General features: G+C 36.0%; 1 protein-coding gene and 1 long non-coding RNA gene across 12 annotated transcripts; both read right to left on the reverse strand.

The window, feature by feature from the left end:
• Positions 1 to 101: 101 nt before the first annotated feature.
• On the reverse strand, positions 102 to 1,545 carry LOC109122145 (uncharacterized). The gene is made up of 2 exons (XR_009466220.1): positions 1,238 to 1,545; positions 102 to 574 (listed from the first exon to the last, which is right to left on the reverse strand). It is a non-coding gene; the product is annotated as an uncharacterized LOC109122145 (long non-coding RNA).
• A 17,997-nt stretch (positions 1,546 to 19,542) lies between these two features.
• LOC104878487 (probable LRR receptor-like serine/threonine-protein kinase At5g10290) lies at positions 19,543 to 56,771 on the reverse strand. Of its 11 annotated transcripts, none has more exons than XM_059738507.1 (13): positions 56,421 to 56,747; positions 52,630 to 52,773; positions 51,499 to 51,631; positions 51,233 to 51,304; positions 49,177 to 49,320; positions 49,015 to 49,089; positions 48,788 to 48,853; positions 48,379 to 48,446; positions 48,107 to 48,250; positions 39,820 to 40,161; positions 36,345 to 36,739; positions 34,853 to 35,168; positions 34,073 to 34,164 (listed from the first exon to the last, which is right to left on the reverse strand). In XM_059738507.1, exons 1-12 carry the CDS (start codon positions 56,431 to 56,433, stop codon positions 34,854 to 34,856), a joined length of 1,911 nt encoding a protein of 636 aa, XP_059594490.1. In that variant the 5' UTR covers positions 56,434 to 56,747; the 3' UTR covers positions 34,073 to 34,164; position 34,853. The 11 variants fall into 11 exon arrangements, with proteins under 11 accessions (XP_059594491.1, XP_059594490.1, XP_059594489.1 ...); XM_059738506.1 differs by lacking the exon at positions 34,073 to 34,164 and having other exon boundaries at positions 34,565 to 35,168; positions 56,421 to 56,554; positions 56,642 to 56,753; XM_059738508.1 differs by lacking the exons at positions 34,073 to 34,164; positions 34,853 to 35,168 and adding an exon at positions 19,543 to 19,862 and having other exon boundaries at positions 56,421 to 56,751.
• Between the last annotated feature and the right edge of the window lie 15,318 nt (positions 56,772 to 72,089).

Here is a 72,089-nt window from a genome sequence, read left to right on the forward strand (position 1 = left end):
TATTTGATTGATGTGAACGATTCATCCAAAAAGAGAAGTTGGATAGGTGATTTTCTTTTCTTAAAAATATTTTTTTAAAAAATAACTTCCAACAAAAACACTTCGAATATAAATACTATCAAACACGCTTTAATTCCAATATTAATTTATATCATATCAAATGTATCAATCATCAGAGGACATGTGGTAGATAAATGGAACTACTGGGTTCTCAGCAGCATAACATAACTGGAGAGAAATTCAAGAAACGCCATAGCCCACTGGAGTCATGGCTCAGAAATTACAATAGAAATTCAGACCATTTGGAACCACATCTGAGAAATCTTCCAAATAGTGATAGAAATAGACAAATTGAGTTCAGACAACTACATCAAGTGTGGCATCAACCTTGAAGAGGTGGCGCATAGAGACCTGCAGAAGATACCACAGAATGTATCTTCTAGCCGAGCAAAGACCAAGAGATAGGAGCTGAAAGCAATGGTATTAGACAAGGCAATTTTAGAAAAATGGTAGGTGAAGCAGTGGTTGCTTTCAATGTCTCTCAGCTGCCAATTTGTGGGGTTGAACAAGAAAACTGCAACAAGCTAAAGCTATGTCAAAATTCACATAACAGCGGGTTTAAGTGGGGTACTTGTACAAGAAGATGTGGGTTCTCAACATATAGTTCTAACTCAAAACTGGGCTCAGCTCCCAGTTTTGACATTTTTGAGCCTGACTCCTGAAGTGCAGTGATTATGATGTAACTACAAAATTCACATTCTATAGGGCCAGAATTTCCCATAGATTCACATGAAATGAAATGAAGCCAGGTCATTGAGAATCATAAATAATACTGCTTCTATGTCTAATTCAAAATAAATCAATTGTGTAATTTACCAGTTTAGAAATTGTTCATGATAATTTCATGCATGCCGAAATATTTTGTTGCAAGCACGGATTCAAAAGGCACTATTCAATATTAACATAGAGAAAAAGCTTCATAATACAAAATACAAGGCCTTGGATTGTTTGAGTATTGCTCAAACACACACAACCACATACACACATGAGAATTCCAAATAAAATTTAGCGAAGGAGAAAAGCTGGAACCAGAAATCCATCCAAAAATATTCAAGGCATGGTTCTTTTTCCTGTAATTTTTTAAATAAAATACAATTGGAAGGAGACGAAGCTAACCTACTGAAAGAAAATTATATGGCTTTGAAGTAAGGGGAATGAGATTGGATTCATCCATTACCTCATCTTCCACCAGACAATTCAATAGCATCATGGTGATAGAGTGAATCTTCCCCACAGTCAAATCTTCTTTGCAGCCGCTCATACTCCTGTCGACGACTAACTTCCACATGCTGCCATTCTTCCCATCTCTCAGCGCTGCCCTCTCCTTCTAGCATCCGAACCACCTCTGACATTGCTGGACGATCGCCTGGTGATGGTTGTGTACAGAGCAATGCAACTTGGATCATCATCTCCACTTCTTGGATGTCATAGTTCCGATTTAGGTTGCGATCTACAATGACATCTAGTCTTTTCTTCCTTTCAAGCTTCTTGACCTTCACAAGAAAACATAAAAGTATCGAACTGTAGGGACTAGATATGATAGAAAGCTGGAACCAATTATGCCATTTTGAAACATTGTTCATCAAATAATTATATTTCAATTTCCGCACAATCATATGCACAAGTTTTTCATGTAAAATGCACTCAACCAAATTATTTAAAATTCATGAAAATATTTAAAAAAACTTAAAAAAAAAAAAAAAAAACAAAAACAGAAATACACATGTTAAAATTATTTTTTAATTATAATTGACATAGAAAAATATGGAGCAAGATATAACAGTATTAATAATTTATTATTTATCTAATTAAATTAATTTTAATATAAAAAATATTTAAACTTAATTATTATTTTTATATATTTTAGTATTTTTTGAATAAATTTATATTTTTAATATTTTAAAATAAAAAACATTCAAAATTAAGTAAAATTAAAAAGATAAATATAAAAAATTTAAAAGTGAAATGATAATAATCTTTTAAAATTAATCAGATAATGATAATACATTTAATATTAAAACTATAATTTATTTAATTCAAATGCATTCAATAATATAAAATAAACAATGATCCATATATGAATTTTTTATATTTAATTATCATATAAATGAAATTAAAAAAAATACTTCTTAACAAAATTATAATGGTGGTTTTTATATATTTATTAATTAAATAAATAAATTTTAAAATGACATAATTAGAATTTATTTATTTATTTTCATTCCAAGTTCAACTGTGCCTTGCAAATATCTCAAGACTCTTTTTGCTACTCCAAGATGTAAATGACTAGGAAATCTTGAAAGCAAGCTTGCTGCAAACATTATGACTTGAAATTAAGAGCTTCCAAACACTTAGTGCATATATCATTTTTTTAAAACATTAGGTCTGGGAAGTTATGAGTTTCTCATGAGAAGCTCTAGTGGTGCTTAGCTTGTTTGAGCTCCTTTCCCATCAAGCTCAAGCTCAGAGGTCTGAGTCTATATATATATATGGCAGTTTGAAAAGAAAGATGAAAAGATTATATATATATGGCAGTTTGAAAAGAAAGATGAAAAGATTTGAAGAAAACATCATGTTAACAATTTATTAGGAATGTTAGTTAGGAGTCACATAAAAGGAAATTGTTCAATATTCTCCTGGGGATTTCTTTTTTTGTGAATATATATACATAATCCTTGTTTCAGGTAATAATTAAATCAGTAGTCCGAATATGATGCCTAAATTTCAGATTCATCACATTAAGACAAAGGAGAAATACAGTTGAATGGAGGTTTATGCACTTGATCTTTCGCCCCTACAAGCTAGCATTATATATATATATATATATATATATATATATATATATATATATCTATATATATATATATCTTGTCACAGACAATACAAGATTTTAAGACCACCATTTTGACATCTGCTCTATACCTCATATATGACATAAGCATTTTTAATGCTCTATACTTCATATATGATGACATAAGCTTTCTTAACACGAGAAGCTCCAGATATCAATTCAATTCTAGCTAGCGACCAGTCCTGCGTTCACATACCTTTACCAGTATAAACATGCATACCACATGCGAGGCAAGACATCAATGAGACTTCACTAGTAAGACTCACTCCGAGTGAAGGCCGAGTGCTAATGTGCTATATATCCTCCTGATTTTAGCTTTATAGAAATGACTACAACTCCCTCAAATATAAGTAACCAATTATGGTTGAAACTAGAAAGTGATGGATGGATCACGGGTATATTGATATTCACTTGGTACATGCAACATCCGAGTGACCTCTTTTTTCCTAACTTGGTATAGTGATGGATGGATTATCATGCTAATCCATAATTCTTAATTTAGAAGATTTTATTTTTCCTGGCAAAGATCATATACATACATACTAGTGTGGACAACCTTTCGTGTTTGAATAATTGGAGTGATGTCTCTCAATTCTCAAATAATCCAAGTTGCCAATTTATATAAGATTATAATCCTACTTTTGTACTTAATATCTACAAGAGTGGCATGTCGGTTTCATTGGAATCTCTGGGAATATCTAGGTTGAATTACCATGAAAGTGGTATCGAGGTTAAAGAATTGGACCTGCCACCACCCATTTACTCGATATCTGAACAAGTCCATTGATCAGAGAAACAACAACGAAGGTGATGGCCACAATCAGATGATTTGGTTGCAATATTATGCCTGCTAAAAGAATGTCTGACATAAACATTATGCATACGATCAGGACCTCGAGAAGAGTGTGGTCAAGAGGAATGACGATTATGAGAGCGATAATAAGGGTATCGATGATTATAAGGATGGATATTATATACAGATTGAAGCCTCATCATTCATTACCAACTCCACCAATTACAACTTGAGATGCAAATCTCCTCTCCTCAATTCCAAAATGACTTTTTAAATGTCTGCTTCTCTGTACTAACCCCCCTTTCCCTATTGACAATGATAATTGCAGTTTTATACTTGATCTATCGCGGTACAGACTCCATTTCTATTTAAAGGACAACTCACAAATATAAGCCAATGAAAATCAAATGTATGGCTTTACTTCAATTTCTACTTTGTAACATCCGCCAAACCTCTTTGTCTTCTTCCCCACCTAATGCAGCTGCCTTTATGCCCCAAGACAAACTCCTCTCTGCTATTTTTGGCATCGGTATACAGTATAGGTGGTTATCCCAAAAACCACTGCCCACATTAAACTACTATATATAACCTAAAAATATTTAAATGACAACTCACAGATATTAGCCAATGAAAAAGTTAAGGTAGATAGCATGCGCCATGTCCCTAGTAAATTTACTGCATATTATATACAAAGGAAAAGAATTTTCAAGAGCGAACTGCATGTCTTGCTTGCAGTTGAAAAACTTTGTCCAAGTCACTTACTGGTTTTCTAATTGCCACTAACGCATCACAAATACCTTTAAACTGTTGGCGTGAGCTGTCAGTGATTGGAAAAATTATAGGCCAGATTTGTTAGAATCCCATCCGTTAAGGGTCAACTATTATAATAGGCATGATTTGTGTATAGCCTAATTTAGCTTCTAATTTTTTTTCTTTGTATTGGTATATAACCATACTCATCTCTGTACAGAATATATGAAAAAATATATGAGGAATTTTTGACATGGTATCAGAGCATAATCCTAGGACTTGCTCTACAACCAAACCCAACTCTAAACACTGATTTGCAGCCATGGTGAACCCAAATGATGTGGTACAAACTGGTGGCAACTCCACAAATTCTATCCTAGAAGATTTGACGGCAAGAATGACTGAAGTCTTGACCAAAAATCAAACTCAAACCCACCTACCGACCTATGATACTTCCGCTACACAAATCGGCATTAAGTTGGATGGCACCAACTATGCCCTCTGGTCCCAAGTTGTTGAGATGTATATCTCAGGCAAAGACAAATTGGGATATATCAATGGTGATTTCCTACAACCCGAACCTACAGATCCGACTTTTCGACGATGGCGAACTGAGAATGCAATTGTCAAAGGGTGGCTGATCAATTCTATGGACCCGGCCTTGATCAATAATTTCATTCGCTTCCCAACTACAAAAATGGTATGGGATTCTGTTGCTACTACTTACTTTGATGGAACTGATACTTCACAAGTATATGATCTAAAAAGACGGGTGACTAAAATGAGACAAGTCAGAGGATCCATTGAAAAATATTACAATGATCTTCAAGGCTTGTGGAGAGAAATTGATTTTCGGCGTCCTAACCTGATGAATTGTGCCACTGATATACAAAAATATAATACAATCCTACAAGAAGATAGAGTCTATATCTTACTTGATGGATTGGATGATCGACTGGACAAGATTCAAAGTGATGTGCTATAGATATAACCTTTTCCTACCATAGAACAGGCCTATGCTCATGTTCGACGAGAGGGGATCCGACGGGCCGTGATGCTCACAGGTACAGACACGACTGGAGCTGTTATGGCATTAAAAGGAGTCAAGATAGGACAACAACAACCACCCTCTCTGCAGTTATCCAAAAATGGCTCTACAGGTGTTGGAAAACTAAATACCAACACCAGAGCCAAGACCCAATCAAAAGGAGAAGGTTGTACTCATTGTGGGAGCATGAAACATACCCGTGAAACCTGTTTCAAGTTACATGGGTACCCAGACTGGTGGAATGAGTACAAGGCCCAAAAAAATTATGATGTTGCCTCTAATGAAGGGCTTGGTCGAGCTACCCTGGTAACTACAGCACCTCAGTTATCGTTTACCTCACAAATAAAGTCTTCGAGTGATGAAACCCATCTCAATGATCAAGGTAACTGTGGTTATGCTCTACTAAGTTCTATCCAGAATGGTGACAATGGCTGGATAATTGACTCTGGGGCCACGGATCATATGACATTCAATTCAGATGATTTTATTGAAGTTACCCAACCAAGGCGAACTGATATTGCGAATGCTAATGGGGTTACATATCCAGTTACAAGGGCTGGAACTATTCCTGTATCACCATTTCTTTCTTTATCTAATACTTTATTAGTTTCATCACTCTCAAATAAATTGATGTCTGTAGGACAAGTTACTGAGGGACTAAATTGTGTTACACTAATGTATCCTACCTTTTGTCTTCTTCAGGATATTCTCATCAAGGATATCATTGGGTGTGGTACTAAGAAGGGGGGGTTATATTATATGGATGACTTCAACTCTGGTCAGGCTCATCATATGCACCACGCAAGCATTAAGGAGAGACAGATTTGGCTATGGCATCGATGCTTGGGGCATCCGTCATTTAGCTATATGAAATACTTGTTTCCAGGTTTATTTTCCAAGTCACCTGACTCTGACTTTAAATGTGATACTTGCATTCTAGCCAAAAGTCACCGTGTTTCTTATTCCACAAGTTTGAATAAAAGTGATATTCCTTTTGCTTTAATTCATTTAGATGTTTGGGGACCCTCTCCAATTACCACCTCTTCTGGCACCATGGCCTCCTTCACGAAACGTCATGTGCTCAAACACCCCAACAAAATGGGGTTGCCGAAAGGAAGAATCGGCTTATCCTAGAAACAGCCCGTGCTCTCTTGCTTGGGGCACATGTGCCGAGTAGATATTGGGATGATGCTATTACCACGACAGTATATCTATTAAACCGTATGCCTTCAAAAGTGCTACAATTCAAGACACCATTGCAAGTTCTTTCTGAACATGTTTCCTTGCCTACTGTCTTGCTACTTCCACCATGAATCTTTGGTTGTGTTGCTTTCGTCCATCTCCATAAAAATCAACAAACCAAGCTTGATCCATGTGCTGTTCGGTGTATCTTTGTGGGGTATGCTACACACCAAAAGGGATATACACAAAAATATGGCATAGACTACCAAGAAACCTTCTCACTTGTGGCAAAGCTGAAAACGGTCAGAGTCTTGTTATCTCTTGCAGCAAATTTGAACTGGCCGTTACATCAGTTTGACGTAAAGAATGCATTTCTTCATGGTGATTTAAAGGAGGAAGTTTACATGGATATTCCACCGGGATACATGACATCTTCAAAGACTGAGGTCGTGTGTAAGTTACAAAAGGCACTGTACGGACTAAAACAATCACCCCGTGCATGGTTTGGTCGATTTAGCTTAGCTATGAGAAAGTATGGTTTTACCCAAAGCAATTCAGATCACACTCTATTCTTGAAACACCGGCTAGGAAAGGTAACAACTCTAATTATATATGTAGATGACATGATCATTACAGGAGATGACATCAAAGAGATCTCTAGACTTCAAGGACAACTGGCAACTGAATTTGAAATGAAAAACCTCGGAGGACTCAAATATTTTTTGGGAATTGAGGTAACCAGATCAAAGCAAGGTATATTTCTTTCTCAAAGGAAATATGTGTTAGATCTATTGTCTGAAGTGGGACTACTAGATTGTAAACCAGCTGAGACCCCAATTGTTTAGAATCATAAACTTGGAGAGTATTCAAATCATGTGCCAACAAATAAAGAGAGATATCAAAGATTAGTGGGTAAGCTAATTTATTTATCTCATACTCGCCTAGATATAGCCTATGTTGTAAGCATAGTGAGTCAATTTATGCATTGTCCTAGTGAAGATCATATGGATACAGTAATTCGGATTCTTCGCTACCTAAAGTCCTCTCCTGGAAAAGGGCTTATGTTCTCAAAAAATAATCATCTAAACATTGAGGGTTATATAGATGCAGATTGGGCTGGAAATATTTCTAACAGGAAATCCACATCAGGCTACTTTACTTTCGTAGGATGAAATCTTGTTACATGGAGAAGCAAGAAGCAAAAAGTGGTGGCATTGTCTAGTGCTAAAGCTGAGTTCAGAGGAATGGTCAAGGGCATCTGTGAACTCATTTGGCTTAAAAGGTTGCTAATTGATATTGGCTTTGCTCCTAGTTCCGAAATGAACCTGTTTTGTGACAACAAAGCAGCCATTGATATTGCTCATAATCCAGTCCAACATGACCGTACTAAACACGTGGAAGTAGATAGAAATTTCATCAAACAGAATCTCGAGGAAAAGGTAATTTGATTTCCATTTGTTCAGTCTGAAGATCAATTGGCAGACATTCTTACAAAGGCTATTTCCGGCAAAGTCTTCTACAGCTCACTTGACAAGTTGCGCATGAAAGATATATATGCATCAACTTGAGGGGGAGTGTTGGCGTGAGCTGTTAGTGATTGGAAAAATTATAGGCCAGATTTGTTAATTAGAATCCCATCTGTTAAGGGTCAACTATTATAATAGGCATGATTTGTGTATAGCTAATTTAGCTTCTAATTTTTTCTCTTTGTATTGGTATATAACCATACTCATCTCTATACAAAATATATGAAAAAATATATGAGGAATTTTTTACATGAACTCCCTTAGGTATTCATCAAGAGACCTTGTGCCTTTCTTCAATCCTCAATGTTTATTGGTCATATGTAACCCCCTTTTCTTTGGTCATTAGTAGAAGCTTCTCTTCCAAAGAGTTTCAAATGTCATAGGCAATCTCCATTCCATCTAACAAAAGCATCACTTCTTTTGTCAAAAGTCCAAGGAGCCAAGAGGTGAGTAACCATCATAGTGTGACCATATATGTATTGACTGATCATTGGCCTCTTTTGTTTCAGGATCCATTATCTCCTTTGATGTATTTCTGTTTTCAGATAGATGATGAACTAGTTTGAGACTTCAAACAAGGAGGAGAACTTGTGAGCACCATAAAAGGAGGTTGGACTTATTCAATTTGATGACGACGAGGCTCGAGCACTGATGAAAGGCCTAGATGCTAAGAGCGGTTTCTGGGTTCGCCATGGATTGTTTTAAGTTAACCTACTCTAATACCATTTAGAAAGGAATATAATTTTCAAAAGCGAACTACACGTCTTGCTTATAGGTTGTATATCTTTTTAAAGAGAATTACAATGTTGAAAAATATCACACTTTCCTAATACGGCAGATGGAATAATTTACAGAAAGGGTTTGTAGTTGATTTCCTTCCAGCCTTGATTTTTTACACGTTGCAAACATGGAGAGCCGCGGCTGCTTTCCATTCTGATTGTAGATCTCTATCTCTCACATAAAGATTGGCAAATTCTTGGCTGCATCCTTATTGCATGCTTTCATTTCCTTCATCATATTTCATATTTCTCTATTAAAGCATGCTTATGACTTCAAATTAAGACCTTCCAAACACTTTGTACATATATCAAATCATTTTTGAAACAATAGGTAATAATTAAATCGGTAGTCTGAATATAATACTTAAATTTCAGACTCATCACATCAAGACAAAGGAGAAATACAGTACTGTAGCGAAATTTCTGTTCACGGGCAATACAAGATTTTAAGACCATGATTCTGACATCTGCGCTATACCTCATATAAGACATAAGCATTCTTAATGTGGCTCTATACCTCATATATGACATAATGAGAAACTTCAGAAACCAATTTAATTCTAGCTACCAGGTCCGCGTTCACATACCTTTACCAGTATATACCACATGCGAGGAAAGACATCAATGAGAATTCAATATTTAGACTCATTCCAAGCAAGGGGTGAGTACTAATGTGCTATATATCCTCCTAATCTTAGTTTGATAGACATGACTACAACTTCCTCAAATGTAAGTAACCAATTGGGGTTGAAATTTGAGAGTGATGGAGGGATCACGGGTGAGTTGATATTCACTTGGGACAAGCAATATCCGTGTGACTTCTTTTTCCAAATTGGAGACTTGATAATAGAGAAACAAGCCAAGGGGCCTTAACCTATAAATACCTCTCCTGTCCGTCATTTGTCTATAGGGATAACAACTTACAGCTTTTTGATCAACAAACAACCTCAAGAGAAAGAAGTCATGTCTATTGAAGCTCTTGCAATGGCGGGTTCTGACTACATGGAATGTGGGATTGACCTCCAAGGATGGGAGACTGGTGGCTCCACACAGCCACCTCCTTATCTTCTAGTTGAGAACATCCCAGGCACTGAAGCCGGTACGAAGTGCAGTGATGATAAGCAAAAGGCGAATGAAGAGAGGGTGAAAGCAAAGATGCGGGAATGGGCTAAAGCTGTTGCTGCCATGAATAGGTCTTTAATGCAATCAGAATTCGGAAATGAGAGATGTATTTTAATAAAGTAATGTGCTCAAAGTTATGTTGTGAATATATTTGATTCATGTGAGCAATTCATCCAGACAAACAAAAAGAGAAGTTGCCCACGTCCCATTGAAAACCAAGTTCTGTGTATAACTTTTTCACTTGGCTGGGTCGGGCATTGTGCTCAAGTATTACTATTTTCAGGAAGCCCAACTGAACTCAAGTATCATCAAATTCTTGTAAGGGAGAAAAGTTATACATTTTTCTTGGATTAAGAGCATTTATATTCTAAATGTCCACAGAGACATCATACGAATTCATCTTGTAGCTTAAATTGTTTGCACTTTGTATTAATAAATTTTCTATTCACGGAGATTTTGACTGTATATAGTGCATGTGGTATAGCTCGTCACTGATATTATTAGTTTGATACTGAAAAAGGACCAGTCCCCTCTCCCTCGAAATGAATCTCCAGCTGCCCATCCAAACCAGTAACCGTATATCACATGGTTTTTTGGGGCTTGGGATCATATTGTACACCCTCTATATCAAACGTTCAAAGAATCAATACCCAAATTTCATCTTCACCTTCTTCGTTTTTGTGCGCATGTAAGAGCATGAATATGTGAACACAAGGTCATTGATTGAATTCATTCTCCCTTTACACACTGCCTAACATATCTAACATGGGATTATCGCATGAAGTCTAATGAGGAACAGGTCTATAATACAAAATACAAGGACTTGATTCAAGGATCATATCTTTTTTTGGTAATTTTTCGACTATATGCTTCATTGAAAAGGCATCATCAAGCCAGACATGATGGGAACAAGCCAATTGTGTGCCATTTTGGTAAAAGGTCATAAAATGATCACAGCATCATGTGCACAGGTTCTTCATGTGAAATGCAGGCACCCCCCAAAACATTTATGAAAAATAAAGATTCGATCATTTGATCTCCATCATTTACTTCCCCAATTTAGCTAGAAGATCATTTCCTTCTCTTTTTTCTGAGGATGAACTCTACTCCACAGTTAATTTGAGAGAATTGTCACCTAGCCTATGCCTAATATTAATTATTTTTTCACATATTTCACTAACTTCAACAATTTTAGCTACAATATTTCAAATTTGGGTAACAGCTGGCATCAGTTAGATGAGGGCTCTAACCAATGTTTTTAACTTGTGATCAATTCATATACATTGATGGAAGATGAATAGGCATATTGTTGTAGGAAAAGTAAGCCTAAGAAAAGGCTTACAGTCAATAGACTAATCATTTTGACCTTACTTGTTGAGGGGGAGATAACATAGTATATAGAACAGTCAGGAGAACATATTCAAACTCGTAACTAATTTCCTAGTCGCAGCATCACAATAGCATCGGTAATAGCTGACGTCAAATCAGAACTTGGTAAGAGCTGACATCAAATCACAACTTTGTAATAGCTGACGCTCAATCAGCTCCATGACCATGTTAGCATTATTTGATGAGAACAAGATTGCAGTCAAAAGAACGATCACATGATAAATGTTACTTTTAAAGATTTTGCTCCTCTCTCTTTCTTCCATTTGACCATCATGCTAATCCATAATTCTTTATAGGATTTCCTCTTTCCTAGCAAAGATAATATATACATGCAGAGAGTGTGGACAACCTTCTTGTTTTCAAACTTTGGAGTGACTTGCAATTCTAAAATAATCTAAGTTAATGCTCAGTGATATAAGATTATAATCCTACATTTGCACCAGTAATCCGCAAGTGTCATGTCAATTTCGATGGAAGCTCAGACAAGTTAGGGCCAAGCTCAAGCTCAGAGATCCTAGTAATCCTATTTTGAAAGTAAACGTTGGGCTCATCTAGCTCAAGCCAGCTTATAATTGGTTGAGGTAGTGATCATGCTGCAGTTTAATTGTATTTATATAATCCAAGAACATATGGCAGTTTGAAAAGAAAGATGAAAAGATTTGACGAACACATCAGTTTGACAATTTATTATGAAATCTAGGAAGTCAAAGAAAAGGAAATTGTTCGATCCCCTGGAGATTTCTTGCTTTCTGTTTATGCATATATAACCCCCTGTTTCAGGTAATAATTAAATTAGTAGTTGGAGTAGGATGCTTCAATTTAAGATTGACATATGACAAAGGAGAAATACCGTTGAATTGCGATGATTAGGGTGCATGAAACCTAAATTTAACGCTACTTCTACAACTGCATTGAAATTTCTTGTCACGGGCGCAGAATCCACTGTTCTGACCGCTGCTCCATACCTCATGTATGACATAAGCATTCCTAATATGAGAAGCTTCACATACCAATTTAATTCTTGCTACCAGTTCTGCGTTCACATACCTTTTCCAGTATATGTATATCCTCCTGATTTTAGCTTGATAGACATGACTTCAACCCCCTCAAATATAAGTAACCAATTGTGGTTGGAATTTGAGAGTGATGGGTGGATCACGGATATATTGATATTCACTTGGTACATGCAACATCCGTGTAGGACTTGATAACAGAGAAACAAGCCAAGGGGTCTTCACCTATAAATATCTCTCCTGTCCTCCTTGGTCTAAATGGATAGATAACAAACAACCTGCAGCTTCTTGATCAACGAACAAGCTCAAGTGAGAGAAGCGATGTCTATTGAAGCTCTTGCAATGGCGGGTGCTGACTACATGGAATGTGGGATTGACCTCCTAGGATGGGAGACTGGTGGCTCCACACAGGCACCTCCTTATCTTCTAGTTGAGAAAATCCCGGGCACTGAAGCCGGTACGAATTGCAATGATGATAAGCAAAAGGCTAATGAAGAGAGGGCGAAAGCAAAGATGCGGGAATGGGCTAAAGCTGTTGCTGCCATGAATAGGTCTCTAATGCAATCAGAATTCAGAAATGAGAGATGTATTCTAATTAAGCAATGTACTCAAAGTTATGTTGTGAATATATTTGATTGATGTGAACGATTCATCCAAAAAGAGAAGTTGGATAGGTGATTTTCTTTTCTTAAAAATATTTTTTTTTTTAAATAACTTCCAACAAAAACACTTTGAATATAAATACTATCAAACACACTTTAATTCCAATATTAATTTATATCATATCAAATGTATCAATCATCAGAGGACATGTGGTAGATAAATGGAACTACTGGGTTCTCAGCAGCATAACATAACTGGAGAGAAATTCAAGAAACGCCATAGCCCACTGGAGTCATGGCTCAGATATTACAATAGAAATTCAGACCATTTGGAACCACATCTGAGAAATCTTCCAAATAGAGATAGAAATAGAGAGATTGAGTTCAGACAACTACATCAAGTGTGGCATCAACCTTGAAGAGGTGGCCCATAGAGACCTGCAGAAGATACCACAGAATGTATCTTCTAGCCAAGCAAAGACCAAAAGACAGGAGCTGAAAGCAATGGTATTAGACAAGGCGATTTTAGAAAAATGGCAGGTGAAGTAGTGGTTGCTTTCAATGTCTCTCAGCTGCCAATTTGTGGGGTTGAACAAGAAAACTGCAACAACCTAAGCTATGTCAAAATTCACAGAACAGCGGGTTTAAGTGGGGTAATTGTACAAGAAGATGTGGGTTCTCAACATATAGCTCTAACTCAAAACTGGGCTCAGCTCCCCAGTTTTGACATTTTTGAGTCTGACTCCTGAAGTGCAGTAAATATGATGTAACTACAAAATTCAAATTCTATAGGGCCAGAATTTATAACCCATAGATTCACATGAAATGAAATGAAGCCAGGTCATTGAGAATCATAAATAATACTGCTTCTATGTCTAAGTCAAAATAAATCAATTGTGTAATTTCCCAGTTTAGCAATTGTTCATGGTAATTTCGTTCATGCCTATAGCCTCTCATCACACAATTGAAATAGCATACCGAAATATTTTGTAGCAAGCACGGATTCAAAAGGCACTATTCAATATTAACATAGAGAAAAAGCTTCATAATACAAAATACAAGGCCTTGGATTGTTTGAGTATTGCTCAAACACACACATGAGAATTCCAAATAAAATTTAGCGAAGGAGAAAAGCTGGAACCAGAAATCCATCCAAAAATATTCAAGGCATGTTTCTTTTTTCCTGTAATTTTTTAAATAAAATACAATTAGAAGGAGACGAAGCTAACCTACTGAAAGAAAATTATATGGCTTTGAAGTAAGGAGAATGAGATTGGATTCATCTTGTTAGAAATATGGAATAATTGTATTATATTTTCTAAATCAAAGAATATACATCAGTGCCTTTATATAGGAGGCATATGTGTGCGGTACAAGTAATATGTGTGCGGTACAAGTAGAGTGTACTGTACAAGTAACCTAACTAGGCCTAAAGCCCATAACATAATATACATTAACAGTCCCCCTCAAATTCAAGGTGGATGTGAGACCAACTTGAGGTTGTCAACTAAATCACGAGTGCGTCTCTTAGGAAGTGACTTGGTGAAGATATCTGCAAGTTGATCTTTGGAGGAGACGGAGAAAAGCTTAAGAGCACCATGGACAAGATGATAACGGATAAAATGACAATCAATCTCGATGTGTTTAGTCCGTTCATGAAAGACATCATTGTGAGCAATATGAATGGCACTCTGGTTGTCACAATAAAGAGGAGTAGCAGAGGAGGTGGACATACCTAAATCCTTAAGAAGCCATCTTAGCCAAAGGAGCTCAGATGTGGTATCAGCAAGGGCACGATATTCTGCTTCAGTACTGGAGCGGGCCACAAAAGTTTGTTTCTTACTTCTCCAAGAAATCAAAGAAGAACCAAGGAGGAAGCAATAATCTGTAGTGGACTTACGATCAGTAGGATCTCCTGCCCAATCAGCATCAGAGAATGCACGGAGTACAAGAGGAGACTGAGCTGAGTAGAAAAGGCCATGAAAAAGGGTACCCTTCAGGTATCGAAGAATGCACAGAACAGCAGCATAGTGAGTTGATCGTGGAGCAGACAAATACTGGCTCACCTGATGAACAGCATAGGAGATGTCTGGACGAGTAACTGTGAGATAAACTAAGCTGCCAACCAATCGTTTGTAAAGAGAACTATTAGACAATGGTTTCCCTCCCGAGGGTGTCAGATGCGCATTAAGTTCAACTGGAGTGTCAACAGTCTTGCTATCAGTGAGTCCAGCTTGAGACAACAGGTCAGAAGCATACTTGGCTTGAGTAATATAAAGACCATATGTGGAATGAGTAATTTCAAGACCCAAGAAATAGTTGAGATGTCTAAGATCTTTCATCTCAAACTGCTGACTGAGAAAATCCTTAAGTTCTTGAATGCCACTAAGGTCATCACCAGTTATGATCATATCATCCACATATAGAAGAAGCAAAATAGTGCCTTTATCAGTACAACGAAGAAATAAGGCAGAATCATACGGACTGGCAATGTAACCCAAGCGAAAAATAGTGGAGCTGAATTTGGCAAACCAAGCTCGTGGGGCTTGTTTAAGACCATAAAGTGCACGTCGAAGATGACAAACCTTGTTTGATTCAACAGAGAGACCAGGAGGAGGTTGCATATAGACTTCTTCACTCAGATCCCCATTAAGGAAGGCATTTTTAACATCCATCTGAAAAAGATCCCATTTATGAGCAGCAGCAACAGCTAAGAGAGCACGAACAGATGAGATACGAGCAACTGGAGCAAAAGTCTCTTCATAATCAATCCCATACTCCTGTGTAAAACATTTGGCAACAAGATGAGCCTTGTAGCGCTCAACGGATCCATCAGAGCGAGTCTTGATCTTATAGATCCACTTACAACCAACCACAGACTGTCCAGGAGGGAGAGTAACCAAGTCCCAAGTATGGTTTTTGGTTAATGCATCAAGTTCCTCTTTCATTGCAATCTACCATAAAGGGTCAGTAAAGGCCTCACGATAGGTTCGAGGCTTGTGAACTGTAGCAAGGGCAGTGTAGCAATGATAGTCAAGTAGGTGTGGAGGAATGGATCTTACCCGGGTTGAGTGGCGAGGTGGAATGTCTTGTGGAGGATCTTCAGGCAGAGCAGGAGCAGGGGACCCAGGCTCAAAGTGGGGTAGCTCGTCATCAATCTATTCATCTGCAACCTGTCTAGGAGAAGCATAAAAAATATCTAGAGAGAAGTCCAAAGGAGGATCAAAAGTATTTGTAGAAGGAACAAGAGACTCATCTGGAAAGATTTCTAAAACAGAGGAGTTAGTTAAGGAAGAACGAAAGTGAGAGATTTCAACAAACAATCGGTGTTCCCAAAAGACAACATTACGAGAAACACGAAGACGATGAGAGACAGGATCATAACACCTATACCCCTTTTGAGTTTCGCCATAACCAAGGAAACAACAGAGTTTAGATTGAGGCTCAAGTTTGTTGTGCTCATGAGGCTGAAGAAGAATGAAACAAGTAGATCCAAATGAGCGAAGGTGATGATAGTCAGGGGGTGACCCAAAGAGACGCTCATACGGAGTCTGATTATGGATGACAGCACTTGGAATGCGGTTAATTGCATGAACAGCATGAAGACCAGCTTCACCCCAAAATGGGACAGGAACTTTGGTAGAAAGAAGTAGAGCACGAACAGTGTCAAGAATATGACGAAGTTTTCTTTTGGCTCGACCATTTTGCTGAGAGGTACCTGGACAAGTTAGATGATGTACAATGCCATAGGAATGTAACAGAGCTTGAAACGCATATTGAGTATATTCAAGAGCATTATCAGATCGAAAGGTTTTGATATGTTTGGAGAATTGAGTTTCAACCATTTTTGCAAAATTGCTATATATTGGTAAAATTTCGGAATGCGATTTCATAGGAAAAATCCAACTATAATGAGAATAATCATCAATAAAAACAACAAAATATCGAGATCCACCAATACTAGCAACAGGAGAAGGTCCCCAAACATCAGAATGAATTAACTCAAAAATACTATTAGAAATGGATTCACTGTTATTAAAAGGCAAAGCTGGCTGTTTTCCTAACTGACATGAAGTGCAATCAAAATTGTCTTTAGACACAGAACCCAACAGACCCCTGGACACTAATTGTTGTACCCGAGAAGATGGTGTATGACCAAGACAAGAATGCCAAAGTGCAAGAGAAGGTAAGGAAGAAACTGCAGCAGCTGCAGCAGCAACAGAAACAAGAGCAACAGGTGGAAAATGAAGATTGTTCACGGGAAACATACGCCCAACTCTAGGACCGGTCCCAAGCTCCTGCCTCGTCCTCGGATCCTGCACAATACACCTAGAATAGTAAAAAATAAGGCGATAACCTAGTTCAGCTAATTGTCCCACAGAGCACAAATTATAGGATAGGTCAGGTACATGGAAGACTCCAGGAACAGAAAGATTAGAGGTTGAAACAAAACCTAGACTATTCCCATGCATGGTGGAACCATCAGCTATATGAATATTTAGAGGATGTGGTGCAGGGTCAAGGTTGGAAAACAGGGATGAGTGAGGTGTCATGTGATTGCAGCAGGCAGAATCAAAAAGCCAAGTTTGAGACTTACCAGGTAGAACAGATAAGGCAGTGGAAAGAGATGCATTACCAGCCATACGAACAGCCTGAGCTATGATCTCCTATAGTTAAGTGGAGGAGAGGTTGATAGTAGATCCAGAAGACTGGGACTCAGCTGAGGTGGAAGCCGTTGGAGGAGTAGGCTCAGTATTAGCAACAGCAACAGTAGATTTGTTACGATGGTAACAAGTCTCAATGGTGTGGCCAAGACGCTTGCAATAGTTGCAGAACTTTTTGTTGGTCTGCTTGCGACGATTGCTAGAGCCAGAAAAATCACCTGATTGCTGAGGTTGCTCTATGAGTGGAGTAGATGGAGTAATAGCCAAAACATTGAGCTTATTCTGGGCTTGAAGGGTTGCAAGACGAGTTTCTTCTCTAACCAATTCATTCACAGCAGTATCAAGAGAGGGAGCAGGACTGCGATTTAGCAGCCGACCACGAATGGGCTCAAAGCCCTTGTGAAGTGACATCAAGAATTCATAGAGGCGAAATTCATCTCTGATGGAAGCATATTGCTGAGCATCTTTTGAGCATGCCCAAGTTGGATCAGAAAGGTCAATTTGGTCCCAAATGAAGCGAAGCTGATCATAATAGTCATTGATGGATTGCCCTGGTTCTTGCTTGAGTTGATGCAATTCAACCACTAACTGATATTTCATGGATCCATGAGTAGTAGAGTACCTTTTGGCCAACATATCCCATGCAGATTTTGCATCGTCGAAGCTGCCCAATAGATTGGAAATAGAGGGAATGGAAGTGTTTCGAATCCATGTGAGGATCATGTGGTTATGACTATCCCATTCAATCATGCGACTAAGAAAGACAACATCTTCTTCACTTGCTTCCTTGACAGGAATAGTCATTGCACTAGTACAATAATGCCAGAGCATGCGACTCTTAAGAAAACTGCGCATAGCTTGAGACCAGGATAAGTAATTTTTATTCCCCTCCAATATAGTATTGATGGGGCGAGGAAGAAAAACATCTTTTTTATCCATTTAGAGACACAATATGCAAAAACAGACTACAAAAATGAAATCTACACGAAAAATTGGGTAAGGAGAACCTGGACAGAAAAAGTCAACCCTGGAAAAATCAACGATCAACGGCTAGTCAATGGTCAACGGTCAACGGATGAAGCCATAGGATGACGTGGAGATGACATCAGCAGATCAATGGATGTTGACGCAGCTAGGGCTAACGTGGCAGAGATGATGACGTCAGTAGACCAGGCCCCGGCGCGTGAGAGCGCATGGCAGCGCGTGGAGGCGCGAGTGGCACGTGATCAGCGTCGCAGAATCTTTGAGCGGCGCATGGGGGTTTGTGCGGTCTCCGATGGCGGCGAGGATTCCACGAATGTGTAGATCGGCGTTGGACGATCTCAGTGGTACCTTCAAAAATGAAATCGGAGCAATATTCGTAGCGGTGATGCAAAGAGCAGTGGTTTGTGCAATGTGAAACTCCTTAACGACGGCGGCTGTAGGTCCGTAACCCAAGGACGACAGCTGGATGACGTCAGAGGTTCAACGGCAAGAGGCTGCGGCGACAGTTGTGATGACGGAAGCGTTTAGTAAAAGAAAGGAAGTCACACTAATGAAGACAAGACTGCTAAGAAAAGGTTAAAGTAGTGGCTCTGATACCATGTTAGAAATACGGAATAATTGTATTATATTTTCTAAATCAAAGAATATACATCAGTGCCTTCATATAAAAGGCATATGTATGCGGTACAAGTAATATGTGTGCGGTACAAGTAAAGTGTACTGTACAAGTAACCTAACTGGGCCTAAAGCCCATAACATAATATACATTAACACATCCATTACCTCATCTTCCACCAGACAATTCAACAGCATCATGGTGATAGAGTGAATCTTCCCTACAATCAAATCTTCTTTGCAGCCGCTCAGCCTCCTGTCGATGACTAACTTCCACATGCTGCCATTCTTCCCATCTCTCAGCCAGCCCCTCTCCTTCAAGCATCCGAACCACCTCTGACATTGCTGGACGATCGCCTGCTGATGGTTGTGTACAGAGCAATGCAACTTGGATCATCATCTCCACTTCTTGGATGTCGTAGTTCCGATTTAGGTTGCGATCTACAATAACATCTAGTCTTTTCTCCCTTTCAAGCTTCTTGACCTTCACAAGCAAGCATAAAAGTATCAAACTGTAGAGACTATATATGATAGAAAGTTGAACCAATTATGCCATTTTGAAACATTGTTCATCAAATAATTATATTTCAATTTCCGCACAATCACATGCACAAGTTTTTCATGTAAAATGCACTCAACCAAATTATTTAAAATTCATGAAAATATTTGAAAAAATTCAACAACAAAAAAAACAAAAATAAACATGTTAAAATTATTTTTTTAATTATAATTGACATAGAAAAATATGGAGCAAGATATAACAGTATTAATAATTTATTATTTATCTAATCAAATTAATTTTAATATAAAAAATATTTAAACTTAATTATTGTTTTTTAAATATTTTAGTATTTTTTGAATAAATTTATATTTTTAATATTTTCAAATAAAAAACATTCAAAATTAAGTAAAATTAAAAAGATAAATATAAAAAATTTAATAATGAAATGATAGTAACATTGAATATTAAAACTATAATTTATTTAATTCAAATGCATTCAATAATATAAAATAAACGATAATGCATATATGAATTCTTAATATTTAATTATCATATAAATGAAATTAAAAAAAATACTTCTTAACAAAATTATAATGGTGGTTTTTATATATTTATTAATTAAATAAATAAATTTTAAAATGACATAATTAGAATTAATTTATTTATTTTTATTACAAGTTCAACCGTGCCTTGCAAATATCTCAAGACTCTTTTTGCTACTCCAATATGTAAATGACTAGGATAGTGCATAAATCTTGAAAGCAAGCTTGCTGCAAACATTATGACTTGAAATTAAGAGCTTCCAAACACTTAGTACATATATCATATTTTAAAACATTAGGTCTGGGAAGTTATGAGTTTCTCATGAGAAGCTCTAGTGGTGCTTAGCTTGTTTGAGCTCCTTTACCATCAAGCTCAAGCCCAGAGGTCTGAGTCTATATATATATATATGGCAGTTTGAAAAAAAAGATGAAAAGATTTGAAGAAAACATCATGTTAACAATTTATTAGGAATGTTAGTTAGGAGTCACATAAAAGGAAATTGTTCAATATTCTCCTAGGCATTTCCTTTTTTGTGAATATATATACATAATCCTTGTTTCAGGTAATAATTAAGTCAGTAGTTGATTACTACCAAAAAGTGTTATTTTGTAGGCCTAATTATAATGGTTTTAAACACCTTTGAGTAGTAATCATATTCATTTAACCCAATTAATTCATTAAGGTCCTTAATAATTGGTTTTAACCATTTTGTGGCAAGTTTACATGTTTTTATCATCTTATGAATCGATTCAAGCATGCCAATTGATGGAGGAGCTATTTGGGCGAGTTAAGCAAGGATTTTGGATGATTACAGGCTTGAATTTCAAGTGGAAACACGAGCACAAGCAATGGAGAAGAGGAAAACAGAGTTAAGAAAACAGCTGCAGCCTTATTTCGCACTTTTTAAGTACTTTCTGAAGTCCATTTTTTGCATTCTATATACCATTTGAAATCTTAGGAAGTCAAGAATCCAACGCTTCAAACCATGTATGATTTGGAGCTGAAATGAGGAAGATATGGCCTTCGGAAGACAACTACATCATGTCAAATGACCAATTTCGCAAGGTGAATTTCACCTTACGAAAATTTCGCAAGGAGATTTTCTTCATGGTGCGAAATTTGGCCACTTCGCACCATGAAGAACCCCCTTGCGAAATTTCGCAAGGTGGATTTAGGCACCTTGCGAAATACCTCTGAAATCCCCTGTTTTGAGACGGTGTTGATGATATTCCACTGCCGGTTCTCTAAGATATTTTGCTTGATTTTTAGCTTTGTAAATACCTATTTTATCCTTGTAATCAACCAATGAATAGGTTGCTTTTGTAATAGCTCTTGTAATTTAGTTTGTTATTGTCTTTAAATAGAGGTGAAGAGCCTCAGATCATCATATCTTGTAACCTGTAACTTTATAAATTATAAGAGCACTTTTGTTCATACGCTTCTTTTCTTTTTTCTTTCTCATTTTCTTAGTAGCCAAACATCCTTAGAGGATGAAATCCCCAAGGATGAGAGGCTAAAACCTTTTAGTTTCTTGAAGTAATGGATGCCATGTGAAGCTCCCGTGTCAGGATGGAGATTTCCAAGCCATAAATGTAAGTAGCTGAGCGTCATAAATGTTTTCATTCAAAGTAAAGCTTTTAATCCCTCTGACTTGCTTTGAATGGCCAATACTTGATAACCTTTTGGTCTCAGTGGATTCTTATTGTTAGATCCACTGACGTTCATTAGTTATTTCCTACGAGCCATTGTATTGCAAGTCGAGGAGATGACCTATATCAATAAAAGAGCATTTATGAGGTTCAGCTACCCTTTTTGTAAGTTTTCAAGGACTAAAACTCAGTTGTTAAACTCATACCGGTTCGGGAAGTAAGCATCACCTTAGTTGCTTCCCCAACTAGAGGTGAAAAGTCCCAAAATCTCCATTTTTACACAGTGAGTTAAGCATGGCTATCCAAAGCTTTGAGAAACTTATTTTTCCATCTTTTAACCTATTTTCATGTTAGTTTAGTTTACAACACCTTCATCTTTTTATGTTTTCATCTTAACCTAATTTTTATTAAGAAAAGTTCACTCCATCCTCCGAACTTCACCAGTTAAAGTAAAAACCCTTCCCAGTGTTCGATCCTAGAGCCACTATGCTATAGCAGCTTTGCTACTTTAGTGTAAGGACCTTAGGTATAAATTTTGTTGATACCTTTACATGCCAAGCTACCAAGAGTCGGGTTATCAGTAGTCCGAATATGATGCCTAAATTTCAGATTCATCACATTAAGACAAAGGAGAAATACAGTTGAATGGAGGTTTATGCACTTGATCTTTCGCCCCTACAAGCTAGCAATATATATATATCTTGTCACAGACAATACAAGATTTTAAGACCACCATACTGACATCTGCTCTATACCTCATATATGACATAAGCATTCTTAATGCTCTATACTTCATATATGATGACTAAACATTCTTAACACGAGAAGCTCCAGATATCAATTTAATTCTAGCTAGCGACCAGTCCTGCGTTCACATACCTTTACCAGTATAAACATGCATACCACATGCGAGGCAAGACATCAATGAGACTTCGCTAGTTAGACTCACTCCGAGTGAAGGCCGAGTGCTAATGTGCTATATATCCTCCTGATTTTAGCTTTATAGAAATGACTACAACTCCCTCAAATGCAAGTAACCAATTATGGTTGAAACTAGAGAGTGATGGATGGATCACGGGTATATTGATATTCACTTGGTACATGCAACATCCGTGTGACCTCTTTTTTCCTAACTTGGTATAGTGATGGATGGATTATCATGTTAATCCATAATTCTTAATTTAGAAGATTTTATTTTTCCTGGCAAAGATCATATACATACATACTAGTGTGGACAACCTTTCTTGTTTGAATAATTGGAGTGATGTCTCTCAATTCTCAAATAATCCAAGTTGCCAGTTTATATAAGATTATAATCCTACTTTTGTACTTAATATCAACAAGTGGCATGTCGGTTTCATTGGAATCTCTGGGATTATCTAGGTTGAATTACCATGAAAGTGGTATCGAGGTTAAAGAATTGGACCTGCCACCATCCATTTACTCTCTGAAGAAGTCCATTGATCAGAGAAACAACAACAAAGGTGATGGCCACAATGCAGATGATTTGGTTGCAATATTATGCCTGCTAAAAGAATGTCTGACATAAACATTATGCATACGATCAGGACCTCGAGAAGAGTGTGGTCAAGAGGAATGACGATTATGAGAGCGATAGTAAGGGTATCGATGATTATAAGGATGGATATTATATACAGATTGAAGCCTCATCATTCATTACCAACTCCACCAATTACAACTTGAGATGCAAATCTCCTCTTCTCAATTCAAAAATGACTTTTTAAATGTCTGCATCTCTATTAACCCCCATTTCCCTATTGACAATGATAATTGCAGTTTTATACTTAATCTATCACGGTACAGACTCCATTTCTATTTAAAGGACAACTCACAGATATAAGCCAATGAAAATCAAACGTATGGCTTTACTTCAATTTCTACTTTGTAACATCCGCCAAACCTCTTTGTCTTCTTCCCCACCTAATGCAGTTGCCTTTATGCCCCAAGACAAACTCCTCTCTGCTATCTTTGGCATCAGTATACAGTATACGTGGTTATCCCAATAACCACTGCCCACATTAAACTACTATATATAAAGTATAAATATTTAAAGGACAACTCACAGACATTAGCCAATGAAAAAGTTAAGGTAGATAGCATGCGCCATGTCCCTAGTAAATGTCCTGCATATTATATACAAAGGAAAAGAATTTTCAAGAGTGAACTGCATGTCTTGCTTGCAGTTGAAAAACTTTGTCCAAGTCACTTACTGGTTTTCTAATTGCCACTAACGCATCACAAATACCTTTGAACCCCCTTAGGTATTCATCAAGAGACCTTGTGCCTTTCTTCAATCCTCAATGTTTATTGGTCATATGTAACCCCCTTTTCTTTGGTCATTAGTAGAAGCTTCTCTTCCAAAGAGTTTCAAACGTCATAGGCAATTTCCATTCCATCTAACAAAAGCATCACTTCTTTTGTCATAAGTCCAAGGAGCCAAGAGGTCAGTAACCATCATAGTGTGACCATATATGTATTGACTGATCATTGGCCTCTTTCGTTTCAGGATCCAATATCTCCTTTGACGTATTTTTGTTTTCAGATAGATGATGAACTAGTTTGAGACTTCAAACAAGGAGGAGAACTTGTGAGCACCATAAAAAGAGGTTGGACTTATTCAATTTGATGACGATGAGGCTCGAGCACTGATGACAGGCCTAGATGCTGTTGATATATGACACAAGAACATGGCAGAAATTTTATGATAGCAAAGGAAAAACAAAACTTTTTCAGTAAAAAAAAACTTGGTATCTGGAAGTATATTTTTATTCACTGCATTGCTCTTTATATAGAGCTGAAACATAACAGAAAGTCAAGAGAATTTGCTGATTTCAAGCCATGTCTAACCAATTCCTAATATCAAGCCAATATATATATATATATATATATATATATATATATATATATATATATTTCCTAAAGACTTGGTCTATTGACCAATTATTCAGCAATTTTTTGTTTGCCCAGAACTGTAGCAACCTAAAGCACGTTTCCAACACTCCTCCTTGCCTTAGTAGTTGCAAAGGCCTATTTGGCTTCTTAAGGTTTCAAATCTAGCTTTTGGTAGACCCTTGGTTAACACATCTGCAATTTGATCCTCAGTCTTACAATAAAGCAAATTAACTTCACCATCATTTTGTTCTTCTCTTAAATGATACAACTTGATCTTGAAATGCTTAGTCTTGCCATGAAAAACAGAATCATTTGAAATTGCAATTGCAGCTTGGTTATCTACATGAATCTGTGTTGGCTCATTTTGCTTCATGTGTACATCTGCAAGTATTTTTCTGATCCAAATTGCTTGATTTACAGTAGCATTGGCTACTACATATTCTGCCTCTGTTGTACTTTGAGCTATCACATCTTGCTTCTTTGAGGACCATGAAAAAATTTCGGATCCAAAGCTGAAACAAAATCCTGTTGTACTTCTCATGTCATCAATAGAACCTGCCCAATCACTATTAGAATAACCATGAAGTTTAAAATTCTAACAATAAGAATATTTAATGCCATAATTTGTTGTGCCCTTGATATATCTTACAATCCTTTTTGCAGTTTGAAAATGCACTTCACTAGCATAATGCATGAATCTTGAAAGCAAGCTTACTGAAAACATTATGTCTGGTCTGGTGGCTGTAAAATACATCAAGCAACCAATCAGGTTCCTGTATTGGCTTTCATCCACTTTTTCTGCTCCATCATCGTTGCTAAATTTCTCCTTCTGATTCATTGGTGTGTTGGTCCTTTTGCAATCTTCCATGTGAAATTTGTTAAGTATTTCCTTTGCATACTTCTTTTGGCTTATGAAGACTCCATCATGATCTTGCTTCACCTCCATACCCAGAAAGTAGGACATCAAGCCAAGGTCTGTCATCTCAAATACTTTGAGCATTTCAGCTTTAAACTCTTTTACCAGTTTCTCATTGCTACCTGTTACAAGCAGATCATCAACATAAACAGAAACTACAATTAAGTTAGCATTTGTTCCTTTTACATATAATGTAGCTTCACTTGGACTTTTAAAAAATCCAAGACTTTGAAGATGTTCATCAATCCTACTATACCAGGCCCTGGGAGCCTGTTTAAGACCATACAAGGCCTTCTTCAACAAGTAGACCTTCTCCTCCTGTCCCTTGACTTGGAATCCCTCGGGCTGCTCTACATAAATTTCCTCTTAAAGACAACCATTTAAAAAAATAGATTTTACATCCAACTGGTAAGTCTTCCATCCCTTTTGTGCTATCAAAGCAAGCAACATTCTAATTGTATCCAAGTGTGCTACTGGAGCAAAAGTTTCTGAGAAATCCACTCCAAACACTTGACTATACCCCTTTCACAACTAATCTGGCTTTGTATTTATTTATAGAACCATCTGCATTAAGTTTGGTTCTATGAACCCATTTGACTCCAATGACCTTTCTGTGTTGAGCTATGTCCACCAACTCCCAGGTGTCATTTTTTTCAATCATTCTAAGCTCCTCTTTCATTGCTTCAATCCACTTGTCATCCTTCTCTACCTCTTCAAATTCTACAGGCTCAAAAACAACAACATTGCTTCTTTCATAAACATCAGATAAAGACCTTGTACTTCTACCTAGGACATTATCTATGTCTTCATCAAAGTATTGCGAAACCTCTGCCAGTTGCATCTTTATTGACTCCTCCCAATTCCATTATCTATCCTCCATGAACTTGACATCTCTACTTACAAGAATTCTTCCATTTTGTGGTTGGAAAATTTTGTAAGCCTTGGAAGAGTTGCTATATCCAATGAAAACTCTTGGTTCTGCCTTCTTATCAAGTTTGTCTCTTTTCGCCTGTGGCACATAAGAAAAACAGAGACAACCAAAAGTTCTTAGATTCTGCAAATTTGGTTTATAACCAAACCAGGCTTCAAATGGAGTTTTTTTCTACAAAACTCTAGTTGGCAGCCTATTCAGCAAAAAAACTACAGTGTTTGTAGCCTCTGCCCACAATTTCTTTGGCAACTCCTTCTCATGTAGCATACACCTTGTCATCTCCGTAATACTTCGATTTTTTCTCTCACTTACTCCATTATGTTGTGGAGTGTAAGGTGTTGTGAGTTGGTGCTCAATATCGGCTTCTTCACAGAACATATCAAAATTTTCATTTGTGTATTCTTTCCCATTATCTGACCTTATCTTCTGCATTCTGCAACTGCTTTGATTCTCCACCCATGCTTTATATTTCCAAAATACATTAGCAACCTCAGATTTGGATTTGAGGAAATGAATCCAACGAAATCTGGTATAATCATCAATAAATGCAATGTAGTACATACTACCATTTAAAGATGGTGTTTTCTGAGGTCCTCCAACATTTGTGTGTACCAGTTGCAGCTTGTGCATTGCTCTCCATGCTGTTTGAGGGAAGGGTCTTCTAGTTTGCTTGCCATATTGACAAGCCACACAATCAGCTAGCATGTCTTCCAGCAATGGCACACCTTTCACCAAATTATGTTTCTACATATATAGAACTCCAACATGGTGGAAATGCCCGAGCCTTCTGTGCCATAATTCTGCATTGCTTACAATGCTTGAAAATGCTATTTGCTCATCCTCCATTAGATTTAAAGCAAAGCTTTTTGCTCTCATTTTCACTTTGAATACATCTCTACCTTTCGCATCTTTGATCATGCACCATTTGTCTTCAAATATGACTTTGAAACCTTTTTCAATCAACTGTCCAACACTAAGCAGGTTTTGATCAATGTCAGGCACATATAGAACATTAATAATATACTTCAAACATGTTAAGCTTTCTATAGCCACAATTCCTTTACCCTTAACTGAAATAAATTCACCATTTCCAATTTTTACTTTGGAGATGATAGTTTTATCAAGCTCCTTAAAGAGCTCTTGGTCATTGGTCATGTGGTTTGTGCAGCCACTATCAATCAACCCGGAATCGCTAGAGCTGTTACTTGTTGTGAAGCATGTTGCAACAAAAAGTTGCTCTTCTTGATGTTGCTCAGTAGAAGCTTTTGCCTCTTCATGTTGTTGTGACTTGCAAATCTGCTCCATGTGTCCAATCTGACCACATTTCCTGCACTTGCCATCCGGTCTCCACCAACACTTCCTTTGTGGGTGATTTGTCTTTTTGCAGTGTGGGCAAGGTGGATAGGTTCCATCCTTGTTTTTGTCAATCTTATTGTTCTTCTTCTTATTGTTGTTTTTCTTGTCTTTGCCTCCTCTTGAATTTTCTGCCTTTGCTTGAAGAGCACCCTCCATCGATTCTTCTTTTCTTATCATTCTCCTTTGCTCTTGTGCCTGCAATGCATTCACCAATTCTGCCAAGGATATGCTTGACAAATCCTTGGATTCTTCTAATGAAGAAATTTTAGACACATACTTTTCAGGCAGAGTTATAAGAATTTTTTGCACAATTCGTTCATCAGAGAAATCCTTACCAAGCAACCTCACCTTGTTTACTATGCCCAGCAACTTGTCAGAGTAGTCTTTGATGGTTTCTGTCTCCTTCATTTTCAGCATTTCAAACTCCCTTATCAAGTTGAGTACTTGCATATTTTTGGTTCTTTCATTGCCTTGGTATTCCTTTTTGAGGTAGTCCCAAATATCTTTTGCTGACTCCAGGTTCATGATTCTTGTAAATATAGTGCTTGAAACAACAAAGAATAAGTAGGCTTTAGCTTTAGACTTCCTGGTCTTCCTCTCTTTGTGGGTCTTAAGCTGAGTCATCGTAGGGTTCGCTGGCAATGGGGGAACATCATAGTCTTCCTCTATAGCTTCCCAAAGATCTAATGCTTCAAGATGGACTGTCATTCTAACAGCCCAGGCTTGATAGTTATCACCATCAAAAATCGGTGGTGCAACATGGGAGAAAGTTGTTTCAATTTCCATTTCTAGATTCACTCAACTCACAGATCCCTCAAGAAGAATTGCTCTGATACCAAATTGTTGATATATGACATAAGAACAGGGCAGAAATTTTATGACATCAAAGGAAAAACAAAACTTTTTCAGTAAAAAAAACTTGGTATCTGGAAGTATATTTTTATTCACTGCATTACTCTTTATATAGAGCTGAAACATAACAGAAAGTCAAGAAAATTTGCTAATTTCGAGTCATGTCTTACCAATTCCTAATATCAAGCCAAATATATATATATATATGCAAAAAATATTTCCTAAAGACTTGGTCTATTGACATATTATTCAGCAATTTTTTGTTTGCCCAGAACTGTAGCAACCTAAGGCACGTTTCCAACAGATGCTAAGAGCAGTTTCTGGGTTTGCCATGGATTGTTTTAAGTTCACCAGTTCTTAATACCATATAGAAAGGCATAGAATTTTCAAGAGCAAACTACACGTGTTGCTTATATGTTGTATATCTTTTCAAAGAGAGTTACAATGTTGAAAAATATCACACTTTCCTAATACAGCAGATGGAATAATTTACAGAAAGGGTTAGTAGTTGATTTCCTTCCAGCCTTGAATTTTACGCGTTGCAAACATGGAGAGCCGCGGCTGCTTTCCATTCTGATTGTAGATCTCTATCTCTCACATAAAGATTGGCAAATTCTTGACTGCATCCTTATTGCATGCTTTCATTTCCTTCATCATATTTCATATTTCTCTATTAAAGCATGCTTATGACTTCAAATTAAGACCTTCCAAACACTTTGTACATATATCAAATGATTTTTGAAACAATAGGTAATAATTAAATCAGTAGTCTGAATATAATGCTTAAATTTCAGACTCATCACATCAAGACAAAGGAGAAATACAGTACTGCATTGAAATTTCTGTTCACGGGCAATAAAAGATTTTAAGACCATGATTCTGACATCAACGCTATACCTCATATATGACACAAGCATTCTTAATGTGGCTCTATACCTCATATATGACATAATGAGAAACTTCAGAAACCAATTTAATTCTAGCTACCAGGTCCGCGTTCACATACCTTTACCAGTATATACCACATGCGAGGAAAGACATCAATGAGAATTCAATATTTAGACTCATTCCAAGCAAGGGGTGAGTACATATGTGCTATATATCCTCCTAATCTTAGCTTTGATAGAAATGACTACAACTTCCTCAAATGTAAGTAACCAATTGGGGTTGAAATTTGAGAGTGATGGAGGGATCACGGGTGTGTTGATATTCACATGGGACAAGCAACATCCGTGTGACTTCTTTTTCCAAACTGGAGACTTGATAATATATAGAGAAACAAGCCATGGAACCTTAACCTATATATACCTCTCCTGTCCGTCATTTGTCTATAGGGATAACAACTTACAGCTTTTTGATCAACAAACAACCTCAAGCGAAAGAAGTCATGTCTATTGAAGCTCTTGCAATGGCGGGTGCTGACTACATGGAATGTGGGATTGACCTCCAAGGATGGGAGACTGGTGGCTCCACACAGCCACCTCCTTATCTTCTAGTTGAGAACATCCCAGGCACTGAAGCCGGTACGAAGTGCAGTGATGATAAGCAAAAGGCGAATGAAGAGAGGGTGAAAGCAAAGATGCGGGAATGGGCTAAAGCTGTTGCTGCCATGAATAGGTCTTTAATGCAATCAGAATTCGGAAATGAGAGATGTATTTTAATAAAGTAATGTACTCAAAGTTATGTTGTGAATACATTTGATTGATGTGAGCAATTCATCCAAACAAACAAAAAGAGAAGTTGCCCACGTCCCATTGAAAACCAAGTTCTGTGTACAACTTTTTCACTTGGCTGGGTCGGGCGTTGTGCTGAAGTACGTATTACCATTTTCAGGAAGACCAACTGAACTCAAGTATCGTCAAATTCTTGTAAGGGAGAAAAGTTATACATTTTTCTTGGATTAAGAGCATTTATATTCTAAATGTCCACAGAGACATCATACGAATTCATCTTGTAGCTTAAATTGTTTGCACTTTGTATTATTAAATTTTCTATTCACGGAGATTTTGAGTGTATATAGTGCATGTGGTATAGCTCGTCACTGATACTATTAGTTTGATACTGAAAAAGGACCAGTGCCCTCTCCCTCCAAATGAATCTCCAGCTGCCCATCCAAACAAGTAATCGTATATCACATGGTTTTTTGGGTTTTGGGATCATATTGTACACCCTCTATATCAAAAGTTCAAAGAATCAATACCCAAATTTCATCTTCACCTTCTTTGTTTTTGTGTGCATGTAACAGCATGAACATGTGAACACAAGGTCATTGATTGAATTCAGTCTCCCTTTACACACTGCCTAACATATCTAACATGGGATTATCGCATGAAGTCCAATGAGGAACAGGTCTATAATACAAAATACAAGGACTTAATTCAAGGATCATATCTTTTTTTGGTAATTTTTCGACTATATGCTTCATTGAAAAGGCATCATCAAGCCAGACATGATGGCGACAAGCCAATTGTGTGCCATTTTGGTAACAGGACATAAAATGATTATACTCGATTTCCACAGCATCATGTGCACAGGTTCTTCATGTGAAATGCTGGCACACCCCAAAACATTTATGAAAAATAAAGATTCAATCATTTGATCTCCATCATGTACTTCCCCATTTTAGCTAGAAGATCATTTCCTTCTCTTTTTTCTGAGGATGAACTCTACTCCATAGTTAATTTGAGAGAATTGTCACCTAGCCTTGGTTTCATGGCGACTTTATTTAATACAGCTAGCTGGCATAACGCATGGTACTGCAATTCAAATTTGATTTAGCCTATGCCTAATATTAATTATTTTTTCACATATTTCACTAACTTCAACAATTTTAGCTACAATATTGCCCACAGGGGTAACAGCTGGCATCAGTTTGATGAGGGCTCTAACCAATGTTTTTAACTGGTAGGAAAAGTAAGCCTAAGAAAAGGCTTACAGTCAATAGAGTAATCATTTTGACCTTACTTGTTGAGGGGGAGATAACGTGGTATATAGAACAGTCAGGAAAACATATTCAAACTCGTAACTAATTTCCTAGTCGCAGCATCACAACAGCATCGGTAATAGCTGACGTCAAATCAGAACTTGGTAAGAGCTGACATCAAATCAGCTCCATGACCATGTAAGCATTATTTGATGAGAACAAGATTGCAGTCAAAAGAACGATCACATGATAAATGTTACTTTTAAAGATTTTATTCCTCTCTCTTTCTTCCATTTAACCATCATGCCAATCCATAATTCTTTAGAGGATTTTCTCTTTCCCAGAAAAGATAATATATACATGTGGACAACCTTCTTGTTTTAAAATTTTGGAGTGACTTGCAACTCTCAAATAATCTAAGTTAATGCTCACTTATATAAGATTATAATCCTGCCTTTGCATCGGTAATCCGCAAGTGTCATGTCAATTTCTATGGAAGCTCAGACAATTTAGGGCCAAGCTCAAGCTCAGAGATCCTAGTAATCCTATTTTGAAAGTAAACGTAGGGCTTACTGTTTAATTGTATTTATACAATCCAAGAACATATGGCAGTTTGAAAAGAAAGGTGAAAAGATTTGACGAACACATCAGTTTGACAATTTATTATGAAAGTTAGGAAGTCAAAGAAAAGGAAATTGTTCAATCCCCTGGAGATTTCTTGCTTTCTGTTTATGCATATATAACCCCCTGTTTCAGGTAATAATTAAATTAGTAGTTGGAGTAGGATGCTTCAATTTAAGATTGACATATCACAAAGGAGAAATACCGTTGAATTGCGATGATTAGGGTGCATGAAACCTAAATTTAACGCTACTTCTACAACTGCATTGAAATTTCTTGTCACGGGCGCAGAATCCACTGTTCTGACCGCTGCTCCATACCTCATATATGACATAAGCATTCCTAATATGAGAAGCTTCACATACCAATTTAATTCTTGCTACCAGTTCTGCGTTCACATACCTTTTCCAGTATATGTACAAGCAAAGGCTGAGTGCTGATGTGCTATATATCCTCCTGATTTTCGCTTGATAGACATGACTTCAACCCCCTCAAATATAAGGAGCCAATTGTGGTTGGAATTTGAGAGTGATGGGTGGATCACGGATATATTGATATTCACTTGGTACATTCAACATCCGTGTAGGACTTGATAATAGAGAAACAAGCCAAGGGGTCTTCACCTATAAATATCTCTCCTGTCCTCCTTGGTCTAAATGGATAGATAACAAACAACCTGCAGCTTCTTGATCAACGAACAAGCTCAAGTGAGAGAAGCGATGTCTATTGAAGCTCTTGCAATGGCGGGTGCTGACTACATGGAATGTGGGATTGACCTCCTAGGATGGGAGACTGGTGACTCCACACAGCCACCTCCTTATCTTCTAGTTGAGAAAATCCCGGGCACTGAAGCCGGTACGAATTGCAATGATGATAAGCAAAAGGCTAATGAAGAGAGGGCGAAAGCAAAGATGCGGGAATGGGCTAAAGCTGTTGCTGCCATGAATAGGTCTCTAATGCAATCAGAATTCAGAAATGAGAGATGTATTCTAATTAAGCAATGTACTCAAAGTTATGTTGTGAATATATTTGATTGATGTGAACAATTCATCCAAACAACCAAAAATACACTTCGAATATAAATACTATCAAACACACTTTAATTTCAGTATTAATTTATATCATATCAAATGCATCAATCATCAGTGGACATGTGGTAGATAAATGGAACTACTGGGTCATGTGGTAAATTAATTTCAGTATTAATTTATATCATATCAGCAGCATAACATAACTGGAGCGAAATTCAAGAAACGCCATTGCCCACTGGAGTCATGGCTCAGATATTACAATAGAAATTCAGACCATTTGGAATCACATCCGAGAAATCTTCCAAATAGAGATAGAAATAGAGAGATTGAGTTCAGACAACTACATCAAGTGTGGCATCAACCTTGAAGAGGCGGCGCATAGAGACCTGCAGAAGATACCACAGTATGTATCTTCTGGCTGAGCAAAGACCAAGAGATAGGAGCTGAAAGCAATGGTATTAGACAAGGCGATTTTAGAAAAATGGCAGGTGAAGCAGTGGTTGCTTTCAATGTCTCTCAGCTGCCAATTTGTGGGGTTGAACAAGAAAACTGCAACAACCTAAGCTATGTCAAAATTCACAGAACAGCGGGTTTAGGGGTGGGTACTTGTACAAGAAGAAGTAGTTCTCAACATATAGTTCTAACTCAAAACCGGGCTCAGCTCCCCAGTTTTGACATTTTTGAGCCTGACTCCTGAAGTGCAGTAAATATGATGTAACTACAAAATTCACATTCTATAGGGCCAGAATTCATAACCCATAGATTCACATGAAATGAAATGAAGCCAGTTCATTGAGAATCATAAATAATACTGCTTCTATGTCTAAGTCAAAATAAATCAATTGTGTAATTTCCCAGTTTAGCAATTGTTCATGATAATTTCATACATGCCTATAGCCTCTCATCACACAATTGAAATAGCATACCGAAATATTTTGTAGCAAGCACGGATTCAAAAGGCACTATTCAATATTAACATAGAGAAAAAGCTTCATAATACAAAATACAAGGCCTTGGATTGTTTGAGTATTGCTCAAACACACACATGAGAATTCCAAATAAAATTTAGCGAAGGAGAAAAGCTGGAACCAGAAATCCATCCAAAAATATTCAAGGCATGGTTCTTTTTCCTGTAATTTTTTAAATAAAATACAATTGGAAGGAGACGAAGCTAACCTACTGAAAGAAAATTATATGGCTTTGAAGTAAGGGGAATGAGATTGGATTCATCCATTACCTCATCTTCCACCAGACAATTCAATAGCATCATGGTGATAGAGTGAATCTTCCCCACAGTCAAATCTTCTTTGCAGCCGCTCATACTCCTGTCGACGACTAACTTCCACATGCTGCCATTCTTCCCATCTCTCAGCCAGCCCCTCTCCTTCAAGCATCCGAACCACCTCTGACATTGCTGGACGATCGCCTGGTGATGGTTGTGTACAGAGCAATGCAACTTGGATCATCATCTCCACTTCTTGGATGTCATAGTTCCGATTTAGGTTGCGATCTACAATAACAGCTAGTCTTTTCTCCCTTTCAAGCTTCTTGACCTTCACAAGCAAACATAAAAGTATCAGTAGGGACTAAATATGATGGAAAGCAGGAACCAATTATGCCATTTTGAAACATTGTTCATCAAATAATTATATTTCAATTTCCGCATAATCATACGCACAAGTTTTTCATGTAAAATGCACTCAACCAAATTATTTAAAATTCTTGAAAATATTTGAAAAAACTCAAAAATAAATAAATAAATAAATAAAAATACACATGTTAAAATTATTTTTTAATTATAATTGACATAGAAAAATATGGAGCAAGATATAACAATATTAATAATTTATTATTTATCTAATCAAATTAATTTTAATATAAAAAGCATTTAAACTTAATTATTATTTTTTTTTATTTTAGTATATTTGAATAAATTTATATTTTTAATATTTTAAAATAAAAAACATTTAAAATTAAGTAAAATTAAAAAGATAAATATAAAAAAATTAAAAGTGAAATCTTTTAAAATTAATCAAATAATGATAATACATTTAATATTAAAACTATAATTTATTTAATTCAAATGCATTCAATAATATAAAATAAAAGATGATGCATATATGAATTTTTAATATTTAATTATCATATAAATGAAATTAAAAAAAAAACTTCTTAACAAAATTATAATGGTAGTTGTATTATATATTATTAATTAAATAAATAAATTTTAAAATGACATAATTAGAATTTATTTATTTATTTTTTAATGAACTTTAACATATGTAGATATATCAACAAAAGAAAAGATGGCTTAGTGGTAACCAAGATTGAATCCAAGCCTTTTGGCCTGGATTGGATCCGAATCTTGGCAATAACAGGCTAAAAACAATTTATGGAGGGCTTTGTGATGGGCTGGGCGCACGCGAAAAATTGAAATGGAGGCTTTGTGGCGGGTTGGGGCGAAAAATTGAAATGGAGGGCATGCAAAAACTGGTGCGTTGACTGTAGGCGGCGGTCAGGAAATAATTTCATGAAAAATCCGCAGAAATGTTGAAAAATTCAAGAAAAATAGTCGAAATATCATGAAATTTTAAGAAAATTTCCAAAAAAATCAATGAAAAATTGCCCGATAATCGGTATCGGCGAAATTTTGCCAACAGCGACATTTTAAACCTTGGGAAGAACTGCACAAAAGACGAACCAAGATTGTAATTTAACAAGGTTCTTACATGGTCAAGCAGCAAGATATCATCTTCTCCTTCTAAGCGTGAAAAGTCAACTGCTGGTTGACCCGTTACAAGTTCCAGCAGCATAATCCCATAACCAAAAACATCTGTCCTCTCTGATGACTTCCCAGTGGACAAGTACTCAGGTGCTATGTGGCCCATCGTTCCCCGAACTTGAGTTGTCACGCTGGTAATTCTCACGTCCACCAACTTTGCCAAGCCAAAGTCCCCAACAACAGCTTCAAAATCTTCATCCAGTAATACGTTAGCAGCCTTAACATCCCGATGAATAATCTTGGGATTGCAATGTTCATGCAGGTATTCTAGTCCACGTGCTGTGCCTAAAGCCACCCGTTTTCTTGTAGGCCAATCTAAAACTGGCTCCCCAGGTTTAACCTCTGCATCAGTGTGAACATTAAAATTAGTCAAACATTATCTAACTCTATTAAAAATAAATAGAGGAAACTAAAGTCCCTAATGATTATAATATGGCCAAACAAATTGTAGGTACAAGTAACATCAGGGTGCAGGACTCATCAAGTATAATTTCAATAATATTTTTTGCTTTCCAGAATAAGAGTTGCAGCATTAATTGAAATGGTTGATATGGTGCTCGCATAAGGAAATAATGACCCAGAATCCCTTTTAATGTGCAAATAAGAATATATCAAAAGCACTAAGCAAAAGGGGGATGAATCCCTAGTACATAGTGAGTATACAAAGGGGCCAAAAGGTGAAAAGACACACATCCAAAAGCCACAACAAGATTCCCACCACATAGAGCACAATCACTCAATGAGGTCTTGCAAGGATGAAAAACATCTTGAAGAAATTGGCAAGACCAGTGATAAAGGTTACAAATAAGGGAATCCTCAAGAGATTGAACTGAGTTTTGCACCCTTTAGAAGAGTTGTTCTCTGAGCCTTTCTTCTCTCCTTGCTCACAAAACTCCCATATTAACCCATTAGCAACACTCTTACTGAAGAAGGAGGATCCAAGAGATGCCAAAAAGAGAGAACAGAAGCCATAGCCCCATAGCTTTCCCACAGAATGAGGAGATGGACAGCTCATTCTTCTACAGTTTCACAAATAATAATAATGGCCAAAAACCACCTGATCCTTTTGAACTGATTCAAAGTTAAAATCCTTCCTTCTGCAACCTCCCATGCAAAGAAGCCCACTTTTGTAGAACACAAGGAGCTTTAGAGTTCCTCATGGGGATATTCGCTCCTTCATCCAACTCTCAAAGAAGAGAAAGATTTCACTATAAATTTCCCACTTTTACTAACTGTCCAAACCAAATTCTCCTCCTCCTTACAGCACCTTCATAACACTTGAAGCTTCTAAAGTAACTTCTCAATGCTATCCACCTTCCAATCTTGGTAATGTCTTAGGAAACATGGATTCCAACGGACCTAGCAATACGCTACCACTTAAATATAGACTGGCCCAAGCCTCCTTAAAAGTTGCAAAAGAGAAGGAAGAGGGGAAAGGGTCCTTTAAAGGAGAATCATAATACCAAACATCTCATCAAAACTTGACTCTTCTGTCATTGCTTACCAAAATCTTGTCCTAGCCTTTGAAAAAGTCCTCATCCTCTTCTTCTCACCTTCCACAAACCAAAATCATACCCGTTCTTCCCAAATTGAGAGCACCATCTTTCTGGCACTCCCCCAAATTATCCCACTATGACCCTTCACCAAAGGATTTCCCTCTCCTAAATATATCTCTTGCATTATTTTTCAATAAAGCTTAATTGAAAGTGGACAGCACTTTAATACCAAGACACATCTTCCTTTTCAATAACCACTTCACTAGATATGTTTCTTCAGAAGACCTCCTCCCCACAAGGAAAACCATTCAATTTTTTCACATCTTAATGCCACCACCTTAGGGATAACAAAAAGAGGCATGAAGTAAATAAAAAAACAACTAAGATTACTTTTTAGAAACGTGAGTCTCTCACCCTTAGAGAGGTATTGTCTTTTCCATAGAGATAACATTCTGAGAAACCTCTCCTCTACCACATCCTAAACAATTGAAGACCTGAAAGGAATTACCAAAGGCAAGTCTAAATAGGTGACAAGAAACTTCCCCACCCCACAGCACAACACTGAAGTAAGCCCCTCCACATTAGGGACCTTCCTCACTGGAATTAATTCACCATTGTTCAGATTAACTTCCAATCCAAAGAAACCTAAAACCATAGCAGAGTCCAACTCATATAGTCAACTAATCCAAATAAGGTTGACAGAAAAGTAATGTGAGGTCATCAAATAGGAGGTGGGAAACCTCCCTTTCCTCCCCACCTCCTACCTGGAAGCCTGAAATGAAGCCTCCTTCCCTCAATTCTCTCAGGAGAAAACTGAGGGTCTCCATCACCAAAACAAAACAGATAAGGGGATAGGGGTCCCTCTGTCTCAAACACCTCGTACTCTGAAAAATGCAAGAAGGCAAACCATTTACGAAAACAGAAGAACTTGTTAAGATGCAAGCCCAAATCCAATATATCCACTTCTGCACAAACAACATTTTACACAACACTGCCAAAACAAAAGCTCCAATTTACATGATCATGGGCCTTTTTGATGTCTAACTTACAAGTAACAATCAAATCCCTCTATACAACTCCATCTTGAATTAATAACCTTATCGGCAACAGGAGTCGTGTCAAAGATGTGTTGCCAGTTACCCTTCCACAAAATCATTCTGGGTCCAACACCACATTCCCTATCACTTTTTTCAACCTGTTTGCCAAGGAATTTAGCTAAAATCTTATTAGAAGTCCCAGCAGTGCTACCAACATGCCAAAGAGAAATCTTCTGGTCAAGGAGCTTTGTCCCTACCTATTTCCACTTTTTTCCAGAAATGTCTAACAAGATAAAGACAAATGCCCTCTCCAATGAAGCTACCACTAAACCACTGCATCATAAACTGATACTAAAAAACTAAAGCAGAGGCTGTAGAGCTTCGATTAGGAACAAATAGAAAATTGTTTATTAGAAATTAGACAGAAATAATAATATTTTCATGATAGACTTAAAAATAATCTCCAGAAAACAAGTAACTTACCCAAGTATTTCCCCACAAACCTCAACAAAGGATGAGGCAAAAATGGGAGTAGAAACTCAGAGAAATGTTTCATGAAAGAAAACTATCTTCATACTCGAGCTACCTTGCTTGATTCAAATTTTTAATAACCACTAGGATACTGATGAAGACTAACCTAGATTACCTCGGAGTGTTGGATCCCTGCCTGTATGCGAAAACCCCTTCATTATATAAGAACTACCCAACTAAGCACATAAAATCCATATTCCTATACATGACCAAAATAGTAAAGCTAATCCAAACATATTTAGATACATATATCAGGTAAATAAAACTAAGAATCAAAAGAATAAACCTAAACTAAATGATGCCACAGGACATAATTCAGAAGTGAAATTTCACAAAATGCGATTTAGAGAATTAATACCCCGAAGGCGAGACGCCACACTTAGGTTCTGCATAAAGGGATACACCAAAATCCGTTCTGTTGGTGTTGTGCAAAATCCAATCAGCCGTAATAGATTCCTGTGAACAGCTACACTTATCATCTCCACCTCACGCTGGAAAGCTGCATCTCCACCAGGACTTTCATAATCTGTTAATCGTTTCACAGCAACCTTGGTGTTATCTCTAAGCACTCCCTTATAAACTTTCCCAAAGCCTCCCTTTCCAAGAACATTTTTCTCACTAAAATTTTCTGTAGCTGTTATTAACTCCCTCCATGCAAATCTTGTCAATTGGCCAAATTCAATTCTTCTGTCAACTTCACCTGAAAACAGACAAAAAGATGTCCAGAAAGCAATTTTCCAAGGGAATCAAATTTCGCATCAAAACCTTAAAATTCATCCAAGTATTTAAAAAAGATAGAAGCATAGAACAGATTACTAAGCCCAAGCACTAAAAAAAATCAAGAAAACAATATAAATTATAAGAAACTAGAACAGATAATTTGAAGATGATATATAACAGATAAAATTAAACAAAATAGCCCAAAATATTTATAAATCAATTTTAAAGTTAATTGCATTTCTTTGAAGCTGTCACTTTCTTTTCAATACAGAACTATGGCCTGATCTGTAAATCTCTTCAAAATTTCTGCACTTGTAGGCATCCCAAGATACCATCCAATTGAAAGAAAGTGTTTGAAAATCCAGCAAAAACTTGAAGAAGCATTGTAGCCACCGTGCAGAACAGGTCCCATTTCTAGGGTTCAAGAAAAGGTGGACAGGTGACACACCCAACCTTCAGCCTTTTTTTTGATAAGTAAAGCAATTGTATTAAAAGCGCCAAAAAAAATTCCTAAATTATACACAATGTATACAAGACCAAAAAAAAAAGGGATAGATAAGAAAACAACACCCTCGCTTTACTTAAAGTCCAACCAATCTATGAAATCAAAAAGGGACAAAGAAAGACCCTAAATGTACCCTAACCCACTCCAAAAACATGCATATAAAGGAGCGTAAAATAGCATGGTATATTAGTTCAGAGTCTTCAAAGGTTCTTTAGTTTCTCTCCTTCCATAAGGTCCAAAATAAGCACAACAGAGCTGCTTTCCAGACCTTCTTTCTTTTCCTCCCAACAAAGGCACCCCGCCAACTAATGAGGGCATCCTTGATTGAGGAAGGCATTACCCATTATACATCAAAAATAGAAAAAATAAGGTGCCACAACATGATTGCCTTAGGACAATGAAGGAGAATATGGCTTGTTGACTCCTCTTCACCCTTACACAAATAACATTTGTTTGGAAGACTCCAACCTCTCTTTTTTAGTTGACCCTGAGTTAGAATTTTTTCCCAAACTGCTTCCCAAGCAAAGAACCGACTCTCATTAGCACCCAAGGATTCCACAACATGCTTGTGGGGAAACCTTTCTAGTAACAATCTACTAAGGAGGAGGAGAAAGATTTAACTCAAAAAGTCTCCCTTTGACAACCGCCAAACCATAACATCCTCTACTCCTCCTTTGATCACTTGCCCTTGCAACCTTCCAAGCAACCCTTCCACCTCACCTAATTCTCAATCATTTATTTATCTTGTGAACATAGGATTCCAACAACCCACTTCCCCAGCCTACTCCCACATCTGATCTACCCAGACTTCTTTATTAGTGGTTATTGAATACAACTCAGGAAATGTCACAGCTAAGGGTTCCTTCCCGCACCACCTATCTTTCCAAAACCTCACTCTTTTGCCATTTTCCACCCTAAATCCAATCTTGCTATTAAACCCCTCCCACCCACACCGAATTGCCTTCCAAAGGCCCACCTCATAATAGCCTTCCGTTGAAGTTCTAGAACACCAACCCCCCTTTTCCTTCCCATACTTCCCTACAACCACCTGTTTCTAAAAGGAATCATTCTCATAAGCAAATCACCAACACCACTTCCCAAGAAGGACCTTATTTAGAAAAGATAACACGCCCAAACACCCTTCCTTTTTATCCCAGCAGACAATTGACTAGCTTACAAGATGAGACCTTCTTTTAAGCTCTCCTCCCTCCCAAAGAAAGTCCCATTGGATCTTCTCCAATCTAAGACTCACCCTATGAAGGATCACAAATAAAGACATAAAATATATTGGCAAGCTAAATAAAGTCAATCTCCATCCTTTTAACAAGTACTACCTCTTCCACAAAGCAAGTCTTTTTTGAAATCTTTCCTCCATTACATCCCAAGATTGAACAAATTTGAAAAAAGCTCCCAGGGGGAGGCCTAAATAAGTAAAAGGGAGAGAGTCCACTTTGCACCCCACCATCCTAGCCAAATCCTCTGTATTAAAGACCTCCTCCTACTAGGATTAACTCACTTTTATCCAAATTAATTTTTAAGCCAGAAATCATCTCGAACCACATGAATGACCAACTCAAAGCCTCTAAATGCTCCTTATTTGAGTCACTGAAAATCAGAGTATCGTTGGAAAAAAGAAGATGGGACACCACCCTACCCACTAGCTGAGAAGCCCTAAATAAAGCCTCCTTTCATAGCCTTCTTCAAAATACAAGAGAGCGCCTCCATTTCCAAAATGAAAAGAAAAGGGCAAAGGGAATCTCCCTATCTCAAACCTCCAAAACTTACAAAGAAACCAATAGGCGTTTCGTTAATCAAAACCAAAAAACGAGCAAAGGGAATGCACCACCTCATCCACCTAACCCACTTAGCCCTAAAGCCCATTTTTTCCATGAATGCTAATAAGAACTCCTAGTTCACATGGTCATAGGCCTTTTCAATCCATTTTGCAGATGACCCCCCCTTTTCAGCTCTTTAGCCTTGAATCTAAAGTCTCATTTGTTATGAGGATTGCATCCAAGATTTGCTTACCCTCCACAAAAGCATGTTAGGAGTTTGAAACTACTCTCACAACCACTCTTTTTAACTTGTTAGTCAAAACTTTGGCAAAAGCCTTAAAGAGGCTCCCCACCAAACTAATAGGGTGAAAATCCCTCAAATCCTCTACACCCCCTTTCTCAGGAATGAGCACAATAAAAGTGTCATTTAGGTTTCTCTCAAAAAGGCCAGAATGATGAAAATCAGCAAAGAAACCCATCACTTCAATCTTTACAATGTGACAACAAAATTGCCAAAAGGCTAAGGAGAACCCACCCCAACCTAGAGCCTTATCCCCACACAAACTGGAAAGAGTTGCAAAGACCTCTTCCTCCAAAAAAGATTTTCCAGGGCTCTTGCTTCTTCACTTTCCAGAACCAAGAAGGGCAACCCATTGATGCTTGGCCTCCAATCATCAGTTTCTGAAAAAACTCTTTGGAAACCGTTAACCATCTCCTCCTTTACCTCATCTTCCCTTATCAACCTTCCTCCATTCACTTTGATAGCAACCAAAAAATTTCTTCTACTCCGGGCACTAATCATCTTGTGAAAAAATTGAGAGTTTTTATCACCTTCTTTCAGCCACAGTTGTCTTGATTTCTGCCTCCACAAAGTCTCTTCCATGCTTGCCCACTTACTAAAATCCTCCACAACCCTTCTTCTAGCCTCCAACTCTTCAAGGGAAAGACCCAAATCTCTTTCTTTGGTGTCCCAGTAACCAATCTAAGAGAGGGCAGCCTCTTTGTTGGAGGAAACATTTCCAATCACCTCTTTGTTCCATGTTTTGAGATCCTGCTTCATCGCCTTTAGCTTGCAGGCGAAGATATGGCTAAACGAGCCACTGAAAGTGTAACTCGTCCACCACCTCTTAACGAGATCCTTGAACCCTTTCTCTCTTAGCCACATGTTCTCAAAACGAAAGGGAGTTTTACCAATTCTAATCCTACATCCATCCATAAGAATAGGAGCATGATCGGAAGTAGGCTTGAGTAACAACTTCCGAAAAAGACCATTAAAGTGGTTCTTCCTTGCTAGAGGCAAATCCCTCGTATGGAACTCTTCAATGATTTCCGAGAAACGTCTCATTGCTGAGAATATTCTTGAGCTATTTCTTCTTTTTCTAGGAAATCCAACCACATTAAAATCACCGCCAATGCACCTTGGATCTCTCCACAACCCCCTGGTGTCCCAAAGTTCTGCTCACAACACCTCCCTATCAGCTATGCTAACTGGCCCATACACACTAGAGAACACCCAAATAAAATTATCATCACAATTCTTAAACCAACAAGAGAGAGAATGCACGCTAATTTCCATCTCTAAAAGCTCCAAAACTTTGTTATCCCAAAAAACCAAAATACCACCAGATTAACCTCTTGAATCCACAGTTTCCCAATTCAACAATCTGCCTACACCGCCAATGCACCTTGGATCTCTCCACATTAAAACCACATTAAAATCACCGCCAATGCACCTTGGATCTCTCCACAACCCCCTGGTGTCCCAAAGTTCTGCTCACAACACCTCCCTATCAGCTATGCTAACTGGCCCATACACACTAGAGAACACCCAAATAAAATTATCATCACAATTCTTAAACCAACAAGAGAGAGAATGCACGCTAATTTCCATCTCTAAAAGCTCCAAAACTTTGTTATCCCAAAAAACCAAAATACCACCAGATTAACCTCTTGAATCCACAGTTTCCCAATTCAACAATCTGCCTACACCCAACTTTCTTACTAACATTTTCCGACATATGCTGAACCTCAGTCTCCTATAGACAAACCAAGTATGCCCTTTGAGATCTGATGAGAGCTTTCACAATTTTTTTCTTATCCACATCATTTAAACTCCTTACATTTCAAGAAAGGATTATAATATTCATCAACAAAGTTAGCAAAATTCCTGGAAGAACTCCTACTCATTTTTCCTATCCCTGAAGATGAATCATAATTGATAGAACACTAAGGTTTGTGTAATTCTCTCCCAATTCTGGACGTTGAGGTTGAAACTTGTTTTTTTTCCAAGATGAAGGCTTCTACCCTTCTTCCTAGACTCCAATCTCCAGAGCAAAGCCAAAATTTCACTGTCAAAACCTTCAATCAGCATTCCCACAAACCTACTAAAGGCTAACAATTTACCAAACAAGCCCTTAGTAGGAACCCCCTCAATCAAATCTCTAGTTTTGGTGTTGTAACTGATCCCTTCATTGAGATCCTCCTTCTCTATTACTAGCCCAAAGGCTCAAAGGCTCAGGCTCCATTAGAACTCCTCCCAAAAGGGCTCTACTCTTATCCTCCCATCGAACCAATGGCCCCAAAGCTTCCTCTAACTGGAACGAGGCAAGCGATAGAGGAGTAGAGGAAAAGAGAAGAGAGATTATCCCACCTAAGAGAAGTAGAGGAAAGAAATGACAGACCTAGAAAACGCGAGGCTTCCTCCACTAACACTTCATCTATGACAACTAGGCATGGGAGAACCACAACCGGAAATCTCTTCTCGAACAACAAGCAAACGTCATCCTCATCCTCAACACAGTTGAGAGAAAGCATGTTAGTCTATAAAAAGGAGTCTTTCTCCTTTTGCGAGCCAAAACGAGCCCTAGAGGAGCCAAGGTCATTTTTGAATTTAAAGCCCACTCATTTGCTAGGCCATCCCAAACATCCATTATTTTTCACCCAACCCCCTCCATCAAGGCCTAGAGCATCATAAGTCTTCAAAGAAAGGAGAAATCCTTTCTGAGGCTTAACTCGCTCATCCAACTTGACATTGTTAGCAAGTCGACCCAAGCCTGCTCTCCCAAAAGCTAACACAACACCAACGTCTCTCTGCACTGGCTCAGAGAAATTAGGCTACTTCATATTGACAGAACTCCCACCCTCTTGGGAAACGACACACATCCATCCACTTTTTCCAAAGAACAAGCCTCTCACCCTACTCTCACCAACACGTGTGATGCAACACCCACTTCATCTCCTACATTCTATTTCTGTTCTACTTTGCACTGCACCACCACCGACACCCTAAGAGAAAGTTCCCACCAAAGAGAAATGGAAAACACAAATCGCCCACCACACACCATAAGCTACTCAGGAAATACGGACCTCTAGTTTTCACCAAGACCCTCGCCCACTGTAACTTGTGACAATTAGCAGTGTCTTCATCCACTACTACAAATCCACCAGAGGCATGCATCCCTAAATTCCTTGAAAAAGCCTTTGTCCCACAAAAAAATGGTAGACCCAAAATTTTTACCCAAGTTTCATACACATGCACTTCTTCTTTTGAGCATCCTACCTTAAGAGATCATTCAAAGAGCCAAAGCTTTTTCCTTTTTACCAGTCATGCCCTTCTCTAAAAATTCTCTCCACCCCTGAGTGAACCTCAAATTCAAACAGGATGAGAGGACCACTTAAAAACGTGAGATTTAGCTCCCCTTTCACATGCCAATAAGACTTGGCTCACAATCTTAAGGAAAGAAGAGAAGGGATCTCCTCATGGCCCCATTTACCCACTAAGCAGTGCCTTACATCTTGCATTTTGCTAAGCGCATCGACCCCTCTCCCCCCCCCACCACCACTTGAATCCTTGCAACCTCAGATACACCCCTTTTGCCATATATAACTATATTTGCAAAAGAAGACCCTTCAACAAACCTCTTCCTGAAACTCCCTAAATCAAGGTGGCATCCTCGAAAGCTACAAGGAGACTGTCTGTGGATCTTACACCAAGGTTTCTAAGCTTACTAGCGAGCAACGACCATCCCCCTACCAAACTCTACCTTTGGGGAACACGAGAGAAAAACACCTACCCTTCGCTAAACGAACAAGGCAAAAAAGGAAGTTGCTTGTTGAATTCCTCTTAAGCTCTAATAAGAAGCTTTTATCACCTTCATGGTTCAAAGTATCAATCGAGTCCAATACAACTCAGCTGAGTAGTATCCACCTTGAAACCTACCGCAACAAAACCAATACTAGACACATTATAATGCACAAACTCGGCACATAATCAATAAGACTCGGATGACTCCTTTGAGTTTTCGCGCTAACTCAGTTAGATTACAAAAAAAAATTCAAACATTCTCTTTTTCTTTCCAACCACAATAAAATATCACAACATTTTATATATATATATATATATATATATATATATATATATAGAGAGAGAGAGAGAGAGAGAGAGAGAGAGAGAGAGAGATTCCCCTTTCAAAAGCAAACACCCATGATTTTGAAATTGGAACTTTTAACCCATCAATGAGAAGATCAAAGAAGACGAAGAAGAAAAAACCCAACCCATGACCCATTTGGAAATAAGAGGATAAACCACCAAAGGATGAGAGCATGATTTAGGATTTACTCATCTGATTTTCCTGAAAATTTGAGCATTATCGGAGAGTGGAGCTTTGGGGTCGGCGGTGGTGACTCATCAAGTGAACTAAATCTTTCACCAGTGACGTCAACAATGCAACCCCCTCATAGTCAAATTGCTCCACTTCCAGTGTTGGGTCTTGCATAGTTGCCAAATTGCAATTGCAAGTGGTGTCGTCTATTGTGGGTCTTGACAGCAATGGTAGTGTGCGTGGGTGGGAGATTGGGAGCTCAAATTGGTAAAGTAAAAAATGCATTTTAAATGGATTTACATGGATGGCATGAGATATGATTTAATGGTAACATATTATGAGAATTGAGTCCCTAAAGTAAAATGATATGGATGGTATAAGATGCAATTTAATGATAAATTAAATGTATTTATATGGCAAAGATAGGATTAAATTCCCAATTCTTAGTATTATCATAAATAACTTTGAGTTAAATGTAACAAAATTTTGTTTTATTAATTTTTTTAAGCTTATTTAATTATATCTATTTTCTTATAATTTTTAAAAATTTCTAATTATTTTATTTTGCGTATCGTCCGATACTGAACAAAGACACCGAGACCGATATGCCTTGGGACCCTCCAAGTCAATGATCGATACCACGACTTTGAACCATGATCACCTTCAAACAAAGACTTTCTGAACCTACACCTTTCTTAAGACTTGCAATAGGACTCAACCTTTTCCAACAACATAGCCGAACTTTTGGCTCTGAACCTAATCCAAAACCCTACCTCTCTCTATGATCTTGCCCAGCAACTTACCTTCAACAAACTTAGTCGAAATCTCAAAGGACTTCGACTCTACAAAGAACTAGCATTTGCCTTCTAAGACTCTCATTGGTTTTCTCATCCTCATCCAACCTTCAGTCTTTTCCCATGATTTGGTCATACATAAAGTTTGAACGGCACTTTCACAATCAAGCAGGCCCACAAATTATTATTGCACTAAGTATTGCCTCCATTCAGACATTTAAACCAGTGTGTTACTAAAAGGATCACAAACCTGCAACATCTACATAAACTTCCCGCTTGTAGCCTCTGCATGAACCCTTCCACAGAAAAAACAGCACAGTTGCAAAAAGAAGAAGACCTATGAGTCCTCCAACAATTCCAACTATCAGTCCAATTTTCGGTTTGTGAGAACCACCTGTCACAAAAAGGAAACCCAGGCTTAACCTTGTCAAAGAAAAGGAAAATTCCATGACTGAATTTCAGAAAAATATTTCCATTATTGTAAAGCAGGGTTGTCCCAAATAAGACAGATAATCCTGTTACCTGAATCATTATCAGATGCACAAAGGTGTGGAAAATTTCTGCCACAATTCAGGCCATTACCTGTAAAACTGCACCATCAACTCAAATCAATACAAGTTTAATGTTGGCAATTCTGTGTGTGCCCATCTCTGTGTGGCAATTCTGTGTGTGCATCTCTGTGAGGCAATTTTGTGTGTGCGCATCTCTGTGTGCTTACATGTGTATCTGTGCATGCATGTATGTGCGTGTGTGTGTGAGAGAGAGAGAGAGAGAAAGAGACATAAAGGGACAGAGACAGACTGAGGGAGGCAGGGAGAGAAAGAGAGAGAGAGAGAGAGAGAGCAACATGGACAGCATAGCAAAATAAACGAAGAATCACAAATTAATATGGTTAATGCCCAAATTAGGAGTTAATAAAGTAAGTTAATACTTGTGCTTCGGCACTTGAAATAAATCCTCGGGTATTTGACTACTGAGATCATTTGATGCCAGCTGACTGAAAAGATAGGTTCAGTACTGCTGTTAAATACTGAATAAAAGTGTCTGATTACACAAACATTTAAGTTCCAAATATTCAATAAATGTCAGCAGCAATTTAATCAGTATAAACATAAATCAAAAGAAAATCTGCATAGGATATGAGATTAGATCATGTACAGACTGATCAAGCTTGGAAGAAGACTTGAGAGTGACTCAGGGATAGTCCCAGTGAGATTGTTTTGATTCAAAATCCTGATTGCAAGATAAAGCTAATCACACTTCCAACAACAAAATTGTGCAAAGATACATATTTAACATAACGCAGATGGTGTTACTCACAAAAACCGTAGCTTCTTAAGATTACCAAGGCTAGATGGTATTTCACCCGTTAATCTGTTATTTCCCAAATTTAAGTTTGTCAGATTTGACAAATTTCCCAACTCTTCTGGTATCTCACCAATTATGCCATTTCCTTCCAATGTACTGCATAGTGAACACATCTGACATGTATTAATTAATCAAAAACATAGAAGAGCACAAGAAGGGTAATAATCATCTTGCTAGGTTATTGATTAATAAAGGAAGGATATTTAACAAAAAAGTATAAAACTGAAAATTAATGAATCCAAGGTAACCATACAACTATTACTACTAGTTCAGGGCCATTGAGATTTTTGTTTAGCAAATATGAAATAGTTAGGGCTGCAGGTCACATTTCTTTCTCATGCTGAACTCAAAGGATGTACACGATGGAAATAAGAATTGAATATGAGAGTGAAGAACTTTATCCTCGGCAAGCAGCTAGCACCAACAAATGTTTACTTCTGGATATACTAAACTCACTTTCTGTTCTATGTTTAGGGGTTTCCCGTCTTCCAACAACAAAACTATGCAGAGATATATATTTAACACAATGAAGATGGTGTTACTGACAAATACTGTAGCTTCTTAAGATCCAAGGGTAGATGGTATTTCACCCATTAATCTGTTATTTCCCAAATCTAAGTTTGTTAGATTTGACAAATTTCCCAACTCTTTTGGCATCTCACCAGTTATGCCATTTCCTTGCAATATAGTGCATAGCGAACACATCTGACATGTATTAATTAATCAAAAACATAAAAGTAAGAGCATATGAAGGGTAATAATCATCTTGCTAGGTTATCAATTAATAAAGGAAAGATATTTAACAAAAACTATATAACTGAAAATTAATGAATCCAAGGTAACCATACAACTATTACTACTAGTTCAGGGCCATCAAGATTTTTGTTTAGCAAATATGAAATGGTTAGAGTTGCAGGTCACATTTCTTTCTCATGCTGAACTCAAAGGATGTGCATGATGGAAATAAGAATTTAATTTGAGAGTGAAGAACTTTATACTAGGCAGGCAGATAGCACCTACAAATGTTTACTTCTGGATTTACTAAACTCACTTTCTGTTCTAAGTTTAGGGGTTTCCCATCTTCCAACAACAAAATTATGCAGAGATAGTGGAGATGGGGTGGGGCCTGTAGCTCAGAGGATTAGAGCACATGGCTACAGACCACAGTGTCCGGGGTCCGAATCCCTCCTCATCCATTTCTGCTCTTTCTTTGGAAATATCTGAAACTTCACATGTTCAAAATAAATAATCATTTCTTTGTGAAGCTCAGAGTTTGCTTCCGTACTAGAGGTTTGGTAAGTGAAAATCATCAAAGATTGCTTGGCCATGAGCAATGACGAGCAGTGTCTCCACCAACAGGCAGTAATGGTTCAATCAAGTTGAAGGCATTGAATAGATGAGAGAAAGATAAATGAAAGTAGGCTGAGATCCTAAGAAGATATGAAAACCTATAATTTAACAATGGTTATAACCACAAATAGAACTGAGTGGTGAAAGAGGTTCCAAGTGGCCAAATTCAAGCAGTTCATTGAGTTCAACTGAGTCGACTATCTTGGGATTATTTTTTTTAGGAATACCCACCCTAGGTGATCCACTAAACTCCTACCAAGGTCTAGAGTTTCAAAACTATCCAAGTTTTATTAGGAAAACCAAAAAGAAAAACATAAGACACAAACCCCAACATTTTTTTTTTTTTTGTTAGGCAAGACACACCAACATTTATGTCATAAAAGAAACCATCAACAATTACCATAAAATAAACATGAGACCTGATGATCATGATATTTTCTATTTCCAGAATATGAAAATAATACAGAAAATACATAAATATAAAATTTTACTCCATTTTGAATTATGTAAAAGATGACAGTATTCCAGGTAACAATTCTTCTTCATAATTCATAGCTGGGAATTGGAAAAGTGAGTCAGGCCAATTAAATGCATCCAGAAATTCAGAAAAATAAGATTTAGAGTTCATAGTAATTTCTCCAATATACTCCATACGTACAGTGTTGAAAGAGTGTTCAGAATTCCAATTTTGGGGGACAATGTTCCAGACAGTTGCATGAATGACAACGTTCTGCAAACGATAATAGATATAAGCATAAACAATACTTAAGGTATTGATTGGGGCAAGTAGAGAACATAAGCTTGGGCAATCCACAATCTTTTAGTGCCAATTCTGTTGGTAACGATGCGTTTGGTGTTACTTGTTAGCATGTTTACCAGTACAAAGGTCAAAACTCAAACAGAAAGAGAAAGAACATAACTTACACAGAAATGACATTATTACTGGAGTCACAAACAACATTGGACCAACTACATGGGTCAACTTCATTTGGGTGCCAGTCCATGAGCTGTTTGCTGGAAGCATTCAATGAATTCTTTAATGCATAGAGTGCATCTCCTGAAATGGAACATAACAAACATTAGAAGGGGTAGAAGAAAAGGGAAAAACAAATTTAAAAATATATTCAATTGATTGCATCTCATCATACCCAGCTATCTATCACAATCATCTTTTTACATCTTTTCATCGGGCTGGGAGGGGGGAAGAAGGAGAGAGACAGAGAAAGAGAGACCCCTATCCACTGCATAGATAAATATTGCATACTCCTCTTGTCTCTGTTCAGCTTAGAAAAAGGAGCTTTGTATTGTTCTAAAAACACGAATCGGTTTGGCATGATCTAAGTAAATCAACCATGGAAGATATTATCTTACGAAGATGACTAAATGAAGGGTTTAGAAAGGGGAAGAAAGCCCTATAGTCTTTAAAAAACAAAACAAAACAAAATCAAATCAAATAAAAATAAAACAAATAAGCACTAATGATAGAAAACAAATGAATCATAAACAGAGTTCAGGTTCAAATCCCATGGATAATATGGATGGAATATGACAGAAAAAGAATATGTTAACTTAATGGTTAGCTATAAATTATCCCATTCAAGAGTGAGAAAAAGCTTCAGCCAAATAGGGCTTGTATTAAAATTTTCAATTCATTGCTGAGTACCCTAGTTCCTAAGATCAACGATCTTCTTCTCATTCAATCCAGCTTGAGAAGGATTAGAACTTAAGAGTTTAGGCATAGGCTGCAATTCATTTGCATAAGCTGACTCTCACTTAGAATGATTACTATTGGCTACGATATCAGAAGTGCAGATAAATAAGTGCAAATAAGATATTTAGGACATAATACCAATTTTTCTAGGGGGATAGAGATAGAGGACACGGTAGTGTCAAATCCTGATTAATTAATATCAAAATTCAATATTCACTAGCCTAGTTTGCATATATTAGTCTTGTTTCTAATAATTAATAAATCTAATACAATAGTATTTGTAATTTGCATAACCTATATGCTGTCTAATTGAATCAGAATGTCAAATGAATGCATCACCATACCTTGCGAATCAGACAGTACAAAAGAATGAAAACAAGATAATATCAGGGCTGCAAGGACAAATTCCATCTTCAATGGCATCATTCCCAGTGACCAATGCAATGAAACACATGGTCCCCACTGAGCACAAGATAAGACTTCCATCCCTACAAAAACATCCCAGCACCAAATTATATGAAAATCAAGAAAGGAAGGTAACAGAGGTAAGATCTCCTGTGATAGAACATCATGTATATGTAAATTTATTTGGAAACAGGTAGTGGGAAGAGACAAATCTAGGAGAAAATGGCATGCATTGAACTATCTGGGGGCAAGGATATGTTTCTACGTGAGTGGAATCAGTGAATAAAGAAGTGAGTCAACAACAAGGAGAGAAAAACAGTCACAGCCAATGTATCAATATTTTTAACTGTCTTCCTTTAGTGATCAAACACAAGGGTTATATTGCATCCCAACCTCTTTATTATTTCGAAGGAGGTGAGCCATGCATACTAAAAGTAGAAGGAAGGGTATACGGTACTTGCCAGGTGTTTAGGGCTTGGAATTTCCCACACCAGAGATTTATATTCTCATAGGAAGTGGTTTCACAATTATGAAAACCATTACATACAGAGGAAGTCAAAGAGAGAAGCCTCCAGAGTTCTGCAACCATCATATTCCAGTCACTTTAGATGGCTATACAAATTCTGTAAATCATGGCGTGTTCTTCTTTTACCTTTCATCTCCTCAATTGTTTGGTACTCTTTAAATCCTTCTCATCAATGAATTTACTATCTCCATAAATCCATGGTTGTGATCAAAATTGTGAAGGCCAAATTGTGGGCACATGGTCAAGGGTCAAAAACAAAATAAGGAAAAAAAGAGTATGGTGCTGTTTGGATTGACTTATGATAAACCAAAAAACTATTTTTTTAAGTTCAATAAAAGCTTTTGTACTTATTTGGGTAATTAGGAGCATGTTGCTTCTTATAAATGTCCTTTTAGGCTTTTGCGTGAACTTTTTTCTTGTTTAATGACATTTTTATAATATCAATATTACCCTTTTAATGTTATTATAGTTTTAGCTTCATCTTCAATTTCTAGCCAAAGCTATAAACAAAAGTTTGCCCCAAAGAGGGCCTAAAGACAATTTATTATAATGGATTTTGCAGTCATTGGATTTTTTTTATACCCTCATTTCATTACTAAGGAATCAAGAGGAAAAAATTGACTCCTATATTGTCTCTTTTCCTTGTCTCAAATGAATGAAAAACTGAAGGGCTCAATGCCAAACAATACTTTTTAGGTTTATATTAAGTTTTATATATATACCCTGGACCCCTGGAACTATGCCCCTTATCTCACTTGAACTCCTAAACTAATTTTTGCATTTCTTAGCCCCCTTAATTAAGTATATGACTTACTTCTAGCCCCTCTTTCCACTTTTTATCTATCTCACTAGTAGCAAACCCCTTCCTTTACTAACTAGGCATGTTCCCATAACATTTTAAAGAACTTCTTGACATTGCTTTTAACTATTTTTTGAAGCAAATGGACCTAATTTTCCTCCAAAATAAGCAGCCAACACTATACATATCTTCTCAATTTGGTCAAGAAAAGTTAAAGGTGATATCAAGAGGTTAAAATATTTGACATAATGCATCAACAAAAAAGGGGGTTTACCATTTGTGAAATGGATAGCAAGTAGATAGAAAGGCTGTAGGTGAATAGCTTAGTTGAGGGGACATACGGTGCAAAATTAGTTTAGGAGCCAAAGTGGCCATTTTTGTTTTTTTAGCTCCTAATTCCTAAACAAAAGATAAAGCTGAGTGCCTATTTGGATATACTTCTTGTTTTCTGTTTTTAAAAACAGATCATAGTAACAGCTTCCATAAAATACATGAACTCTCAAAGATTTACATTGAAAATGAAATGGTTTTTAAAAACCAATTAAAAAAAATTGAGGTGTTAAAAAAATTTTACTACCTCAAATCCTAAAATTTTTTTAAAATAATTTGTAGACACAGGGGAAGTCTATATTTTTTTTTTATAAGTGTTTCAACTGTTTATATGTAAGTTTCCATTTTCAAAAACAAAAAACAGGGCCTGTTTGGGAAAGGGGGTGATGTTGCATATTTGGTCGTTTTCTTCACCTGTTCAAGGAAGAGCTGTTCTCCGTTTTCTTCTCCTGTTTTTTGTGTTTCCCTACATGTGGTTTCTCCTCCAGCAGCACGAAATGAAGGTCATGGAGGATGAAGATGGCAGCCATGTTGGCTGACCATGGTGGTCTTGGCGTGAGTTAATGGTTGTGGGTGTGAAAGGCGTCGGCGACCGTGAGGTGCTTTGAAGGGCAAGGCCAAAGGTGGAGATGCCGTGAGCGACGGTGCATTGCAGCAGGGGGGAAAGGAGTGGTGGCAGGGTTCAAAATATCGGCCGAGTCATATCCGCCTCGACACTGACCGCGCCGAGTCCGATGCTAGGTACGACGAGTCCGATTCTGAGATTCTCAAATCCCAATTTCAAAGCATCAATCTCGTCCGCCATGAAGATTAAAGAAGAAGAAGAAGTAGTATTCCCGTTTTAACCCAATCGTTACAAGATGAGAGATGGATGAGGGCTCCTTCACCTCACTACAATTGACGAACCGCGGGAACTTCGATGCCAGTGGATGGTAACTCATCGTCGCCGACGCCGGGATTGAATATAAGATTCCTTCCCAGCTCCGACGACCCTCGACCGTGATTGGGATTTGGGGGAGAGCTTTGGGTTTGGGGATTTGCGGGTGGCTGTTGGGATAGGGAGAACTTGGTAAGATTGTAATTTTATAATTTATAATGCAACATCAGATATAATAAATATATAATTTAATATTTGGTAATTTATATATCGATTTAATATTTGGTAAAATAATATTTAGTAATTTATAATTTATATATTAAAAAAAACTCCTAATTTTTTAATTTATATGCAATATTAAATTTAATAAATAATAATATGATTTATATAAAATGCATTTATATGTTGATAAATTTCATTTACATGAAATTTAATAGATTATATTTACATTTAAATCATTTTTAATGTATTATATCATTATTTTTTTTATATAATATTTTAAATTACATTAAAAAATCAATAATTATTTTTAAATGGTATAAAATTTATATTTATATTTGAATAATTTTTATTTTATTAAATTTTTACCTTATTTATCTATATCATATTTCATGTTCATTTTTTTCTATTAAAAGTTAATAAGAATTATAATTTGTGTAAATAAATTTCAGAATATTTTTTTTTAATTGAAATAAAACATGAATTTAAAAATTATTTATACATTTACAAAATCAAGTTAATTGAAAAAAAAAACATTTAAATATAGTTTTTATTTTATTTCTTCTAAAAAAGCTTTTTTATTAACTCAATCAAACATGTTTTCTTTATTTTAAAAAACAAAACCTGCTTTTCAGAATTAAGTTTTCAAACACAATTTTTTTTTTTCTAAAAACACCAAAAAATGTTCTTAAAAACTAATTTCTAAAATAATTTTTAAAAACAACAACCAAACAAATCCTTTCGAATAACTTATTAAATGTTTCGTATTTGACATTCAAAGCTTATTCATCAATTTTCCGTTTATGACACTTACCATAGCCCCAAATAAAAACCTTCCCAAACTCACAAAGCCGATAGACAATACAAATCCCACTACTTAATGTCAAGCAAATAAAAAGCAAAGCCGATCAAAGAAAACAACCCGTCTCATAAAGCTCATCAACCTAAGCACTTAGAAGGGAGAAAAAACACGCGTAACTGTAATTCAACATAGATATAGATAACTCAAACCAACTCCATAAGTTGTAAACCCCCAACAAAGGGGAAAGAAGATGCTTTCAAGATTGAAAGGATTCTTCCGTTTTGCCACACTTCCACAGCTACCAGACAGAGCTTACACATAAAGCAAAGCAGAAAATCAACAGGCCAAAAAGATGAAAGGGAATAACAGAAATCAAGGAGGATGTGAAGAAGACGTACCTTTGGGATTAGATGGGGAAAGGAAGGAAGAAAAGGGAGGGTTGGGGAAGTAGAGAGGGTTGAGTAGAGTTGTGAAATTGGGATGGAATCCAAAAGAAAGAACATGGAGAAGAACATAGAGAAGAATTATATATATACATATTGACTTAATTTCGTTTATTATATAAAAAATAAATAATTTTATAATTTTAACTAATTTTAATTATATTTGATTTTAAAAAATCATTTTCTTTAGTTTTTCTTTTTTTTAACAGACCAAGACCACAAATTCGTTGGATTTGGTCCTTCAACTTAGTCTATACATGAAGCCAGAGTCCGAAGTCAATATCAAGCATCAATGAGTCGTTGGGTCAACCATTAAAAAACCTCGATAGGAATTAAACAGTGAGCCCCATGGGTCATAACTAAATGACTTCGAAATTTCCGTTCGTCAATTGGGAGGCTGATGTTGCAAAATATTATTTAAAGAATGGAAATTTTTTTTTTCGATTTATAAAATACATTTCAAAATTTAAAAAATATATATTTTTGAATTGATTCATGATATTTTTTTAGAACAAATATGAATTATTTTTGTTTTTGTTAATATTTTGTGTAATAATTGAAAGAGATGGAGAATATTTTAAACAGTTGAATTGTATGTGATAAAACAAAGGCTATGAATAATTAAGGAAAATACCCAAAAGTGGGGGTGAATTGGGTTTTTCAAAATCTTTTTCCACACAATAATATATGCACAAAATAAATAAAGGAAAGAGATAAAGTTAGAGAATTCAAACTCGGGGTTATAGTGGTTCGGCACTCCCTTGCCTACGTCCACTCTCCTCAATCTCCTAACCGAGTGAGGGTTCCACTAACTTGAAACTTAAATCAAGCTTTCAATCTTCTTACACTTGGATTCCGGCTCCAATGGGCTCTTACACAATCTCTTCAAGATTTGAACCACTTGAAGGATTTCACACTCAGTTTACACAAAGATGAAACTCTCAACCTAGCTTAAGGATGGCTCAAGTACAAGAAAAAACTAGAATGAATTACAAGAGTGCACTAAGAATATGCAAGTGATGGTTTGATGCACTAAGAAAGAAATGAGAGTTTTTTTATCAAGAACAGGTATGTATGCTTTGAATGCAATTGTTCTCTTAATCATAAATGAAGTGGAGCTCTCAATTTATAGGTTTCTAAGCTCGGGAGTCAAAAACAGCAAAAGGCAACCTCGTCCGGTCGAGCTAGGGGTCGACCGATTCACTAATCGTTGGAGCATTTAATGCATGACAGGTTACCGTTGCCTCAACCAGACCTTTACCGGTACTCGACCGGTAAAGGAATCACCTCGACCGGTAAAGGAATCACCTCGACCGGGAAGAAAAGACTACTAGAAGAGAGAGAAGGTTTTTAACCTTCCTCGACCGGTCCTCGACCGGACGACCTCAACTGGTCCTCGACCGGACGACCTCAACCGGTCCTCGACCGGACGACCTCAACCGGTTGGCCTTAGTCTCGACCGATTGAGTCTTTTGGCCCCGAAAACTTATCCTTTTTTATTTATTTCTTTTCCAATACTTAGACAAGGTCTTTAAGTGAGTTACTATGCCACTTTTGAATCAATTTTCCTAAGGTATATTTGATAAAACTCGGGTTTTATAGAAAATCAAGTTTTAAAGAATAAACCGAGTTTTCTAAGATGCATGAAAAGGTATGAACATCCTAAATGCACTCATGTTATCATCTTACATTCATTTCCTATGATCTCAAATCTTCCAAGCGTCTCGATCTTATATCTATTTGGTTCTTTGATGAATTTTCGAGTTTATACCTGAGATTCTTAAACATTAAACCAATTAGTTACTTAACCATGGTTTGTTATCATCAAAACCCGATTAGGAGAACCCTTGGGCTAACAGTATGTAAGTGTAAAATATTTTTATGAAGGATAAGCCAAGAAAAATAATTTTCATAATTAAGTTTTCAAATATAATTTTATTTTTTATGACTGGTGTAACTATTTTTAAGCCTATTATCAAAATTAAAATTTATTTTTTAAAAAATACTATCAAATAAGCTAGTAATTTCAAAAAACTAAAAATTTATTATATATTTTTTTCTAATTAACATATGAGCTGGTAAAATTTGGTCAAATTTTACTTTCCTTATGTTTTGCTAACTATTAGTCGACTGATTGAACTCATAACCAATATACATCATTTACGTGCACATTACTCAAGTGGACACTAACCACGTGTACCCCATGTACATCATATGTACCACCACTTCGTATGTGACAACTTCCTAATTTTTATAAGGATTATTAATTTTTCTTCTCTCAACATTTCAATATCATTCTATTCAAAAAATATGAATAATTTTTTTTAATTATGTTTCAAAGCTTAAAAATATTAAAAATACTTGACAGTTTTAGTTTTGTTTTTTTAACTTACAAAAATGTATTTGATAATTACATTTATTTATGTAATTTTATATATTATGCTTTTTTGCTCCAAAACAATCCCACTAATTTTTTTTACTTCATTTGAGAAATTGTTTAAACTCTCCTAAGTTTACTATTTTTCATATGATTTTTTTATTTTGATTATTTTTCTTAATCCCTCTACCCCCATTTTAAATTTAAAAACTTAAATATTAATATTAAATCTCAAATATTGTATCGTGCTAAAGTAAGTCTTTAGCTAAATTAATTTGCTTACGAGTTTCAAATTACAAATACCTTATTAGAGATATATTTCATTAAGTAGTTTCAATTTTTTTTGCAAAATTTTCTCTAATGTTAACATTTGCTTATTTTGGAAATAGAAATGACCCTATTTATATTATTAAGATTTTAGCTATATCAACTTAAGGTAATTGCTTGAGCAAGGTGATGGTTAGTTTTTGCAAATTTAAACCATAAAAATGCAAGTGATAATTATATACAATTATATAATAAATACAATAAAAAAACAACTGTATATAAAATAAAGATTATAGGAAAAAGAGAATGCAAATATAACAATTTTATAATGGTTTGACACAATCCAACCTACATCTACTCTCTTCAAGCTTCTAATTGAGTGAAAATTTCACTATCACTAAGACTTTAAGATAAAAAAAAATAAAAAAATTAACCTTCTTACACTTAGATTACTAAGTTTTAATCGATCTTTACATTCCGAAAAAAGGACCTCACTTTTAAATAATCCATCGGGTGATTTTTCTTCGAGAATGAGTCTTAATTGATTTTCTCTTTAAGGGGTTTTTATTTATTTTTATCATAATTTTCCTTTTACTTGATTTAACTATATGATTGTTTCTTTCAAAATTTTATTTTCTAAACACACATGAAATTAACCATTAGTTTCTACTTTGTTTTGTTATCATTAAAACTTATATTAACTAAACTTTGATTTCACGCATATAAAACATTAAACAACTTATACATATAAAATTTAATAAAGTATTATTAAATAAAAGAAATTAAAAATAATTGATCAAATTAATAAATGTAGAAAAAGCATTACATATAAAAATTATTTTTAAAAAGTTAAAAACATTTGAAGTTTTCAAATAAAATTTTATTTTATAAAATATTAAAAAACAGTTTTCAAAAACACTTCCTAAACAAAAACCATCTAATGTTTGAGCATATAAACCAATATATGATCCCAAACCATTGAACTTGACTCATAAAAGTTTGATGTCTATGGTCTTTTGGTTGTTCCTGTCTCAGTCTCTTTACCCATGCGCCGACAAAAATGGAAAACTTATCCACTAAAAACAAAAGTCAAAACGAAACTCTTGCTCTCAATTTTCCTCCTTCTATGTTCATTCGTTAGATGTCTTTTCCATGGGCCATTGCTCACCAAATTTCTACCCTTAATTTCTCTTAGCCGTATGCCTCTGGGCCCTGAGAAATGGAATTCGAATCCGACATGTCTGATTCAGTCCACGTCAAAGGGTGACTGCTGAGCTGTGTTTGATATATAAGTTTCATTTTTATTAAAAAAATAATCAAATATTATAAATTACGGTCCCGTTACAAATGGATATCCCTAAAAAAATATACCATACATAATACTTTACTTGTTTTATCGTTAGGTTTTTAATTCTCTAGTGATTTATTTTTTCAAATAATAGATTAAAACCATGTGCAAGATTTGAAAATTGTATTTCAATATATCGTATGAAAATTTTAAAATATATGCAAAAAAATCTAATAAAAAAATTATTGCTCTCTTTCAAATATATGAAATTTATATTTTAAAAATGTTATTATTAATATTAAATTTTAATGACTGTTTTAGTACTTACTTTTAACAGTGTTATTAAACTGTTATATTATTAATATTAAAATAAAATAGGAAAATAAGAATAAAACTAAAAATAAATTTAAATTATATAAAGCATTCGTTTTTACTTAAAATTTAACTTATACAATTATAAAATATAAAAATTAAATTAAATTAGAATAATTAAAAATTAAAAATATATAACTAAAAGTCTATTATTAATATATCTAGCTTTTCTTTTTCATTTTTTTTAAGAAAAAGAGAAATGAAAAAAATGTTCAAATATCTTTTAAAAAAATAAAAAGGTGAAATAAATATGATACTTAGTTATCAAAAAGGAAGAGTAAAACAGTGAGAGTAAAAGATATATATATATATATATATATATATATATATAAAAGTCAAAGAATTAAAAATAAGAGGCTCACAAACAAATTCATTTTTTTTATTTTCTTTAAGAATATTTTTGTTTTTCAAATTTTTCATGTTTAGCATCAATTATGTTAAATATGTGGACCTTAAATCTATTACATGCTTTAACTAGCACTAAATCATTATGATCTTTTATTTATTTATTTATTATTATTATTATTAACTAGAATCGGACATAATCAAATAATTATACTATGTCATGTATATAGATTGTTGATATTAATTTGGACTCATCCTATTACTTTATTAATTAATTCCTTAGATACCCCTTTTAGTCTCCTAGCGTGCATTGAATGGAATCAATTTGATGACCAATAGATAAGATAATATTTTTCATGACCCGTGTGATTTATGAAAAGTATTAAAAAAATGTCAAGGGAAATAATTATCATATATTATTACACTCCTCAAGAGTACGGAAATGTGAGCATATAGTGAGGATTTTTTATAAGAGTATGATAGTTTTAAAAAATAATTCTTAAACTATAGTAGTGGTAAAAATAATTCTAAATTTATCGTAGTTTTGGTCAAATAGGAGAGAGAAAAATATTTGTCATTCTATAAAAAAAATTGTCTTTCCAAAATACTTTAAAAAGTGAGAAATCATCTTCTAAAAGTTCGATTTTGTAAAAAAAGAAAAAAAAATAATTATAAAGAGTAGGAAATCGTCCATTGAAGATATAATTTTCTAAAAATAATAATAATAAAAAAAGTATGATTTTCTATAAATAAATAAAAAAGAAAAGAAAAAAACTTCAAATATTCATTTTTTTCATTCCCTAAAAATAATATACTTATACAACAATATGATAATAATTATATATATTAATACGTTTTATTTACTAAATTTAGTATATAAAAATAATTATAATTATTAAGATATTTATCAACAATAATATTTATAAAATATAAATTATGTTTAACATTCCATATTTTTAAAAAATTATATTAAATTAGATATTGAATTAAAAAATATTTTTTCTTAACCTTCAAAATTTTCCTTAAATTAATGCAATTAATTATAATTAATAAAAATAATTTAATTTGATATTGTTTTTTTTATTTATAAGATAAAAAATATTGAGAAAATAAAGACTATGCTTAAATGAGAAAAACACCCAAGAGAGGGGTGAATTGAGTTTTTCAAAAACTTTTTCAACACAACAAATTTAAGTACAATATAATAAAAAATAAAGAGATAGAGTTAAAGAATTCAAACTCGGATTTTATAGTGATTCGACACTTCCTTGCCTACATCCACTCTCCTCAAGGTCCTAATCGAGTGAGGGTTCCACTAACTTGAAACTTCAACCAAGTTTCTAAACTTCTTTACACTTGGATTTCGGCTCCAATGGGTTCTTATACAAACTCTTCAAGATTTAAACCTCTTGAAAGCTTTAATACTCAACTTTTACAAGAATGAATTCCTCAACCTAGCTCAATGATAAATCAAATACAGATCAAAACTAGGATGACTCACAAGGGTGCACTAAAAAATATGCAAGTGAGGATTTAATGCATCAAGAAAGAAATGAGAGTTTTTAAGGCAAAAATAAGTGGGTAGACAATTGATTGCAAGTGTTCTCTACTTCATAAAAGAAGTGGAGCTCTCAATTCATAGGTTTCTCAGCTCGGGAGCCAAGAAAAGCAAAAAACAGTCTTTACCTGTCAAGCTGGGGGTTGACCGATTCACTAGCCGTTGGAGCATTTAATGCTTTGGCAGGTTACTGTTGCCTCGACCGGACCTCGATCGGACCTTAACCGGATGTCGACCAGGAAGGAGGATACCTCGACCGGGAATAGAAGGCTACTGGATGAGAGAGAGTATTTTTGACACTCCTCAATCGAAAAAGGGCAACCGATCAACCAGTTCCCTAGCCGGTTGAGCCGATTGGCCTATGCCTCGATCGGTTCATCATTTTGGCCCCGAAAAACCTATATTTTTCAATTATTTTCCTTTCTAACACTAAGACAAGGTCTTTAGGTAAATTAATATATCAATTTTGAAACGTTTTGCCTAAGGTACATTTGATAAAACTCGGGTTTTAATGAAATCGTAAGTTTAAAGAATAAACCGAGTTTTCAAATATGCATGAAAAGATATGAAAAACCTAAGTGCACCCATGCATTCATCTTACATTTGTTTCCTATGATCAAAAGTCTTCCAAAAGTCTCGATCTTGTATCCATTTGGTCCTTTGATGAATTTCCAAATTTATACCTGAGATTCTTTACCATTCAAACCAATTAGTCACTTAACCATGGTTTGTTATCATCAAAACTTGATTAGGAAAACCCTTGGGCTAACAATCCCCCTTTTTTTTATGATGACAAACCTTGGTTATCTAGGAGAAAATAAAACTCCCCCTCAAATCAATCATGGATCAATCAATCAAAATTTATGAATTTAAAACCAAGGTAATCAAGACATGCGAATTTTCAATAGGAAACAGTGTAAATCATGAAAATAGCATATCATATATATAGTAAAGTCACGTATATACGAAACATAAACATATAAGCTAATCCAAACAGATGATATGACAATGATATGCATGTAGGTCTCTATGAAATCAAGGTTGAGAAGGTGGAGATGGAAACATGGAGCATAGGTAAGCCATCATCTCCTCATGCTGACTCTCATGGCGACTCTCAATGCGCTCAATCCTCTGTTGGAGATGCTCAAATGCAGTGTGCTGTTGATCCATGCGATCCTCCATACGCTCAAATCACTGCTACAGATACTCAAACTAAAAAGTAAAGTCAGTCTGATACTGATGCATGCGATCCTCCATGGAGTATAATCGAGTATCGCTGACTACTGCAAGCTCCTCCATATGAGTGCCAAGAGAGATGATCTGAGCAGATAAATCCATCCAAGGCGCATAATCAAAAGTGTGAGGTGTCTGATGAGGTGATGTCTCTATGTAAGGAGGCTTGGTGAATGATGGCTGAGAAGATGGTCCTGTTGTGTAAGCCAGTTTAGACATTATTGGCTTAGGGAATGTGGCCTCAAACTAAACACCCTCAGACCGGAGTGGAGAGATGTCGAGCTCAGGCTTTCTCTGCTCAAAGCTTCTCTAAGGGTTTAACCCACCCTCCATCTCTCGGATCTCGGCCTCCTCCTCTACTCCGGGATGCATATGTCCTTGTTTTCAGGCCTGTGTTGGTGGTCTCTATGCTCTCCTAACCCAGGAGCCATCGAGGGTCTTCTCAAACTTCATCCGCCCCAAAGACTGCTCATCATATGTATCATAAATACTGGGGGCTTTGAAATTTCTCTCTCTACTTAAATCTACCCCGACATCCTTGAATACTCGAGTGAGGAAGTGACCATAGGGGAGTATGCGGGTCGTGCTCTCGCAGCATGATATCATGTGCATCATCATTAGATATCCCACGTGAATTCGTCTCCCCATTAGAATGGAGTCCACGAGGAATGCCTCAAGGTAGGAAACCTCATCTCGATGCCCGCCTCATGGCAGTAGAATGGAGCAGATCATGTGGTAAAGGACTCAGTTGATCACGGTCAGGCTATGTGCCGATGATTTGCCCATCCCCTAGGCGTTTGCAAGTCCACACATCCTCTGAAATGCCTCTCTAGGCTCAAAACCCGACACAATGGGCCAAGTCTTGGACTAATACACTCTGAGTCCAACTGGAGCAATGTCGAAAAAGCCGCAGATACTCTCCGGGTCCAACTAGATCTCAACACTTCTAACGGTGGAAATGATCGGACCACCGAGTCCATATGTAGCCCTCAAATAAAATGCACACACCAGAGTCGGGAAAATCGGCTCCAAAATCGTAACTACTAGCAGCTAACCCATCCGAATGAAGAGGCCCTCAAATCCGAAATGTTGCAGTTGGGAGAAATTGATACTTCTCCCTAGAACCACTTTCCTCTAAGAGAACTTCTGCTTGTACCTCTGATGATCCTCCATGGTGCTGAAAAGGGTCGTGTCAAACCTCGCCTTTCGACGAGCCTCCATCTGAGCAGGCTGAGACGGCTCAGCAGGGCGCTTGCCCTATGCCCTAGAGGCAAACGTCTCTCTCCTAGGAGCCATTAAAAAGGCAAAGATGAAGGAGACGAGGCTGGTAGAGAGAGAGAGAAGCACACACCCGAAACCCTACCGGTTGTGATGCATGCTGAAGGAGGAAAAGTCGTCCCAAAACCAAAACCAAAGCCCTAGGTCCCAAATCCAAAGCCCTAGCCTCTAAAAAACAATCTGAAGCCCTCAATATGTTTCAATGGCATCAAAAATCTCTTCTAGGCAGTTGAATCAGCACAACCCTCGAAGAACCATAGGAGACGGGTGAAAAAATGAAGCGCAGAAGGGGTATTTAAAATGACAACCCTGATGAATTGGTTAACCGGTCCTAATCCGGTCAACCGCCTGATCAATGATCAACACGTTTGATTTTTTACCTTTTGTGCATTTTGTCGTCTCGTGATCCTTCCCCTACATTTTTCAATTGAAATCCCCAATTTTTTATGCCCAATGCCAAGAGAATTTTGATTTTTGGTCAAAATTTGACCATTTATCTAAGTATGTGTTTATATGATGCATGTGACATGAAATTCATGTAATCAAAAGGTATATTCATCAAGAATTCATTAAGCAATCATTAAATCATAAAGAAATCACCCCTAGTTGTCTTCTAATATCAACAAATTGTTCTTCACTTAGAGGTTTTGTAAATATATCGACAAGTTAATCTTTTGTGCTTACAAATTTAAGTATAATGTTACCCTTTTGTGCATGGTCTTTAAGAAAATGATGTCTAATCTCTATATGTTTAGTCCTAGAGTGTTGCATGAGATTTTTTGAAATATTTATGGCACTAGTGTTATCACATTTAATAGGAACGTGCTCAAAAGACAAATTAAAATCACTAAGTGTTTGTTTCATCCAAAGAATTTGTGCACAATATAAATCGGCTGCTATGTATTTGGCTTGCGCCGTTGACAAAGCTATTGAATTTTGCTTCTTACTATGCCATGAAACAAGTAAGTGTCCTAGGAAATGACAAGTGTCACAAGTGTTTTTTCTTTCAACCTTACAACCGGTAAAATCGGCATTCGAGAATCCAATTAATTCAAATTTATCACTCTTAGGACACCATAAGCCTATGTCTATTGTCTCTTTCAAATATCTAAGAATTCATTTTACGACACTTAAGTGAGATTCTTTAGGACAAGATTGAAATCTAGTATAGAAGCATACACTATACATGATATCGGGTCTACTAACGGTCAAATATAGCAAAAAACCTATCATGCCTCCATACATAGTTGAGTCAATGGATTTACATTTCTCATCCTTATCAAGCTTGATGGATGAGCTCATTGGAGTCTTTATTGTTTTGTCTTCTTCCATGTTGAACATTTTGAGAAGATCTGTTATATATTTTGCTTGATTAATGAAGGTTCATTCCTTTAATTGTTTGATTTGAAGTCCAAGGAATTTGAGTTCTCCCATCATGCTCATTTCAAACTCACTATGTATGCACTTAGAAAATTCTTTACAAAGAGAGACATTAATAGCTCCAAAAATAATATCATCAATATATATTTGAACTAAGAGCATATTTTTTCTTTGGTCTTTATGAAAAGAGTTGTGTCAATTTTTCCTATTTTAAAACCCTTTTTCAAAAGAAATTTACTCAATCTTTCATACCATGCTCTAAGTGCTTGTTTCAAACCATAAAGTGTCTTTTTAAGTTTAAAAACATGGTTAGGAAAGTTAAAACTTTGAAAATCGGGTGGTTGTTCAACATATACTTCATCATTTATAAAGTCATTTAAGAAAACACTTTTCACATCCATTTGAAATAAAATAATGTCTTTAAAACATGCAAAGGCAAGTAGCATCCTATGACTTCCAATCTAGCTACATGAGCAAAGGTTTCTTCATAATCTGTCCATTCTTCTTGATTAAAACCTTGGGCTACCAATCTTGCTTTATTTCTAACAATTATGTCATTTTCATTCATTTTATTTCTAAAGACCCATCTAGTTCCAATAACACTTTGGTTTGAAGGTCTTGACACTAATTCTCATACTTCACTTCTTTCAAATTGATTTAACTCTTCTTGCATAGCAATCATCCAATTTTCATCAACTAGAACATCATTTATATTTTTAGGTTCAATTTGAGAGATAAAAGCAAGATTATTGCAAATATTTCTAAGAGATGATCTAGTTCTTACCCCACTAGATGAATTTTCTATAATTTGATCTTGTGGGTGGTTGATGACAAACTTCCAATCTTTAAGAAGGTCTTAACTTGGTTCACCTTGCACTTGTTGAAGAGGGAGTAGTGCCAATGGTGATTATTCTTTCTTGGGATCCTCTTCAATTTCTTCTTGTAGCAATCTATCTTCAATTTGAAATTTTCCCATGGAGGTCTCCAAGCTTAAATCATCATCAAAACTCTCTCTTTCTTGGAGAGAATTGTTAGATTCATAAAAAATAACATGGATGGACTTCATCTACAACCATGGTTTTTTTTATTGAAAACTCTAAAAGCTTTACTTAAACTTGAGTAACCAAGGAAAATTCCAACATTCGATTTTGCATCAAATTTTCCAAGATTGTCTTTTGTGTTTTATATAAAACATTTGCACTCAAAGACTTTGAAATAGCTAATGTTGGGTTTCTTATTTTTCCAAAGCTCATAGGGAGTTTTCTTAAGAATGAGCCTCAATAATATTCTATTTAAAATATAACATGAAGTATTAACCACTTTGGCCCAAAAATATTTTGGTGAATTGTTTTCATTTAGCATGATTCTAGTCATTTCTTGAAGAGTTCTATTTTTCCTTTCAACTACCCTATTTTGTTGAGGAGTTCTAGAAGCCGAAAAATTGTGGTTAATACCATGCTCATTGCAATATTATTCAAAATCAATATTTTCAAATTCTCTCCCATGATCACTTCTTATACAAGTAATTGTAAAACTTTTTTCATTTTGAATTTTATTGCAAAACTTTGAAAACTCATAAAAGACTTCATTTTTTGACTTAAAAACAAGACCCATGTATATCTAGAGAAGTCATCCACAATAACATATGTATAAGATTTTCCTCCAAGACTTGGTATCCTAAAGGGACTAAATAAATCCATATGCAACAACTTAAGAGGCCTAGAGGTTGAAATGAAATTTTTGTTTTTAAAAGAGTTTTTGATTTGTTTTCCCATTTGACAAGCTTCACAAACTTTGTCTTTTTGAAAATTTATTTTGGGAAAGTCTCTATCAAGTTCATCTTTGTTGAGTTGAGAAATGAGGTCCATGTTAGCATGTCCCAACCTCCTATGCCACAACCAACTTTGATCATGCATGCTTGAAAAACATCTATCATAGCCATCATATTTTGAAATATTTATAGCGTAAACATTATCACATCTATGACCCATGAAGATGGTTTTATTATTTTGAATATCCTTGATGATGCAATGAGATGCTTCAAAAATCACTTTAAAACCTTTGTCACAAAGGGTACTAATGCTTAAAAGGTTATGTTTTAAACCATCCACTAATAAAACACTTTCAATGAGAGGAGATGTGTCATTACCAATGATTCTTCCTTTTGCATTGTCTCCAAAGGTAACATATACTTCATTTCTCTTTGTAAGGAAAACAAACTTGGATTCATCCCCAATCATGTGTCTTGAGCATCCACTATCCAAGAACCACTTATCCTTCTTTGAACCCTACAAAATAAAATTCAAGTTGATTTAGGTACCCATATCTTTTTGGGTCCTTGAGGGTTAGTGACTTTGGATTTTTCAATCCAAACCCTTTTAGCTTTTGCATTTGAATTCTTTTGAGAACCATTTCTTAATGGACATGTACTACTAATATGTTCTCCTTTTCAACAAAAGTTGCAAGTGGTAGAAGAACTTGCACTTGAGGATTCTTTTACAAAGTAGTTTTTAAAATATTTTTGATTTTTTGAAGATTTGAATCATAGCCCTTGTTTGTCAAAAACACATTTTTGGCTAGTTAAATTCATTTCAAAAGATTTTTGTCCACAAGAGAAAATTGAAAAAGAGGAGGTTAACTGATTACTACTTAAAAAGAGCATATTTGATATAATAATTCTCATAAGTTTCACATCTTTTGAGTAGTAATTATGTCCAAAACACTCAATTAACATGTTGTTGCCCTTGCAAGAGTTACTAACAAGTTTTATGAAGTTTTGGAGTCATTTCAAGGTATGATTTTGATAAATTGGCGACAAAAGAGATGACTCAAATTGAAGAGAACAAATAAAGTTGATAATGATCCAAATGCATAATGAAAGAAGCAATGCAATCAGTTTGGATTGGGATTTGGAGTTGATTTGGAGGTAGTTGAAGTGGAATCAAAAGAAAGAAATGACAAAAAGGAGTTGAAAAACTATGTTTTTCCATTTCGCATGAACATGCAGAAAACTTGCACAGTCATGAGAAATGGAACAGAAAGGATTTTGGTTGCAGCTCAAAGAGGAAAAGTGAAAACTGATTTCGCGTGAATGTGAAAATTTCGCACAATCATGCGAAATGCTCTAAAAAGGCAAAAATAGTGCTAATGAATTTTCCACTTCGCACAATCATGAGAAATTGTTGGAACTCGTGCAAAATTGCATTTTTTTACAGATTTCTTGGTGAAGAAGCCTTCGAAAGACCTTTTAGATGATGCCAAGTGTCCACTTGACCTTGGCCTATAAATAGAAACTTGATTTACTCATTTTGGAAAGATATATACATTTCTAATCGAAGAACTTTTCAAATTTCCTCTCTCTATAGAATATTCTACTTTCCTTCATTTTCTCTCATTTTCTCACTAACCAAACATGTCTTGTGAGACCAAATCTCCAAGTATGAGTGGTTAAATCTCGTTTTTCTCGAAGGAGGGAAGATCTAGAGACAAAATCTATGGTGAATTAGAGAAATAAGCTTGAATTGCAAAGATAATTTGATTCAATTGATTAATTAATTGAAATTTGGGGATTTTTTTCTTCAAATTGTCTTGGATGATTACTTCAATGCAAGTTAGGTAGATTCATCAAATTTTTAATACTAGATTTGATAAGATTGAATAGTTGCATCATTGGAAGATAATTTAAGATGAATTGAATATATGATTTGAATTGATCTCCTGGATTAAATGACCTAATTTGAGGAGAAATTAGATTTAGATCTAAGGCTAAATCAAAAATCAATTTAGATGAAAATTTAGGTTTTCAATCTAATTTGATGAAAATTAGATCTTAACATCTATTCACAATAGAGATTGTTTTCTAGAAAATCCCAACTCTAAGAATTTCATTTTCTATTAATTTTCATCTATTTTAAATTTCATTTTCCTCTTAATTTGGAATCATTGTCATTTTGAATTGTAATCATGAATTGTCAAATCATTTTCACTTGATCTCAATCATTTATTCTCCTTTCATTCAAGCCTTGATTACCAAGAATAATTCATCCCTGTGGACGATACCTAAAAACCATTATACTACAGTAGTTTGTACTAAAACCACTTTTTGATCGAGTACAAATTGCTATAGAATAGTGAATTAGGTTATAAATTTTGTTTTAATCCAATAAACGACGAAGAGCAATAAAAAATGGCGTAGTTGTCGGGGATGGTGCCTAGTGATTGAGGCATTTTTTTTTTTGTGAGGTTAGCCCTTGTGATCCACATTACAAGATTGGTGAAGTTCTTTTTACCGATTCTCTATTTTTTTATTCCATTTTTTATCTTTTATTCTTTTTGTTTTGGTTTGGTTTTTCTTGGCTTGTTTTGTAGGCTCTTCATTGCATGCTACATTGAGAATAAAACTCAAGGAAGAGATTGAAAATGACTTATATTGCTAATCATTTTTGGTTTGTGATCCAATTGTAGAGGAAATGGAAAATTAGTGGGAAAATCAACAAACTCAACAAGGACCAAACAATGGCAATTCTCACATGTCTAGATCAATGAGAGAATATATGCATCCTCAAAGATAGGCATGGGATCATGTTTTAATCTTCCCAATAAGCCTATTGTGATAAAAACTCACTTGGTACTACTTCTACCTCAATTTCATGGAATGGAGAATGACAATCCTTATACTCATGTTTTAATCTTCCCAATAAGCCTATTGTCATACATTTCATGAGGAAAGCACATCCATAGACCTTATGAGATAAAAGCTTTTTCCATTCACATTGAAGGGTAAGGCTAAGTTGTGGTTTAATTCATTGAGGCCCCAAAGCATAAGGTCATGGTTGAAACTACAAACAACTTTGTTGAAGAAAATTTTTCCCACACATCACACAAGTGGCTTGAAAAGGCAAATTACCAACTTTGTGGCATTAGACAATGAAAAATTTTATGCTTGTTGGGAAAGATATATGGAAGTAGTCAATGTAGTCCCAATGAAGCCTTTGAATTTTTGAATTATGTGGCTGAAATATCAAGGTCATGGGATAAGCCACATGAAAGGAATTTACACAAATCCAAGTCTCAAAGCAATTCAAAAGGAGGAATGTATATGTTAAATGAAGATGTTGATCTACAAGCTAAAATAATAGGTTTGAAAAAAAAACTAGAAGAACTTGAAGCTAAGGGATTTTATGAGGTGAATGCAATATATGATAATCCAATTTACATGGAGCAATGTTCTAGTTGTCAATCTATAGAACATGAAGTGAGTGATTGTCCTACAATACCGGCTATAGGGGAAAGACTTGTTGAGAAT

Source organism: Vitis vinifera, chromosome 7, assembly GCF_030704535.1.
Source record: "Vitis vinifera cultivar Pinot Noir 40024 chromosome 7, ASM3070453v1".
Taxonomy (NCBI): Eukaryota; Viridiplantae; Streptophyta; class Magnoliopsida; order Vitales; family Vitaceae; genus Vitis; species Vitis vinifera.

Bases quoted from the DNA above. Each gene is read 5' to 3' on its own strand.
- LOC104878487 (XM_059738508.1), bottom strand. The intron at 48,447-48,787 runs GTATTAACTTAC...TTGATGGTGCAG, and splicing joins TTTCAAGTGCCGAAGCACAA to TTTTACAGGTAATGGCCTGA. The intron at 40,162-48,106 runs GTTTGTGATCCT...GTCTGTTTTCAG, and splicing joins AGTTTATGTAGATGTTGCAG to GTGAAGTTGACAGAAGAATT.